Source organism: Trichechus manatus, unplaced genomic scaffold (genome assembly GCF_000243295.1).
Source record: "Trichechus manatus latirostris isolate Lorelei unplaced genomic scaffold, TriManLat1.0 scaffold00009, whole genome shotgun sequence".
Classification (NCBI taxonomy): domain Eukaryota; kingdom Metazoa; phylum Chordata; class Mammalia; order Sirenia; family Trichechidae; genus Trichechus; species Trichechus manatus.
Window position 1 is genome coordinate 15,193,311 of NW_004443945.1, and position 72,089 is coordinate 15,265,399.

At 40.4% G+C, this 72,089-nt stretch overlaps 1 protein-coding gene across 4 annotated transcripts; it reads left to right on the forward strand.

Moving 5' to 3' along the window:
* Window positions 1–10,452: 10,452 nt before the first annotated feature.
* Window positions 10,453–44,215, forward strand: AZIN1 (antizyme inhibitor 1). 4 transcript variants are annotated; one of them, NM_001291514.1, is made up of 13 exons: window positions 10,453–10,810; window positions 13,924–14,061; window positions 23,347–23,491; window positions 29,105–29,302; window positions 31,884–32,057; window positions 32,563–32,735; window positions 34,830–34,964; window positions 36,257–36,338; window positions 36,588–36,662; window positions 37,345–37,507; window positions 40,922–41,037; window positions 41,387–41,601; window positions 41,831–44,215. In NM_001291514.1, exons 4-13 carry the CDS (start codon window positions 29,201–29,203, stop codon window positions 41,940–41,942), a joined length of 1,347 nt encoding a protein of 448 aa, NP_001278443.1. In that variant the 5' UTR covers window positions 10,453–10,810; window positions 13,924–14,061; window positions 23,347–23,491; window positions 29,105–29,200; the 3' UTR covers window positions 41,943–44,215. The 4 variants fall into 4 exon arrangements, with proteins under 4 accessions (NP_001278443.1, NP_001288670.1, XP_023581451.1 ...); NM_001301741.1 differs by lacking the exon at window positions 23,347–23,491; XM_023725683.1 differs by having other exon boundaries at window positions 10,458–10,810; window positions 13,924–23,491; window positions 40,925–41,037; window positions 41,831–43,104.
* The last annotated feature ends 27,874 nt before the right edge of the window (window positions 44,216–72,089 follow it).

Here is a 72,089-nt window from a genome sequence, read left to right on the forward strand (position 1 = left end):
ATCATTATCATAACATTAGAGATTAAAAGTGCCATATAAAAAGGCACAAATCAAACCTCCCTCAGAAGCTCAGAGGGAGGGTGAGGCAGCACACCTGGCCTAGGGAACCACTGGTTCTGTTGTCTGGGCTAACATTGTGGTTTCTCTTATCTACCTGATAGAGATTTACATGTCCCAAGAGGCAATATTGCTGAGTGGCTAGAGGCTTGACCTTTGGCATTAAACACTTTGTATTTGAATCTGGACTCTCTTTTTCAGCTGGATGACCTAGAGCAAGTTACTGAATCTGTACTTCTGTTTTCTCATTTATAGAATGGGCATGGTAAGTTTATAAAATGGGCATGGTAAGACCTACCCGACAAGCTTATTGGAGGACTAAATAATAATGCAAAGTGCTTTCGCATAGTGCCTGGCTAAACATGGTGTTTAAAAATTGGTAGTTCTTGTTTTTATTTTTGTTCATTTTCCTTCCCTTAGTCTTTTCCTCCAACCTAATATCTCTAGCATTTTTAAAAATCATTTCTAATATACATTGTTTTCTAGACGTCTTCACCTTTATGGTTATTTTCCCAGAAACTGTCCAGTTTTCATTCTCCTTTACAATGTGCTATCTAGACCTGTAAAACAACAAAATTTTCCTAAATCTAAAAAAGCTACAGTTGGGGTCTGATCAAACCAAAAGTAAACCAAATTACTACCTCTCTTCTGGTTCATAGTTTTATCAATGCAGTCCAAAATGGATTTTAAAAATTGCTTTTATTTTTTTATTTTTTTTTTAGCTATTCCATGCCTTTGTTAGTTCATGATAAGCTTGTGGTCAACTAACACTCTAGGCTCTATTTAGAGAGACAGTGACCACCATTCCCCCGTCCCCACCTTCTGCAATGAGTTTTTTGAACCTAGATGAAGTCCTTTTCATTTCTCTCTCTTGTGTAGCCCTGAACACTTGGTTGCAAGTGACAGAATACTAGCCGGAACTACTTTAGACAGATAAGAAATTCTTTGGTTGGTCTAACTGAAGACCAGTAAAAACTGGACAACTGCAATGCTGCCCTACCCCTCATCAGGAAGAGCATTGGCTTCATTTTCTAACATGGGCTTCTTGGAGCTACAACAGAAATGACTCCCTGATCTCTTTGAGCCTTCCCTCCCTCAACCATTTATTAACAGAAAAATCTCAGGGAAGGAATGGAGTGAATCAAACATGTGCCAGTCATTATGGAGCTGCTCCGGTCCCCAAGACAGGGTACAAAGCTGTCAGCCCTTAGACCAATTACTGTGGCTGGGGAGGCAGAAGGTAAGAAGATAGCGGCTCCCCAACAGACCTTACGGTTTGGCGGGGAGAAGTTCCCCAAAGGAATGGGGAACACATTTCCTGAAATAAATGGGAGTGGTGGCTCAGAGTTAAGTGAATTAACCAAGCAGAGCCAGGACTGGAATGAAGGTCTTTTAACTGTTGTTATAGATAAGAAGCCCTGGTGGTGCAATGGTTAAGCATTCGGCTGCTAACCAAAAGGTTGGCAGTTGGAACCCACCAGCTGCTCCAAGGGAGAAAGGACCTGGTGATCTGCTCTTGTAAAGATTACTGCCTAGAAAACTCCATGGGACTGTTCTATTCTGTCATATAGTGTCTCTAAGTGTCAGAATCGACTTGACGGCACACAACAACATTATAGATGGTTGAATGTGCTTTTTGAATTAGATACAAAAAGATTATTTTTGTCAAAGCAGGTAATTTATGTCTTCTTCCTATTTTGATAAGAAAGAACTAATATTTTATTGTCTTTCTTTCATGGACTTTTCTCCTTAAAAACAAAACTAGATAAAAGCAAATTTAGATTGACACATAAGTATTTACAAGAGACCTTGCAATACTTCAGATTAAATGACAAAGTAATTTAAAAGTTCTCAATAAATAAAATGTAGCCTCCAGTCACTGTTATTAACAATCTATTAGGAGGCAGTTACTGTTCATACCAATCATTTAGGAAGAAGAATTAGCTCATGAGATAGCACCTAAGCTAGATTATTAATTAAAGAACAAGAGCAAATCATACTTCAAACTAGGGAAGATTAGATTTCAGAGCTACCATTTTCTAAGCCCTCAACCAAAAATTTTGCTTTACCTGACAGGCAGCTGTTTTGAGATCTAGAGAAAGATACAAACTTATCTTGTTATGTATTACCCAAGGCACAATATACTTATCAGTTTATGCCTAGCAGCAGAACAAAAATGAAACTAATTTCCCAACGACTATATGAAGATGCAAGGCAGCAAATTGATGCGGAGAATGTTATTCTAGTCATGTAAATTACATTAATTTGTAAAACTGGATCATTGCTTTGGCCTCTTACCTAGGTTTCTAATGTAGTTCCCTTAACAGTGAGTAATTTGTTGTTTCCTGAAGTAATAAAAAATGTCGGTGTATTGCTTATGATGTTTGCAGCTGTTTCTTCTCATTTTGAGTTGTGCCACAACAGCAAATGAAGCTTTACTCCATGTACGTCACTAAGACTGACTCTACTTTGAGAAGGCAGCTCTTCCTCACTCGTATTTTGAGTGCCTTCCAACCGAGCGGCTCATCTTCTGGCATTGTATCAGACAATGTTCTGCTGCTATTCATAAGGTTTTCACTGGCCAGTTTTTTAGAAGTAGATTGCCAAATCCTTCTTCCCAGTCTGTCTTAGTCTGGAAGCTCCGCTGAAACCTGTCTACCATGGGTGACCCTGCTGGCATTTGAAATACCAGTGGCATAGCTTCCAGCATCACAGCAACACGCAAGCCACCACAGTACAACAAACAGACAAGTGGTGGTAGCATTTGACTGTGTGGATCATAACAAATTATGGATAGCATTGCAAAGAATGGGAGTTCCAGAACACTTAATTGTGCTTATGCGGAATCTGTACATAGACCAAGAGGCAGTCATTTGAACAGAACAAGGGGATACTGTGTGGTTTAAAGTCAGGAAAGGTGTGTGTCAGGGTTGTATCCTTTCACCGTACTTATTCAGTCTCTATGCTGAGCAAATAATCTGAGAAGGTGGACTATATGAAGAAGAACGTGGCGTTAGGACTGGAGGAAGACTCATTAACAACCTGAGATATGCAGATAACACAACCTGGCTTGCTGAAAGTGAAGAGGACTTGAAGCACTTACTGATGAAGATCAAAGACTACAGCCTTCAGTATGGATTGCACCTCAACATAAAGAAAACAAAAATCCTCACAACTGGATCAATAAGCAATATCATGATAAATGGAAAAAATATTGAAGTTGCCTAGGATTTCATTTTATGTGGATCCACAATGAACATCCATAGAAGCAGCAGTCATCAAATCAAGCAACGTATTATTGCATTGGAAAAATTTGCTGCAAAAGGCCTCTTTAAAGTGTTAAATAGCAAAAATATCACCTTGAGAACTAAGGTGCGCCTCACCCAAATCACAGTATTTTCAATCGCCTCATACGCGTATGAAAGCTGGACAATGAATAAGGAAGACCAAAGAAGAATTGATGCCTTTGAATTACAGTGTTGGCGAAGAATACTGAACATACCATGGACTGCCAGAAGAACTAACAAATATGTTTTGGAAGAAGTACAGCCAGAATACTCCTTAGAAGGCAGATGGTGAGACTTTATCTCACGTACTTTGGATATGTTATCAGGAGGGTCCAGTCCCTGGGGAAGGACATCATGCTTGGTAAAGTAGAGAGTCAGTGAAAAAGAGGAAGACCCTCAAGGAGATGGACTGACACGGTGGCTGCAACAATGGGCTCAAACACAGCAATGACTGTGAGGATGACACAGGACCAGGCAGTGTTTCATTCTGTTGTACATAGACAGGACCGCCATGAGTCAGGACCAACTGGACAGCACCTAAAAGCAACATTACTTATGACTTGTTTGTTGAAGAAACCATCCATCCAAGTCATTCAAGAGAGGTAAAATGCTCATCCATATCTAATGACATACACAGTCACTGAAATAAAAATAGAAAAAAAATTTTTCTTTTCTCTTACTCCTACCTTGGAATCCAGGCTCATCCATCCTTTGCTTGCCAGGCATATTATTCTACAGGTTAAATTATCCTGTGGGGAATAGACAGAAGTGACTTGCATCAAGCCAGTGTTGGGATGCAAGGCCTCTAGGGCACCTCTAGTCTGGGATGCCATACAGCCCTACTGACCAGGTCCCTACATTTTGTGAGAAAAAAAAATTAAAACATGACAATACAAAGTCTCTTTCTAAATTAAATGATTTCATGCCTGAGGTGAAAACAAAGCCAGGTAAAAGACTTACAGCTCTAAAGGATTTTCACAACAGACGCTTAAAAAACAAAGGAGGACAGCATCTGTATTCAACTTGATTTAGAAAATAATATTGGAATCACTTATTCCCTCTTCTTGAGCATAGAGAATGCAACCCAGCTGGAGCTGGGCTCACAAGGACACATCAACTGGCCCTGAGATAAAGACAATAGATGGGACATTCTTGGAAATTAACTTTTAGGGAAGAAAAATATCTTTTAGGGAATATTCCACATAAAGCCAATCAAACAGAACACAAAAGACTTTCTACTCTTATCTTTTTCTATTAGCATTTAGTGAATAGAAATTTGTTGGACCAATGAAGACCCTCCTGACTATCATTACTGAAACCTGTACCAAGGATTGTTAAGAAACATGTAGGATCACAGTTTCTAGCAATCTGTGAAAAGGTGAAGCTTTCAATGGTTTTGTCCAATTGTAATGTTTATACTGATGATGGTCTCTGGACTCAGGGAGACATGGCAGTGGCAGCATGCTTGTCCGTTTTCCCACTCTTGCCTATTCTGTAATATTCTCTGGACTTGGACAGACATGTCTCTAGCAGCATGCTTGTCCATTTTCCTGCTTTCGTCTGTTCTATGATATTTCCTTGGACTTGGGCAGATATGGCTCTGGCAGCATGGTTGTCTGGTTCCCACTTTTGCCTTTTTGAATATATGCCGAATAAAACTTTCTTTTTGCTTTATTAAACTTTGCGATGTTTTCCCCCTACAACAAGCTGAAAGAGAGAATGGTATAAAATCTCAAGTTTGGACTCTGCAAAGTAATTTGGAAACATTCTTACCCACTTTTATTAGTCCATAAAAATCATAGCAGCAGATTCTTGATAAGCAAGTCAGCTTTTAAGAAAGGTTACCAGTGCACCAAAAAAAAAAGAATGTTGGTAGACAACTGAAGTATTATTAAAGATTTAAAATGTGAACGTTTTAACTATTCCAAACCTATGTATTTTGTGTTTCTGCATAAGTACTCTAGGAACTTTACTTAACAATAAAATTTCTGATTAAGGTCTCTTTAGTTAAACATTCCCATTACACTGGGATTTTTACTTTTAATTACCATTTAGGCTCTTCACATTTCTCACACTTAACATATGTGACTGCGTGATGTTTCTATTATAAACCAAAAAAAAAAAATGTTGCCATGGAGTCAATTCCGACTCATAGCGACCCTATAGGACAGAGTAGAACTGCCTCAATGTGTTTCCAAGGAGAGGCCGGTGGATTTCTACTGCCGACCTCTTGGTTAGCAGCCTAGCTCTTAACCACTGCGCCATTATAGGATGGTGAATTTAGGTCTCCCGATTGTTTTTGAGTGATTTGCCTTTATTAACAATCTAATTCGTTCACTCTTTTGTATCTATTGGCACAAAAGAAAATGGATTTGACTTAACTGACCAGGATGATCTAAGTGTGAACGGTATTATGTCATTTTATCTCAGGGCTATTTAATGATAATACTTTCTCTGGCACTACCTGTGTATTTGTGTATGAGTAACCCGACTTGGCAAAAAAAACAAAAAACAAAAAAAAAAAACCCACACCCAATTAAATATGCAGTTCTCATTAGTTAGCTATCATTCTGTTAAAGTTACACACTATATTGTATGGAGCCCTGGTGGTATAGTGGTTAAGAGCTTGGCTGATAACCAAAAAGGTCAGCAGTTCACATTCCACCAGCCACTCCTTGGAAACCCTATGGGGGCAGTTCTACTGTGTCCTATAGTGTTACTACGAGTAGAAATTGACTTGATGCCACCTAACAACAAACAACGTTGTCTATTCCAATGCAGTTGTTTTCAAGTTTCTGTTGTATTCATTAAAAGCTACCACTGTTCTTGAAATTCAAATAGACAAATATTAATCACATGGGCCAACAATTTTAATAGGAAAAGTTGCTGAACTGTTTCATGATATAAATAATGTTGAATTAGGCACTAGTCCAGCATCACCCTCTTCAAAAAGTGGTCAACACCTACTGCAGCTGCTCCTCACTCACACCTCAGCAATCTGTCTGTTCCTTCCACCCTCCTGAAACTGTCCACTTATAGGTCAGGGATAACTTCTTTTCAGGTCCTTGTCATTCTCTGTGGATCACTGTTCTCCCTGCCACACACATATTAGTCCTTTCTCCCCTTTTCTAAAATGCAAATCACACCACAATGAAAACCTTTTAATGACTTTGCCAATGCTTTTGGGATAAAAATCCAAAACTCTTAACATGAGATTGGAGTTTGCCAATGATTTGCCATTTGTGAAAACTGAAACCCCTTTTCAGCCTGTTTGAGGGATATGACAAAATGACCACTTAGTCCATCTTGGAACACATTCTTCCTTCAACTGCTTGACACTACCCTATTATGATTCTCCTTCTACTTCTCTGACTGGTCGTCTGTCTTCTCTGCTGGCATCTCTAGGTCTGCTCTCTGGCTCATTTCTCCTTGGAAATATTATGAGGCAGTTCTACTCTGTCCTCTAGGGTCACTTTGAGTTGGAATCGACTCAGTGGCAATGGGTTTTTGGGGTTTTTTTTTGTGTTCATATCCCTTTTCCTGCAGACCTCAACAGTTCCTATATATAGGAAAATCTCCCAAATTGACACCCAAAAATGTCTTCAGACCTCCAGACACACATTTCCAGGAGCCTTTGGACCATCTTTAGGAGCGCTGGTGGTGCAGTGGTTAAAGCATTCAGCTGCTATCTGAAAGGTTGGTGGTTCGAACCCATAAGCCACCCTGCAGTAGAAAGATGTGGCAGTCTGCTTCTGTAAAGATTACAGCCTTGGAAACCCTATGGGGCAGTCCTACTCTGTCCTGTAGGATCACTGTGAGTCGGAATCGACTCGATGGCAGTGGGTTTGGTTTTGGTTTTGGACCATCTTTACTTGGATTATTTCACAAATAGCACAAACTCTATGTTCAAAGCTGACTCATCTTTTTCCTTCCAAACTGGGTCTTTTAGCCTCCAGAACTGTGAGAAAACAGCTTTCGGTTCTTTAAAGCAATCCACTGGTACTTTTTGTTACAGAAGCACTAGGTAACTAAGACACTCCCTCTCTCTTCCAAACTTTCTGTTGTTGTTGTTGTTAGATGCCACTGAGTCAATTTCAACTCATAGTGACTCCCTGTGACATAAGTAGAACTGCCCCATAGGGTTTTCTTGGCCTTAATCTTTACAAAGGCAGATTACAAGGTCTTTCTTCCACGGAGCCACTGGATGGGTTCAAACCACCGACCTTTTGGTTAGTAGCTGAGCACTTAACTGTTGCACCACCAAACTTTGTACCTCTTTTCAATCTCATCTATTGATGCCAGAGTAATCTCTTAAAAATATATCTTTGGTTATATCATGTCCTTGCTTAAATAGCTCCAGAATAAAGTCCAAGTTCAAATCCCTTTTTGATCTCACTTTAACCAGGCTTTTCAATCTTATTTGCAACCATGCCTCCTATGTTGGAGCCAGAAAGCACACTAAGTTCTCTGAACAGGCCCATTTCCTTCTGTTTCTGTGCCTTCTCTCACCTGTTTCTCTTGCCTGCAATATCTTCTCTTAAAATTACTCTCTACCTTTTCCCCATGGGTAGTGTGGTTCAGTAGTAGAATTCTCCACGTGGAAGACCAATGCACCTTATGCATAGCCACCACTCGTCTGTCAGTGGAGTTTTGCTGTGTGTTGCTATGATGCTGAAAAGGTTTTAGCAGAGCTTCCAGACTAAGATAGACTAGGAAGAAAGGCCTGGCAATCTACTGCCAAAAATCAGCCAATGAAAACCCTATGGTTCACAACGGTCAGATCCCCAATTGATCAGACCTCCCTAACCAATCATACCAGGTGTTTCCTTCTATTGTGCTCAGGTCCCCATGAGTTGGCCAACTCTAACAACCCTTTCCCAGCAGCTTTTCTCTTAGCTGCAATCATTTCCTCCTTCCAGCAGTTTCCTGCAGCATTTTATCTGCTTATCTGTCAACAACTTAGCTATTTTGTGTAGTTGTCTTATTTCTCCTGCTAGATTGTAAGATTTCAAGTGTATTCATCTTTAGCCTCTGTCATGGATTGAACTGTGTCCCCCAAAAATATGTGTCAACTTGGTTAGGCCATGATTCCCAGTATTGTGTAGTTGTGCTCCATTTTGTGATGGTAATTTTACGTTAAAGAGGATTAGAGTGGAATTGTAACACCCTTACTAAGGTCACATCCATTGTAAAGGGAGCTTCCCTGGGGTGTGGCCTGCACCACCTTTTATTTTACAAGAGATGAAAGGGAATTGGGGGGAGGGGGGAACCTCATACCACCAAGAAAGCAGTGCCAGGAGCAGAGTGCATCCTTTGGACCTGGTGTTCCTGTGCAGAAGCTCCTAGTCCAGCAGAAGATTGATGACAAGGACCTTTCTCCAGAGCCAACTGGACTTCTACCCTACTAGACTGTGAGGAAATAAACTTCTCTGTGTTAAAGCTATCCACTTGTGGTATTTCTGTTACAGCAGCACTAGATGAGTACGACAGCCTCCCTCCCTCCATCAGAGGTCTAGTAAAATGCGGTGGTTATAAATGTTCTGAATGGAACAGAATTTTTAAGGAATTAAAGAGAAAACCAAGATGTAGCTGAGCAAAATATGGAAAAAGCAAAATCAGGAATAGAGTCCACAGCTCCTGATTTCTAACTAATACTCTCTCATCCAAGAGAATACTCTCAATCCAAGCCTACATTGCAGCATGGAGAAATATCATGCCTTTCTACTCTGGTGAGGCTCTCCTGCTTCTTTTCCCTTTGATGATTTATTAATCAACCACAGTGCTGCTCACGAAGTAAAAGGTGGAGAAGAATCAAAGAAAAAAGTCAGGGTCTTACTCTCAAAAAATGTTAACATGTAGAGGCAGTCACTGCATATTCCATTTGTGCTGTTTAGTGAGGCTGAGTTGCATGGCGTTAGCACAGGAGGACTCAGGGTCTCTGGTCACTAGTAACAACCAAACCCACTGCCCTCAAGTGTATTCCAACTCATAGCCACCCTACAGGACGGAGTAGAACTGCCCCATAGGGTTCCCAAGGCTGTAAATCTTTACGGAAGCCCACTTTCTCCCTCAGAGCCGGCTGGTGGGTTCCAACCCTGACTTTTTGGTTAGTACCTTAGCGCTTAACCACTGCATCACCAGGGATCCTTCACTGGTGACATCTGTAAAAAATAATAAATTAAAAGCTATGCAGGTTATCTTAGACTAGTTAGTAAAAAAGTCTGTAATGGAGTAGCAAAATTAAAATGACCGTGAATTCCAGATGTGGGGGAGGGAGGGGATGACAAGCAATGTGCGCTTGTAACATCAATAATCTCCCAACATTGATCCTCCATTAATAATAACTTACTGGGTCTGACTGTATCAACCATCTTCAAATAAAGACATAAAAGCCACACTTTTCAAAACATTCCTTCTGCACCATATTGCAACGTACGGGCACTGGGGGCATGTTCACGCGGTCACGAGGTTCAGTAACCACTCGAACACCGGCCGATCCCTTCTTGGCCATTACAAACTCCACTTCTGCAACGGATTAACTGCACCCTGCGGGGGCAGGAGCCTCACCCTCCCAGGGCAGTCCCCAACCTTCGCCGAAAGCCCGGACAAAGTGGAATGCTCTCGAGGGGGAAATCTCTGGCGATGGCACCCACAGACCTCCCCTACATCCACTCCAGGCAGCCCGGAAGCCCCGCTGCCCCGGGCCGGGCAAAGCAGGGTGGTTCCCCGGCGCCGCGGCCGGCTGGAGACGGTCCCGGCTCACAATGCGCCAGGACCGCCGCGCGCTGAGCGCAGGCGCCCGAGGGATAGGAGCGCTGTACCGACGCGGAGCCCCCGCCCGCCCACGTCCGCGCGGCGGGCCCTCCGCCTGCCCGGGAGCTGCTGGGGGTGGGAGGGAGGGCAGTGGCTAGACGGTCCACACCAGCATGACCAGGTCACGCCGCCACTTCTCTTCTCGCTCTCTCCGCGCCGTCCCTCTTCCTCTTCCGCCCCCTCCCTTCTCCGTGAGCCTCAGCCCGACTCCTCCCCGCTCGCGCGGCTGTACGGCCGGCTGTGACGTCACATTGCCCCGCCCCTTGCTATAAATACTGGCGTCTCCAGCGCAGCTTTCCCACACTCGCTGGCTCTTCGCTCTTCTGCGGTCTTGTTTTTTCTCTCCGTGTGGTTGCCTTCTGTTTCTTCTCATCTTTTCTCGCTGCGCTGCTCTGCGGTGTGACGAGGCCGAAACCTCTCCCCACCCAGTCCTCGCTTTCCTTTTACCCGCGCTGTTCTATTTCTCTCCTTCGGCCGCCGCCGCCACTGTTGCACAGCTGGTGTCGGTGCCGCGCTTTTCCCCCCACGTCGTTCCCGCAGCCTATGGCCCAGGCCGCCTTGGGTATTTCTGCTCAAGGTAACCACATCCCTCTTTAAAAATTCCGCCGAAAAAGAGAAGACGCTTTACCCGACTCTTTGGGCCGTTATCTCACGTGAGTACCGACTCGAGGGGCGCGGGGTCGGAGTGCAAGGGCGGCCGGGTCCTTCCCAGCTGGGCCCCGCTGCCCGACGGGCGTCCCCCCGCAGCGCCCCGCGGCCGACCGCCTCTAACATGGCGGACGGCGGTGTGTGTGGCGGGTGTCTGCCTCTGGCGGTGGCGGTGGCGGTGGCGGCGACACAGCAGAGCTGGGGCGGCGGGCCTCGCCTTGGGGTCCTCAGGAGGCCCCCGGACGCTCGGTGGATCCTGAGCCGCCGCGGTTGGGGCGAGGGGGTGTGTGCGTTTGGGGGGCGCGCGCAGGGGTCTTGCAGCCGGGGGTCGCAGTCGCCTCCAGGCGGCGTACGGTCCCCACCCCTCTCCCGTGGTGCACTGCTGTTTCCGGGGAGGGGGCCTGGCCCTCAGCCCTGCGGGGCTGGGGTCCCACAGCCCTGGCCCTGAGCGGGAGCGCCGCCTTGGCCTCCCGGAGCCCAGCGGGGGGCGGCGCGATGCGCGGCAACGGCCGAGGCCTTCAGTTATGAATGGAGCGGGGCGGGCCCCGCGCCGGCGTCTGGTGACAGCTGCCGGAGGAGGTCAAATTCTTGGGGGGTGCGGGGAGTGAGGTCCCCCTCTGGTGGAGGAAAGCTGACGCCGCTCGGGGCCCGGCGGCGGGGAAGCCCTGGTGTCAGGTAGCGAGCGAGAGGCCTTTGGCCCCTTCTGGAAGGCTTGGGGCTGCTGCTCCGCCCCCTACGGCGCTCCTGATTGGGCCGAGTCGCCTTCAGTCACCCCAGCCACCTCCTGGAGCCTGAGGATTAGTCACCATGGCTTGGTTTTCCCGTCCGCGCCGCAATTCCTGGGCAAAAAAGAACGGTAGACTTGAGTGGGTTATCAAGTACTGTCTAGACTACCAACAGTTAATGGTGATGACCTATACACAGTATGTATCCTGAACGTGTATGCTGATGTACAAACTTGGGGACACTTTCAAACGGTGATGTTTCAGCAGATTTACTGAATTTTGTGGTAGCATCTTGGATCATTAAAATATTCTGTGTCCCGTAGTGTTTGTACCGTAGAGTTCCCCAACTTTTTGGTGGGAATCTGAGACCACTTAGTGTAGAGAGAATTGCGTGTGGTCAGGAAGGGTTTGATGTGGACCAGCTTGGCAGAAATATGGCTGATTGTCTGGCAAGACCGTAATAATCCTTTAGTTTCTTTTACAAATGTGAGTGCAGGTGTTGATCATAAAGACAAGCTTTGAATTTACATTTAGTAGGAAAGATAAGACTCCTGAATAAACGACCGAAAGTGATAACGATAAACGCAATAATCAAGTAGTCAGTGCCTTTTTCTCCCAACGTTCATTATACAAATCTTCCAACGTGTTCAAAAAATTGTACCCCACCTAGATTTTACATTAACATTTTGCTATATTTACTTTGTGTTCATCCTGCTATCTAGTCATCAATTCGTCTTATTTTTGATACATTTCAAAGTAAGTTGGAGGCATAAGAACCTTCAGCCCTTAAACTGCAGCATGCCCATATCTTTAGAGTTCAATACTTATTTACTATTCCTTTAAAGAAATTTTAGATAAAAATCACGTAACAGAAAAATGCAGAGAGATGAGTTTTGACAAATAAAAATAGAGCTGTAAAATCCAAATCTATCAAGATGTAGAACATTACCATCACTCCAAAAAGTTGTTTCTTGCCCCTTCAGTAAGTCGTCATCTCCCACTCCCACAAAGTCAACCGCTTTTGAAATTTTTTTTTAACTCTTAGTTTTGCCTATTCTAGAAGTTTCATAAAATCATACAGTATGCATTTGTGTAAGGCTTCTTTCACTTAACATGTTTTCTATGTTCATATTGCAGTTATTAGGTTGTTCCTTTTTATTGCTGAGTAGTATTCCATTATATTAATACTTTGATTTTTTTTAATAAACTTTTTTGGAGTAATTCTAGATTTGCAGGAAAGTTGCAAAGATAGTACAGAGTTCCTAATACCCTGCACCTAGTGTCCCCTGTTATTAACATATTATTGCAGCACATTTGTCAAAACTCAGAAACTGACTTTGGTACATTACATACTCCAGACTTACTTTGGATTTTTCACCAGGTTTTTTTGGGGGTGGTGGTGGTGGTTAATATCCTCTTTGTTCCAGGATTCAATCCATTTAATTGTCATGTCTCTGCTGTGTGACAGTTTTTTAGTCTTCCCTTGTTTATGTCCTTGACAGTCTTGAGAAGTAGTGGCCAGATGTCCTGTAGCATGTCCCCCGATTTGGGTTTGATGTTTTTCTCATGATAAGATTGGGGGTTTGGATTTTTTGGAAAGAATACTACAGATATAGCCTCATCACACCAAGTGTGCAAGTTTAAAGATGATTGGTAATGGCAGTGTGAGCTGTTCAGAGAAATACTCATAATTTTAGACATGTAATGTATTAGCTAAATCATAAAGTCTTACCCATCATCCTGGTATCGGTAGGACTTTATACTCTAAGCAAGGAACTTTTAATGAATTGGAGGGGTAAAAGGGTGTTCTGGGTTCAGACTACTAGATCATGCTAGAACATTTGCTTACCAGATTGGTGAAGATGCTTTGAAATTTTTGTATTTTAGGCCAGTTACTAATTTGGGTTTTAGGGGACCATTAAAAGCAAAAAACGGAGTTAGATGAAGACAGGAAACTCATGAGTAGGTACATAAAGCAATTTGGAAAGGTGACTATGATGTCACCTTTGTGAATTTTGTAGTAAAGCAACTTGGAAATGTTTACTATGTAGAAAGTACTTGGTACACTGGTAAACCCTTTGAAAACATTGTTTCTGTGTAATGTGTCCCTAATTAAATATTGAACTAAATATTAGAACTATTTCTATTAAAGATAAAACTTCGCCTTATTTCTACAGTTAAATTTTAAATCAGTTTAATCTGCTTGAAGCACAACTTAATGTTTTTTAGCATTGTTGTTAGATGCCCACTGAGTCGATTCTGTGACTCTGTGTACAACAGAACAAAACACTGCCCAGTCCTGAGCCATCCTCACAGTTGTTGTGCTTGAGCCCATTGTTGCAGCCACTGTCAGTCTGTCTCATTAGCATTAATTCTTTTATTTTCTTCTTTAGGGCGAACTTTCTGACCAAGTATACAACTACCCAGAGGGCCTAGGAGAAGTGCTGTATAGAGAGCAGTTCGATTTCAACGCGGAGCCACCTTGGGAACCTAGCTGATGATAGGGGGGTTCCATCTCCTAACTTGTCCATGTAAGTTTTCACATCTGTGGGGGGTCTTGTAAAATTGAAGTAAAGGAGGATGCCATGTTGCTTAGTCTTTCCCAACTTGAAATTGTATTTATTTCTTAAAGTGCCGCAGCCTTTACAGCTTTTTTTGGTCAGGTTTTAAAATCGCTGAGAGGTTTGGCAGTTAGAGGTACTGCTTCAGTTGTATGCATTGCTTACCAATGGCTAGATCACTTAAAATGTACTTTATTTTGAATATATGACAATTACATTATTTAAGTTCATGTAGCAGGATAAGTTTTAGGAAGCCTTCTTAGTCCAAGTTTTAATATAAGTTGGAGAGAGAGTTTTTCTTTGAATTTAAGATCTGGATAATAGTTTATCACATCATTCAACCATTTAAGTGGATTCAAGTGTTTGGGCTTCAGCAGAAAAAAATAAAAACATTCTTAAATAGAGTAAATTTTCTGGTTCCATTTCATTCATCAAACGTATAACTCAAAATGAGCGTGGGATGTGAGGGATGAAACTTAGTTCTTTATTTTCTAGTTACGAGCCTCTTGCCAGACTGAGTGTGATTTTTCTAGAGTTTATATTCTTTCTCATAAATTGACTTTATAATGCTCAACTGGTAGGAAAAAATGATTGTTTTTAGAAGATTTACTGAGAGATGGTATATGTATATCTCCCAGTATGCCACCTTCCTAATGGATTTTCAAGGATAGTCTTTGACTATACTTGAGTTTTTACTTGTGGGTTTGAATTTAGAATTGAACCCCTGTGCAAACTATAATTCCACAGTAAACTGTTTGAATTTGAGCTGCTAGATATGTGTGGTTTGTTTTTAAAATTGAGATACCGTTTATGAACTTCGGTGCTGATACTGAAATTTGTTTTTTGTTGTTGAGGTTTGGGTGTTTAAGTTGGCCAGAGACTTGGGAGGGAATAACATGAGAAATTTCACAAGAAAACAAAGTATTGACTTAATGTTTCTTTAGTCTGAGGGAGGAAGCAGTTTAAATACTTGGATTTCTTGAAAGTTCTGCTGATTTAAAACCTTGAACTGGAGGCTTCCTATATTGGCTTGCTTCTGTATGACTTAAACAAATTGCTTATTTTTTTTTGAATCACAGTTTCTTTTGCCCTAAACTGGTACAATGATTCTCTCTCTCTCTCTCTTTTTTTAAATGTGTTATCATGCATGTTATGTAGTGTGGTCCATGGGTCAACAGCATTATCATCACCTGGGACAGAAATACAGAATCTCAGCCCCACCTAAACCTGACTTAGGTGACTTGTGTGTGTATTAAAGAGAAGCACTATTGCCACCATGTCACTACCAAGTCAGTTATCTTAATTTTTATAGAAAGTTGATCAGTTCATCTGTTCTATCAAGTCAGCTTAGAGAGTTAAAACTTTTGGGAGTGGAGTCTAGTTGCCATTATAGTTATGAATAGATCCTAAGATGGAGATTTAAGAACATGTTTCATATTTTGAGGAGATTGTATTAAAGGATAAGCTTTCTTTTAATTCAGATGTCTTACTTTGATGGAAACTTCGTATTATATATAAGTGATATTTCTAATGGTATTTCCTCTAAGAGATTTGAGAAACTGTTATCAGTGAACTGACATACATTAATCATTCTGCCAAATCAAGGAGTAGTGAAAAATACTTCGTCATTTTAAAGTAGTATTTATTTAGAGTAATTAGTAATATTATGAACTCAGAAAGTCCATACTTTTCCCCTCTTCTTTTTGGGGAAATAGGAGTGCATAAACTATACTTAAGGATATTTATTTATTATTCTGCAGGTTGTGGCACCCAGAGTGACTGACACTTTTTATTATGCTCAGGTACAACGTATATTATGTTAAATGAAACTGGTACTTGATACTTTGCTTTAAAGCTACAGCCTTGGTGGTGCAAGAGTTAAGTGCTAGGCTGCTAACCAAAAGGGTTGGCGGTTCGAACCAACCAGATGCTCTTCAGGAGAAAAGGCCTGCAATCTCCTGTAAAGATTACAGCCTAGGAAACCCTATTGGGCAATTCTACTCTGTCCTGTAGGGTCGCTTTGAGTCGAAATCAACTCGACGGAAAACAACATTAAGCTACAGGTCCACGGTCCTTTATGCATATAATACTCAGATCAGAAGTGTTCTCAAGGAAAAAAAAATTTAATAGCTTCCGTGGTTACAGTACCTTCCATGGTTACAATATCTGATGTGACCTAAACTTGTTTGGGAAGAAAAACTTGACCTGAATCTGAGCTGATTTAAGGTTATTTATATCTTTACTTATCCCATTTAGTGTTGATATTCCTAAATTTTGCTATAGAAATACTGTGGTTACAAAGTGCTGACTCATATCCTCCTAGAGAGTGTTTATATGACAAAGTATATGTTTTATATTACCCTTCTAAAATCTGAGAACTCCTAAATTCAGAATATCTGACCCAAAAGATTTTTTGACTTGGATTAGCAAAAATGGCAAGAGAATTTCGAATTTCAGAAATGTATTGTTCTTAGATGCAATACCAGTTTGCTCTACTGGACATTCAAATAATGAAATTAATATTCTATGGAACAATACTATTTGCAAAACTATAAGTCATTAAAGGACTTACACATTGTCATTCATGGAAATTACTTGGGACATAGCTTGGCAAAGCGTGTATTATATTTTTTCGCAAATTAGCGTGCCCACGTAAATAACGTGCAGAAATTATGTAAAAAAAATGTACCGCGCATGTCTGGTGACATTTCCAGAAGTGAATTTTGGCCTCATTCAATAGTACAAAAATGTTAACTTTTGATCATATTTGTATAATGGTATAAACCGTGGTCAGGAAGTCATGGATTGAGTTTGGTAGTACCCCAGTAATTGGAAAATAAAAATAGAGGCAGTGTGTTTGTTTCTGTTAATGTATGTTGATCACTATATCCCCACCAATTTTGAGTCATCAATCAGAACCTTGAACCTACTGAAGCCTGTCCATAAATCACATGCTATCAATTAAAAGTGTAAACAAAGTGAAGCCTGTACTGGCATAAATGACATCGAGTAGCTATCAGTAGGAATCTGGCTTTTAATTAGAGGAGTAAACAAAGCAAAACTGATACACAGTTCTCTTGGCTCAACAGTTAAATGTGAAAACCTTATCAGATCATCTTAAGTGAAACCATTGCGCTGGTAGGTCTGCTTATTTCATGGTCTAATTGTGTCTTATTAGCTCCAGTATCTTTGATCAGTGATCATAAGTCATCTTAGTCATGTCTTGCAAGCATATAAAAAGGCCCTTGCTTCTTGTACACCTCACATCAGTTTATAAATCTAAATCTTAGAACCGTTTAGATCATGCCAGGAATTAAACACAAGTCCTACACCACCAATTTCAAACTGAAAGTCGTTTTGAGGGCAGGATAAACAAGCAGCAGGGCAGCAGTGAGAGAGTTTGAGATTGTAGACTTGTCTGTTCATGAATGGAGAAAGGAGAAAAAAGGAACTGGAGAAAATGAATCTGTGAAATTGCACACTCGTGGGCCCAAAGTGAATGGCCTGCGTTGGAGAACGCCTTGATAGAGTGGATTATTTCTCAAAGGGAACAAAATCAAGCTGTCTTCTACTGTCACGATTCAGATGAAAGCGAAGCTTTTAGCAAATGAAAGGAATCCCAGATTTCAAGGCACGTTTCACCTGGATTTCTAAATTCATGAAAAGGACTGACCTTTCTGAGAGAACGAGTACCACTGTAGGCCTGCAACTTCCAGATGACTGGGAGGAAAAGATGGTCAAATTTGAAGGATTCTAGGAGTTGGATGATGAAGATGGTAATGAATAAAATGGCATCATGAGCCTGTTTGGTTCACCATTGGTTGCATTTCGTTTAGGAAAATAGCTACCTTAAATGAAGTTTCTGTGAGATCAGTTTTATCTTGGTAACATTAAATCTGTTGGACAGAAAAAATATTGAAAGTGAAGTCAGCAACATGTTAAAAAAAATATTGATAGAGTGCACTTATGAAAATAAACACGCAGGAGGTTGTGTGGTTTGCAGAAAAAATAACACATGCATTATTTGCATAAAATAAAGTAACTGTATGAACTCTGAACTGTGGTGGTGCAGTGCTTAAGCTCTTGGCTACTAACCAGAAGGTTGAGGGTTCAAACCTGCCAGTGGCTGTGTAGGAGAAAAGACCCGGAAATCAGGTCCCATGAAGATTACAGCCTAGGAAACCCTATAGGGCAGTTCTTCTCTGTCATATAAGGTCAATATGAGTTGAAATTGACTTGATGCCACAGAGAAACAGTACTTCATAATTAGTTATACTTCAGTACAATTTCTGTACAAGTGGTCTGAGTTGCAGAATTTGGCTTTAGGGTTATGTTTTTGACTCAGATAACTGTTGGAACTTGAAGATAGTTAATTCTGTAAGTATCTGGAAACTTTGGAAGTTTACATAAATTTTTCTTTGAAAACTTTATAGAACGTGTATAATATAGTACATGAGCCCTGCAGAAACATCTTAACAAATATTTCAGTACCAGTAATATTTTAGATTAATGAGATAGGTCTCTAATTGTGGAAAAGTTGTTGTATGCCGTTTTTAGATCTCCTAGGGCTTTTTTGCTTGATTAAAGCTTTACCAGTGGGCTAGATTTTCAAGTTATTTTAGCAGTAGCTCCAATTATAATTAATAAATTAGCATAATGGAAAATACATAAATACTTCGATCCAGAAAAACTAAATTCTCTTCTAACCAGTTACTTCTGTTAGGGGATCTGCTGATGAAGTCAGATTGAGTTAATGTATACCTTTTAATGTTGCATTGTATGTACATATGGAAAAGGAATTTATTTAATTGATCCGTTTAAATGGATTCTTGAAGAAATTTTTTTTAAATTTTTACCTGATGTTGTCATTAGTTGACTATGCTCATGTATGTAACTTCACAAGAACAATGTTTTAAGTATTCATATTGTATCTGCTGATTGTTTGTACTTAACTCATGCTAGTCAGTAGGAGCTGCCCTACCTAAGTTAGGATTATTTTACAAGGAAAATAAAAATGTTCTTTGTGAATATGATAATGCTACTTCTTATGTTTCACTGTTAATTGTCAGTAGAAAAGATGAGTTGTTTAATCTGCTTATGGAGAAGAAGAAATTTTGTAAGTATTTTTATCCCCTTGGCATACATAAAATAGTATTTAATGGTGCCTCGCTGCTTGTGTAAAGTAGTAAAAATGATTCTGTACAAGCACAATGTGAATAAATAGCATGTTAATAGATAAAGTTAAGATTTTGGGGACGTGGCACTCTTTCTTCGGGCAAATTTGGAATTTTTTTAAGGAAGGCCGAAAAGGTTGGAAAGCAGTGTAAACCGAATGGTTCTTACATTTACTAGAGGATAGATAGTAGATAGTTGGGCTTAGAGAATTAACAGTGACTACTGATCTGTGTCCTTGTTACAGCCCCTTTTTTCCATTTTGCTTCAGTGGATTCTCCCCCACCCAAAAAGCATTTTGGGACACTCGGTATGAGGTATTGTTTATCTGTGAGAAATGATTGTAAACTATAAAACCTACACAAGTGGTAGGCTACTATTCTAGTCTGACCATTGTTCAGGTGAGCTGTTGTAAGTGAAGCTCTCACATACTGGTAAGGTCCAGTTGTGTGCCACTGAGTAGATTCCGACTCATAGCAACCATATAGGACAGAGTAGAACTGCCCCATAGTGTTCCTTAGGCTGTCATCTTTACAGGAGCAGATCACCGGGTCTTTTTTCCCAGGAGCCACTGGGTGGGTTTGAACCAATGACCTTTTGGTTATCAGCCAAGCACTTAACTATTGCGCTACCAGGGCTCTTTTAAGGTCCAGTAAACACAGATAATTTTGTCCTTCATCTTCATTCCAGAGTCTTCCATGCCAGTTTAATCAGAATCAATTTGTTACAAGCCAACTGAAGCAGATACTTAGTCATCCCTTTCGCTAATCCGGGGCCCTGGTGGTGCACTGGTTAAGAGCTCAGCTGCTAACCAAAAGATTGGCAGTTCCAATCCGCTAGCTGCTCCTTAGAAACCCTATGAGGCAGTCCTACTCTACCCTGTAGGGTTGCTATGAGTCGCAATCGACTCAACGACAACAGTTCTGGGTTTTTTTGTTTTTTTCTCATTCATTCAGTGTTTTTTACATTATAGCACAGATAGAAAATATTTGTACAGCATACTATTACAGAAGAATTAGGCTGGTCAGGTTCCGCTTGCCCAGGCACACCCAGCCACCAGGAGTCTGAGGGAATTTGCCTCTTAACTGACTTGCAGCAGAAATCAAGGCAAAAACCCTTGTGGATTGCTCTGCTCTAGTCTTTTCATCTTTTGTTCATTGGCTTATGTAAGTACACATTTCAAGTCTCTATTCAGAACTCATTTGCTGTAGTGTTTTATTACCTTTATTCTTTACTGTCCAGCTTTGTAAGCTTGTGAATTGATCTTTGTTATAAGTAGTCCTGGTGGTGCAATGGTTAAGTGCTTGGCTGCTACTTGAAAGGTTGGTGGTTCAAGTCCATTCAGTGGCTCTGTGGGAGAAAGACCTGACAATCTGCTCCCGGAAAGGTTACAGCCAAGAAAACCCTATGGGCAGTTCTACTCTGTCACATGGGGTCGATCACCATGAGTTGAAATTGTGCACCTAATAACAGGAACACCTTCAGCAGAGTCATTTGGGGGTTATGATTTTCTTCACTGTCGTGTGTACTTGATCCCTGCCATCCTCTAGAACGGCTCTGTACACTACCCAGTTGGCTATTCAAATTTAATTACAGCTGAATAAAATTTAAAAATTCCTCGGTTGCATAAACCACAGTTCAAGTCCTCACAAGCTATACAGGCTAGTGGCTATTGTGCAGATAAAGAACATTTTTGTCATTGCACTAAGTTCTATTCAGCAGCACTGCTCTAGAATAATTACTGTGAATGTGAGTAGCACTGGCCATAATTATCTTAAAACATTTATTAATAAGAACCATACAAATTAGACACTCTTTGTCCTTTTTCCTTAGATTGGTCTAATAAAAAGCTGTTATTTGCCCAGCATATTAGGATATAGCTTTTTACTATGACGTGTTCTCATGCAGACTGAAATTAATATTAGCTTTTTGAATATGTGACATTAGAAACATGGCCTCCCAGATTAACTTTGATCTATTTTCTTGCTGTGTTCTGTATTCTTTAGTGCAAGGATCTTCTGTGATGCCCAGTTTGCAAAGAGTGCTAAATAAGTATAGTACCATATTTCATCATCTAGGTTCACAATGATTGGCGTGTTTATCTGGCTATAAAGCATTACCAAAAGTAGGGTTGGCTGTCCTAGTATGTTCAACACAGGCACCATAACAAAACAAGCCCCAAATAAATAACCAATCCACAAAATGGGACGTGTGCTATCCAGATTCTGAAGAGCTCCTATAGGTCAGTAAGAAAAAGCAAGAATAATAGAAAAATGAGCAGAAGACTTGAAAACAATTTGGCATCAACAACCTAGCAGTTCCACTCCCAGATACGTGCCCTAGATTCGAGTGCCTAGAGCAGTGCTATGGAAACTGCCAGTCAGCATAATAGGGGCCAGAATGTGAAGTAGCACACTGCTTGCTTCGTTGGTGAAGTCCTGCTACTAAAAAATGATCAGCTGATCTAAGCGGTGATTCTGGCCCACAGGATGCTTAGCTTGTGGACCAGCTGGTTTGCAGACCATAGTTTGAGTAGTACTGCCCTTGGATATATAAATAATAACAAAAAAGTATGTTTTAAGTAATGAATGTCTATAAATAATAGTGCAAAAAGAAGGGGGGGGCCGAATAACCCAGAGGTCCAGGTTGGATAAATAAACGTGGTATATCAATACAGTGGCATACTACACAGCAGTGAAAATTAAGACTCCAGTTACATTTGTCTGCATGGATGGATTGCAACATTGGAGACCAGACAGTCAGCAGTTACTCAGAAGCAAGGATGAGAAGGCAGGGAGGGGAAGGGAAGCTAGATCAATGGAAAACAGAGCAGACAGAATGGAAATAATGAGAATGCTGACACATTGTAAAAATTGTAACCAATAACGCAGAACAATTTGTATAAAAATTGTTAAATGGGAACCTAATTCCCTGTATAAACTTTCACCTGAACAGTAAAAAGTTTTTTAAAAGCATTACCATTTTACATTGCTGTGAAAATCATATATATTTCTCGTTTAGTATTGTGAGACATTAAATTGGCTGCCTCACACAGGCACTTAAAACTAGCCTGTTGGGCTGGTTTCTTTTATGATCTTTTTCCCACTGAAGTCTCCTGTTTATTTTTGTTCTTATTTTCCTTTAAAAATAATTCTTCAGTCATCATCTTCAGTGTTCTTTCTCTAGAACTTTGAAATGGAGTAGTTACCTTTTTTTTCAACCTCATGACTCGAAAAATGTGTCTTAACAGGTGTTTGTTGCTATTACTGACTTTCTTCTTGCTGTCATTTGAAGTAAGCCTTGCCTTGATTAGCCTAAGGATTCAGGCTATTGCTATTATTCCTTACTTATTTTTGGTTTTGGTAGGGCAAAAGTAAGGAGCCCTAGTGGCACAGTGGTTAAAGTGCTCGCCTGCAAACCCACAGGTTAGCAGTTCGAACCCACCACCCACTCTGGGGGAGAGAGGTGTGGCAGTCTGCTTCTGTGAAGATTTACAGCCTTGGAAACCTTATGGAGCAGTTCTACTCTGTCCTATAGGGTCTCTGTGAGTTGGAATCAACTCAACAGCAGTGGGTTTAGGGCAAAAGTTTATATGATTGTATGATTACCACCCAATTTATTGGTATTTTCTATCCACCAGTTCATTATGTAGCTTCTTGGAACTACTTTTTTTTGTGTGTGATTCAAACCTGCTCCAGGCCTCACATAGTGCCAAAATAATTTTTTAGAAAGAAGCCCCTTCTAATGTGCTTCTGGCCAATTATTTCTAAAGGTTTTCTTTGTGGTAAGTAAGATTTTTCTGTTGGAAGTAGAATGTAGAGGTGACTTCAACGGCATTGAGTGTAGTTTTTAAAAAGCTGTGAGCTGAGTGCTAAGTCATCAAATGCCTGAGTAAAAAGAAAATCAGCCAAGTGATTAAGGTAGAAATGCCCTTATTAGACCATCTTTAGAGTAACTACAGTAGTTAAATTTTAAGTTCTCATTTTTAATGAAAGTGATTTAATGTATTAAGGTTGGGTTTCCTGCTTAGGTGTCTCTGAAACAGTACTCTCAACCTTTCAGCTCTCCCTGTTCTACTTCCAGGGAGGTCTTCACTTCAGAAATCCAAGACCCATATTCATCCAGCTTGGTGTCAAGTGGGCGTTGCTGCCAGAATTATCTTGTGATTATTTGAGAGATGTATCAGTTTCTTCTGAAGTACAATCAACTGTAGAAGCCTTTGTAGCAGGTGTGTAACAAGGCAAGTGCTCAGCTGCTGCAGACACTGTTCTTGGAGCTGCCCTCTCGGAATGGGAGGACTCATGAGCCTCATGGAAGGCTCCAGAGAGCAGTACTCTTTGGAGCCCTTTGTTTCTTTGGCAGTTCCTCATGAGAAATGTATTATTAAAAAAAACAAAAAACCAACAACACCAATATGAAGGTGTAGATAAGGAATGTTATATATATTTTTTTTCCTAGCTGTGAAGTCTGAGAAGAATTATAGTTACTGTAATTATAGCATCTATATTATAAAATAAGCTGAGCTTTCTTACCATTTATTGATAAAATATTTGGTGTGAAAATAGCATAAAGGTTCTTGTGAGTAGATAACACTTCCTAGTGTCTGTTGATGATAAACATCAGAACTTTTATTAAAAATAAATTTGACCTTAAGTTCCAAAGCATCTTGAGGAAAAGAATCTAAGATTTACATAGGGGAACACAAATGGTTAAGTGCTGGATTATTAACCAGAAAGTTGTTGGGTCAAACCTACCCAGAAGCACCTTGCAAGTAATGCCTGGCGATCTGCTTCTGAAAGGTTGCAGCCTTGAAAATCCTATGGAGTGCAGTTCTCTGCATACGTGGGGTCGGAATGACTTAACAGCAACCAACAACAGATTTTCTAAAGCTTACTATAAATAATTCAGTGTCCAGCAGCACGAGACTATAGCGTATAGTGGCCCATAATGTGTTGGAGCCAGTAAATCAGTCCCATTTCTGATTTATAAGGCATAAAAATGTTGCCTGTTTGGGATTGGAGCACTGGGGCGGTTTAGTATCTCCTGGATTTGAGTCTGCATTCTTGGTGGAGAGAGGTTCCTGGAAAGACTCCCCACGATGTTTACAATTAAGCTGGATTAACTTGGTGGATGTGCTCTGTGCTTGTGTGGTATACAGTATAAACATAAATTCTGCTCACTCCATGCCCAACACACCCACACTTCATGCTGGCTTCCTAGGAACATGCTGTGTGTCATAGATTCTTGGCTCAACATTAACATATCACTGTGTAACTTTAATGCCTTTTAACATATTAGTGAAATATTAACTATGTAATTAAGGTTTAAGTAAGGCAAAATTTCAGAACATAAACCTTTTTGTGACAGTGGAGCTGTAAAGTATCTTTGCTAATAACATGTTAAGAAAATTGTAATGAAAACCTCTTTGAGGTATGATTTTGAACTGCTTTTTAGGACTCCCTCAGTGAGATTGGGGTACAATATTGGAGGTAGGAAGGACTCAACATCAGCTCACCTTCACTCACCAAATTACTGTCCCTTTTCAATTGTTGGAAATATTGGATTGCCTAGTGACATTTTATTCCAGGAGTTTCTTGGCTAAAAATACGTTAGAAAATCTGTCTCCTAAAGATACTTGTGTTTTGCAGATTCTTTTGATGATTGGTGTTTCTTGGCATGGTTTTTAGCTTTTAACAGTAACTGATAGTTGAGCTTTGCATTTACACAGGGTCGCTTGTATACCGAGGTTATGAGCTCCTTTTAAGGATGTGAAAGTTGGGTGTTCATTTTCAAAACATTTCCAAGGAGTTCTTACCTCTCACTACCTTTGTCCATGTGTTCCTGAGCACTATGGGCTAGGAATTAATGGCAATCTCAGAGCCTTTAGTGAGCATCTAAAAATATAAACAGATCAAAGCTCACTTTCCAAGAGTATATTTAGAATTTTTTGAAGGCTTAGTAAAGTTGGTGGTAAGATAACTTTTATGTTGTTGTTAGGTGCCGTCGAGTCGGTTCTGACTCAGCGACCCTGTGTACAACAGAACAAAACACTGCTCAGTCCTGTGCCATCCTCAAAATCGTTGTTATGTTTGAGCCCATTGTTGTAGCCATTGTGTCAATTCATCTTGTCAAGGGTCTTCCCTTTTTCACTGACCCTCTGTACACAGGCTTTATTAGTATTGGTTTTGATAAACTATTGTAGTGCTCAATGTAATTAAATATTACTTGTACTACACGTGTTTTAATGGTTTCAGATGTGTTAGATCCTTTTTGTCAGTCAGTGATTGCTTAACAACGCTGAAGTTACTTGTCAAGTCAGAGTTCCATTTCAAAGATAAATAGCCTCTTCACAAGCATTGTATCATCCCTTTAGTGCAGAGCATGCTTTCCCGTGTTTTAATTCATATTGGTAGTACTGTTATTCATTAGCTGTTTTAGTTTGGTCTGCATTTGATGTTTAGACTTTTAATCTATAGTGATGGAAAGTGAGTCACTGGTTTCCTGGAGTGGGGTGGGATTTACTGCAAAAGAGGGACATGAAGAACTGGGGAGATTGAAAAGTTTTATGTCAATATCTTTATGGCAGTGGTGGAGTCAGTCCCTGGGTGGTGCAAATGGTTAATATGCCCTGCTGCAAACAGAAAGATTGGCGGTTTGAGTCCACCCAGAGGGGCCTTGGAAGAAAGGCCTGGCTGATCAAATTCAGAAAAGTCAACCATTGAAAACCCTATGGAGCACAGTTCTACTCTGACACACATGAGGTCTCCATGAGTCAGAACTGACTGGACAGCAACTGGTTTTTTTTTATATTACTGGAATTGTAGTCGAAGATACACAAGTGTATACATTTGTCTAAATGGGTGCATGTTATTGCATGTAAACTTTCAATAAGGTTGATGAAAAAAATTTCAAATTTGGGGTCTACATAAAGCTCTTAAAGAGAAATTTGGAGACCTGTGTTAGATTTCTGAAAAAGGAACCCTGTGTTTTTTAGGGATAGGGTGCTGGGGAGGGAGGGAGGTTTTCATTTTGCTTTAATTAAGCATTTGATCAGCATCTCTAGAGCTAGACTGCTTAGGTTCAGATCATTTACTTGCTGTGTGACCAAGTTATTTAATTATCCTGTGCCCTCTGTCTTCATCTGCCAAATGAGGATTGAGGTTTTAATGGTTAAGAGAATTAATATTGTATAGATAAAGTACTTAGAGCAGTGTCTGTCACACACTGTTAGAAAAATGTTTGCTATTAGATTGGAGCTAGTTTCGCAAGCAACGAAAATTAAACCTACTAGATAATATTGTTTGAAAATAGTTGGAAAATATCTTTATCCCTATGACCACAGTACTCTAGAAAAAGCTCTGAAGAATGTGAGCATTCAGCAGGTAAGATTGTGGATCAAATGGACCTGATGTTTTTGTAAGTACTGAAGATCCTGAATGGTTGAGGAAAGTTACCTTTTCTTTATAAAGTGATAGGAAATTGAGGTTTATCTTGTCCTGACTTTTTAAAGGTAGACATTGTGGCAGCAGTTGCCTGGGGTGTTCCATATTAGATAACTCAGGGCTCCCAAGTAAACACTGCATATGTAATAGAGTATACCTAGGAGACTCCTGAACTGAAATGCTAGGTTAAAGATCTTGATTAAATTTTTTTTCATCTTGTTAATAGAATAAATGAAAGCTGTTTTGGGATATCCGACTTAACAGGAAGTTCTTACCTTATTTACCTTTGCATTTGTTTTTGAATGAGTCTCATTTGCTTTTTTCTACTGCTCTTAGTGCCCAGTTGAATATCGCCTAAAATTGATGTTCTAGCTGAAGTTACATTGTTTAAAAGAAACATGTATCCTCAAGCCATATTATGTCAGTTCAGGTATAACAACATGTAGAAAATGTTCAAGGTGTGATTTGACTTTACTGCATAAGCATTAGGTCTTGTGTAGGTACCCCTAAATCACCTCCTCTTCAGTTTCCACCATAACATGAAAGAGTTTTGATAAGCTGAGTTGAATGTAGTTGGCTTCTTGGGGAAGCGTTTTAGAAGTTAAGTATTGTTTGTGTTTCATGAAGTCTGACTAATGCTACAGCTTATTGACAAGTTAGTTTTGGCGCAACCAAAAAGTTGACACTTTGAGGACCACTGATAGTTTACTTTTAGGGTGAGGGTCATCATCCAAGGTGAACCCAACATGGAACATTCAGGGAGAAAGGAGGTGCCAGGGACACAGAAAAGGCTGTGCGAGTTTTAAAATAGCTTGTCAAGACAGCTGTTTGTGCCCGTTATTAATGTGGCAGCCAGAGCTTTTGTTCTTAAAATTGGTACCAGATAGTAAGTATACTTGGGAAGATGAGTAAGACATTAGATGAAGAAATGCCATAATTTCTTCATTTTAGCAGTATAGGACACCTTCCTGACAGTGTTAGTATAAGAAAAGGATATTCTAATAATTCATTTTGTGATGTTTTATGCATGAATTATCTGTTAATACTACTAATGGCTGAACGTTGGTTTCGTAGTAGCCTGTTTAAAAAAATCATTCCCTAAAGTAACCAATGGACCCGTGAAATTAAGCAAAGAAGATAAATCTCTATGTTCATGTGATCTGGAGAGGAGAATGGGTGGTTTGAGGGAGGGGGGATTTATTATATTAATAGATTAATTGATGGATTGGATCTTGTTACTTAGCCTGATGCCCTTTTTAAAAATCAGAATTCTTAGTAACTGCTTCAGGATATACAGGTACCTAACTTATACCTGGAGCCTTGGTGGCATAGTGGTTAAAGCACTCAGCTGTGTGGCTCCACAGGAGAAAGATGGGGTAGTTTGCTTCTGTAAAGATTACAGCCTTGGAAACCCTATGGGGCAGTTCTACTCTGTCCTGCAGGGTTGCTATGAGTTGGAATCGACTTGACGGCAGTGGGTTTGGTTTTTTTTCCCTAATTATAATGGCATTTTTGTGTGTCTGGCAATTGGAAGCTGAATCTTAACTGTTCTGATGACATTATGTGGCTGTTTATGTGAACATATGTTTTCACTTAGGTGATACATAATTTTTTTTTTACAACAGTCTTCTGAGGAAGTAGTTCAGTGAGGTTTAGAGAAATTGACTTCTAGGATTGCACAGGTATACTATATGACATACCCAGGACCAGGTCTTCTGATTGACCAAATCAAGCCATCTCATAAAAGGACCTACACTGCTAACTTAATGTAGCTAGCACTGCTTTCTCTTGATGTGAGACCTAGGCAGTCTTTATCAAAGCTGTAGATTGTCCAGTAAAGCAGCCTCTCCCACCCTCTCCCACATCTATTACTTGGTGAGCTGTCACCTACTCTGTGTTGGAGACAAAACAAAAGAGTTGTATTTAAAAGACATTTTTCTGCATTTACCTTCCAATGCTAGTGATAGGACTGGCAATGTATTGAAGTTCAGACTAGTATTTTTGTTGCTTGTCTGCGGATAATGATTTCACTAGCTTTCTCTACTTAAAATAAATAAAAGTGTATGTGTTATGAAAAAAGCATAAAACAAAATATGAATAATACAGACTGGATTTGCAACTCTGTATAAATAAGGTGACCATACAGGGTATGAAGTACACATGTGGTTATCTTTTAAAAAAAATACATTATATTGACTTGCTTTTTAAATGTATAAAATACATATTTAATCATTTTTTAAAATGAGCTTTAAAGGATATTAACTTAGTGTTTCTGAAAGTGTGATTACACTGATCCCTCAGTAAATTTAGGCACCTAGCATACTTTTTCATGGACAACTCATACATTAAGTTTAGCTAGTGAAATAATATGGACTTTGATAAAACTTCTATTTTGACAGTTTGTTGCATATTCTAAGGACCCAGACATAAGGCTTGGTGGCCCGTCTCTTGTTTTTCTTGGTTTATGACTTTCGGCTTTGTGGGATACGGCTGAGATGAAAGGATTTATCGACGATGCAAACTACTCCGTTGGCCTGTTGGATGAAGGAACAAACCTTGGAAATGTTATTGATAACTATGTTAATGAACATACCCTGGTAAGTGTGCTATCCCACATTTCTCAAATAGTGTTGGTTGATCATCTTGCCAATTCTCAGACATTAATGCTGTGTTAATTTCCAAGATGTTAATCTGATACAGGTAGTTGGTTAAGATGTTAACTTCTCCAGGTTTTCTTCTCTGACTTTCCCCTCCCTCTAGTCCCCTCAGTGATGGTGAGCTTTTCTTTCTAGTCCACGTTTAAAAAAAAAAAAAAAAAAAAAGCTTCCTTACAGCTTCTTTTCTACCATTATCTGTTAGCACCTAGCTCTTTTATATTCTATTTGTTTTCTTGATCTTTGTCAGCTACCCTCCTAATCGGTATATGACTTCTTACTCATTTTCCTCAACTGTATTCTTCAATGGATTTTAACTTTCAAAAAATCTTCCTTTTGTATGTTAACTTACAATTATATACAGAATTGTATATTAAAACTGCCCCGGGAATCAATTTCTATAGGATCATTTTCATTTTAAGCTTGCTTATTGGCTTGCTAATGGAATCTATTTCTTTATTGGAACTAATTTCTCATATTCCCCAAATTTGTTGAATAATTATTTTCAGGTTACTCATGTTCAGTAATGGGATACAAAAAAAACTCTTGCAGCACAACTGGAAAAACATAACCGATGTCACTGAATGGTTCATGTAGAAATTTTTGAAATGGTTTATCTTTGGCTATGTATAGTTTCATCAAAAAAAAAAAAAAAAGGTCGAGAAGGGAGAGTGTTGACATGTCATGGGGTTGTTAACCAGTGTCATAAAACAATATGTGTACTGTTAAATGAGAAACTATTTGTTCTGTAAACTTTAACCTAAAGTATAATAAAAAAGAAAATTAAAAAAAAAACTCTTAACCTTCAGGTTGCAAATGTAATCGTCTTTCTTACCCCAGCAAAATCCCTCTCCCTCTGCCATCAAACTTCTAGAAAAAATAGTGACATTCTCTTGTCACATTGTTAAACCTACTCCTGCCAAGCGACTCTACAGTTAATTTCTGTCGTGTCACTGGAAACCTCCTGGTCAAAGTATGGTGACCTTTCTCTTAGTCACTTAAAAATTCTGATTCTCCTCCGGTCAGATAGAATCTTTGAAATACACCCTTTCATCCTCTTTCTTGTCCCACATCCTAAATATCTCAACACTTAGTAACATTTAGTGAGGGTGAATCCTCAACTCTGTTCTCTTTCCTGGTGGCAGTCTCATCTGACTGTATGGCTCAAGGATGATTCCTTCTGGGGTTTTTTTGTTTGCCTTTTGCTTGTCCACCCTTAGCCTGGAAGAGTCTCCATCTTTGCTGCATAACATCATTGTATCCATCCCTTCATCAGTTTCCATCACCATTATCCCAGTCTACTTGAACACATACCATCATAGTAACCTCATAACTTATCTCCTTTCTCCTTTTTCCGTTGTTTTTTCTAAGCCTACTTCATCTTCTTGAATATTCATTAAATACAAAACTTCCCAAATTTATTGATTTTCCATTGCCTGTTGAGAATTTTCCAGACTTATACTTGCCTAAGATAAGAAACACTACCTTTTTTATCCCTTTTCTTTTGCTCTGGTACCTGTAATTTCCTTAATTTTTTTCCCCATTAAAGTAAAAAAAAATTTTTGTCTCCAGAACACTAGAGATGGTATATTTCATAAACATGGATAATTCCTGAATCTGCCACACATGACCCATAATTTCTAATTATATCTCTCCTATGCTTATGTTCCAATAATGTATCATTTTCAAATAACCTTCATTGCTTTTCAGACAATATTTTGAGTATTAATACTTGCTAAATAAGATTACTCTGTCTGCCATATAACATTGAGTAATTTATGCTCTGACTGGCACAGTCATTTCTCTGGTCCTAGAATAGCCACAACTTTAAAATTATTACCCACCTCTCCCCAAACCCTTACTTAGAGTCAAGTTCTTTTCTTTTGAGGGAAGACTGTTCTTATTCAGATGTGTCTGATATTTGGTATACTCTGTATTTTATTATTCTAATTTTGCCATCTCTGCACACAGATTACCAACTTTGTTTCCTTAAAAATGGATTCCTAGTGAAGTTATTTTCTTGTTTTACCATCTTGTCTTTAGGTGCAATGTGTAATAGAGCTATATAGCTTGTTTTGTTTAGCATTCCTAATTCTACTCGCTGCATTAGAAAGTTATATCCTATATAACTGCCAGAATACGTATAGATTTTAAACAGCGGCAGGGAGGATGGAAGGAAATAGAAGTTCTCCTTCCCTCTATTACCAAAAGTTAAAATTGAGGTAATTGATTCCGAAATTAAAAGTCTTAGTAATTGATTTTTTTTTTAAATTAAAGGAGAAAATACTTTGAGAATATATAGAGCACAGGAAAAAGTCAAGTTTAAAAAGAACAAACATGTTTAAATTCTTGTTGGTGTTTAGTAGATCTAGCTTAATTACTCCAGCAAACTTTAGTCATGTATCTAACTGTACATCCAGGCTCATTTATAGAGGAAAAGGGGGTTCTTTCTTCAGTTATGGGATACTCTTATTTTCAGTGATTCTTTGATCATGTTTCTCTTTTTTTTTCGTGACCATAACAGACAGGAAAAAATGCATTTTTTGTGGGAGATCTTGGAAAGATTGTGAAGAAGCACAGTCAGTGGCAGAATGTAGTGGCTCCGATAAAGCCATTCTACACGGTAAAGTGCAACTCCACTCCAGCTGTACTTGAGATTTTGGCAGCGCTTGGAACTGGGTTTGCTTGTTCCAGTAAAGTAAGTATTTTTCATTACTTATTTTGCCACTAAACTGCAACATTTTAACTTAACTTTATCAGTTACCCACAATAGTAGGAATATAATTATAAAAAAGTTTGACTTCTGGGTGGGGTTTTTAAAAACTATTTTTTAAATTTGCTGTCTCATACTGGAAATTTATTAACTTTTCAAGTGTACTAATGAAAGAGAAGTTCTAGTGAGATGAAACTTTGAAAATCTTTAATGAGCAGCTTTAGTTGTTGCTCATTCTTACATTAGCGCTGACTAGACCAGGTTACTTCTATCACTGTAATTAATATTCTAAACAATGAAATTTCTCTGTTGGTAATTCTGTCTTTTTAAAGGTCTGATGAGGTTCTTACTACAGAGTAGTAAGCATTATAAGAATATGAATTGTGACATTAAGTAATCATAATTGAACCAAAAATTATATACTACATTTGATGAAAAATAGTGAAAATTTTCCCTTATAGATGATACCTTTAAAAATCTATTTTCACAGAATGAAATAGTTTTAGTGCAAGAATTGGGCGTATCTCCAGAAAACATTATTTATATAAGTCCATGCAAACAAGTGTCTCAGATAAAGTATGCAGCAAAAGTTGGCGTGAATATCATGACATGTGACAATGATGTTGAATTGAAGAAAATTGCACGTAATCATCCAAATGCCAAGTAAGTGTAAAAACAAGCACGTAAGAATGTTCTCTTACTACTTAGAGGTTGGGATTATCTTCAGCCTGGGAGGAAGGGGCACTTATGGTAGGGCAGTGGCGTGTATTATAATTATTATAGCTATCTTATTTAAATAAGCACCTATATGGAAAATGGTATGAGTCAGAGTCAACTCGACGGCAGCAGGTTTGGTGTTTTGGTTTTTATAGTCTCTTATTGGTCTTCTGCTTTGGGATGAGATAAGGATAGTTTCAGATACAATCTTGTAATCTTCAGTTGAAGAAAATTTGGTCGGTGTGATACCAAATTAGGGCCACAGCTATATTTTCATAATTACATTAACCCTCTTAGTTACTTGGCATATTAGGAACAGGTCAGCTTTGCTTATTTATTTGGCTAGCTGAGGGCTTAATACATCTTTGGCTATAGTTCTTAAATGGTCCTCAGTGACAGTATCTTAGGAGCCTAGCGTATAAGATTGGAGGGGTTTCTTTATTTAAGGTCCGCATATTTTTCTTAGGGAAAATGAGTGAAACTTTTTTTTTTCACACATACGAAAATGAAGAAATTTTTCCTTGCACCAACCTGCATCCCAAGATACTTTTGGTGCGCGTGTGTGGTGGTGTTGATTTTTAAGGTTTTGTTTTTATAAGCAAAAAAAATTTAAGGTAAAATCAGTGATGTCATGAACCAATACCTCAAGAGGACTTTGAATGTACTAAAATTGTTTCATTACTTCTGATGAGTTATTGTGTGTTATATGTTCCTGAAAATGTGTATCATCCGTATTTTTCTAGTATTGCTATAATTTTATTATTGACTTTGCTAGTGTTCATAGAAAAGTATCCCGACAGGTTTGATTACCTGGAAAACATCTGTTGGAATAAAGGCCTTTGTTGGAAAAATTGTAGGGAGCGAAAAGTCTTCCTGTTTTATGCTCTATTGAAGACAAGATCTGAGTTTTTGGGCAATGATTAAGTACTCTCAGCTGCTTACTGGAAGGTTGGTGGTTCAAACCCACCCAGTGGCTCCATGGGAGAAAGGCTTGGTAATCTGCTCCCGTAAAGATTAAAACCAAAAAAAAAAACCAAACCCATTGCTGTCGGGTCGATTCCAACTCATAGCAACCCTATAGAACAGAGTAGAACCGCCCCATAGGGTTTCCAAGGAGCAGCTGGTAGATTCGAACTGCCAACCTTTTGCTTAGCAGCTAATGCTTAACCACTGCCCCACCGGGGCTTACAGCCTAGAAAATCCTATGGGGCGGTTCTACTCTGTCACATGGGGTTGCTATGTGTCAAAAACTGACTCAGTGAATGGCGCCTAATGACAGCAACTGTGTGCTGGCCTGTAAACTGAATGGTATGTTCTTTATCCAGCCGGTTCTACTTTTAGGTAGAAAAATTTGGGGAAACAGATCTTTTAAATTTTCATTTAAGAAAGTCAGCATTTGTGTATTTGCAGTTTTTAGTGGTTTGTAATTATTTAAAGGACTCCTCCATTTAGTCTTAGTTGTCATGTTTTGGAAGGAGGTACCAAATGGATTTGAATCTGTAGTCTAGAAGGCTGCTGTTTAGGCCCTTATAATAACTCAAAGCTTCCTAGCTTTGTTTTGTTTCCAGTTAGAAACCTGCTAGATATAAGAGATTAATAGGAATGTTCAGAATAAGTGGCAGAGAGATAGCTAGCTAGAACAATTTGGAAAATTTGAAGATACTTAAAGCCCTGATGTTTTTATTGAGAGACAATGGTGGCATTGCTATTCAATTTAGTCTTTCTAGGTGGATTTACTGACTGATGGACTTCATTTGAAAGTAATGTCATCTTTCATTACAGAGCCCAACCGACTCTTGCTGCTACAACAGAGTCTTAACTTGCTGCATTTTCCAAATTCCCATCCTTGTAAGCTTCATGTTTTAGGCCCTAATTGCTAGTTTTTTCTCTATACAGGATTGTTTTTCGTTAGGTTCACTTGATTCGCCCGTCGCTGGATTGGGAGCAACGTAATCAACACACTTCTACAATCTTCAGGCTTCACATGTGCTGATGATGATGTAAACCAACTCTGCCCCAATCATCTTCCCCTTCTCTTAGGGTCTTACTACATATTGCAACAGAAGATAATATTGGAGGTGAAGAGGGTAACATGAAGTTTGGCACTACACTGAAGAACTGTAGGCATCTCTTGGAATGTGCTAAGGAACTTGATGTCCAAATAATTGGGGTTAAGTGAGTATTCATTTTAAACTTGATTTTATAGAGAGAATTTTCAGGTTATTGATTTAAGACTTCATTTGTATGTAATCTGGAGCCCTGGTGGTGCAGTGATTGAGAGCTTGACTGCTAAGCAAAAGACAGGCAGTTCGAATCTACCAGCCACTCCTTGTAAACCCTATGGGGCAGTTCTGCTCTGTCCAGTAGGGTCGCTATGAGGAGCAGTGGACTGGACGGCTATGGGTTGTTCTTCATACTGTTTTGCACCTGTATGTCCTTCCCCAAACAGACAAAACAGTAAATATTATTTCATCTCGGTTAGTGCAGAGTAATTTAAGTCATCTCCTTATAATTGGCAGAGTTGCTAGAATTTTGATGAATACTAAAATGACATTCAGCTTGTCGTTTGTAGGTGTCATTTCCTTTTTTTTCCTTTTCTTGTTGGAGGAATTTTTTCTCTTCCCCTTATTAATCCCGCAGAGGTGCTTCAGTAAATCAGTAGACTTTGTATTACCCTCTCAGTTTTATATGTTAGGAAACTGGGCCTAGAGAGGTTTAATGATTTTGATCATCACCAGAACTAATTAATAAGCACAGAGTAGGACGAAACCTCAAATTTTGTGAGTTGTCAGTCCATTGCTAGTCTTGCAACTGAGGTAAAATTTTTATTTTTACCCCAAAGATAAAATTTTTATTTCTACCTTAGGTGACAGTATTAGCATATATGAGAGTTTTGTTCTTATTTCATCACATTTCGTTACAATGATGACTTTTCGGGTGTACAGTTCTATGAATTTTAACACATGTAAAGATTTGTATAACCACTGCTGCAATCAGGATACAGAACTATATTTCAGATAACCTATAAGTATTCTGTTTTGAATATTCGATAAGTAAATGTGTTTTGAGTAAGAATATCACTTACTAGACTGAATTAATGTTCATTTGTATTCAGTTCACAATAGACATATTTTTGTATTTTGTCAGATAAAGTTGAATGTTCAAATTAAAAGATTTTGTGGCCCAATTTTACTAAGGTTGCTTGTTACTTTACTATAAATAAATGAAAGCATGCCCCTATCTTATAGCCATGAAACATGGCTAATGACTCCATTTTATCTAAACATTGGCTTTTCTAAAAAGCTGGTATTGTAATGTGGATAACTAGAGGCCAGTGCTCCTAATACTTGGGTAAAGTTAATGTGAATACTTAGGGTGTCAAGAAGGTGAACAATAATTAACAAGAATTATAAGAAGGGCCTCTAAAGCTTACTGCTGCTTTAAATTTATTGCCCTGTTCCTTTCAGATTTCATGTTTCGAGTGCTTGCAAAGAATCTCAAGTATACGTACATGCTCTATCTGATGCCCGATGTGTGTTTGACATGGCTGTAAGTTCTTTTCTTAAATTATTTTGTTATGTTAAGCCAGGGTATTATGTTTAAAATCGATTATAACTCGATTCAGAAACAACCACAGAAAATAAATAACATTGTATTGTAAAAACCGAAGACTTTATTCTAAAGGACAAGAACAAATTAAGATATTATTTACACCCTGGTGGGTAGAAAGGTATTTCAAAAGGTCCCTATATCCATTACAATTTGGCAACGCATTTAAAGTATTTTTTTCATCTCTAGGGAGAATTTGGCTTCAAGATGAACATGTTAGACATTGGTGGAGGCTTCACAGGAACTGAATTCCAATTGGAAGAGGTAAACTTTGTTTGATGGGTGGACATAACAGAATAATCTACCTCTGCTGCTTAACTGATAGATGTGAAGACTAGGGTTTTCACAATGAGAATAGACATGTCATGCAGGAGCCAAAACTTGTAATAATCTGTTTAAAATGCCATTCTAAAAAAGTAACAGGCAATGAAAAGACCTAACTTTGAAAAGTTTAATAAAATTGTTTGAGTTCTGTAACATAAGGTTATCACAAGATTTTCTGTTTCTGTTCTCTTACTGATGGTACAAATGAATTCATAACTAGGATAATTTATGCTCTTTAATCTAGATGGATCTCACTCCTCGCCTTCCTGCTCCTCTACCCTGTTTCCCTTGTTCTGTAATATCTAGAAACTACTATTTTCTTGAAAATTGTCTCCTAGGTTGCTAACAATCAAGTATAGAAAAACTAATCACCAATAGTTACCTGCCGTTGAAGTTATATATATTTTTTAAAAAATTAATGCTATTCTGATAGTTACAAAATAAGCTTTGACTTGAAAGCCTGTTTAATTGCTTGAAGATGACTTCTGAATAGCTAAACTTTGTGGTCTGCAATTGTAACTACTGAATTCTAGAGAACTTATTTAATAGCTGTCAAGTCTCTTAATATTGAAAATTATCTAATCCGATATTGAAACCATAATCTGGGATTTAAAATCCGTAGGTTAATCATGTTATCAGCCCTTTGTTGGATGTCTACTTCCCTGAAGGATCTGGCATTAAGATAATCTCAGAACCTGGAAGCTACTACGTGTCTTCTGCATTTACACTTGCTGTTAACATCATTGCAAAGAAAGTTGTTGAAAACGATAAATTTTCCTCTGGAGGTAAGTTACAAAGTTTTATCTTTGTTTCTGTTAGTAGCTAATTCCAGTTATTCTGGAGATGAATTTATCAGAAACTAAGATGTAAAATATACTGTAGGACATTTCATGGGTCATAATGTTGTGGGTATTTGTCAGCCAGCTGTGGGCATCTAGAGAGCTTTTCAAAATGTCCTGACCATGGTTCTACTCCATAAAATTTCCCAAATCCATCTCTCTTGGAACTGTTGTGTAAATATGCATATTTTACATAAACTTCCCAAGGTGATTTCTCCACTCTTGTTAAGAACCACTGCTCTACTGTGCTTTCTCTGTTAGGTTCCTTTTGTGCAGACGGGTCACAGAATTTACCTCATACTTTCTTATGTAACAAGGGCCCACGAAGAAGGCCGCCCAACTCTGGTCACCCTTTTAATCCATCTCTGGTCAAACTAACAAAAAGCACTTGACAGTGTATCTTGTGGACCAGTTTCTCTTTAAGAAATATGTAGGAAGTACAGTCAGCCCTCCGTATCTGCTGGTTCCACATCCGTGGATTCAGCCAGCCATGGATTGAAAATACTCAAGAAAAATAAACCAGACTTTTTTTCTTGTCATTATTCCCTGAACAATACAGTATAACAACTATTTATATAGCATTTACTTTGTATTAGGTATTATAAGTAATTTAGAGATGATTTAAAGTACACAGGAGGATGTGTATTTATGCGAATACTATGCCCTTTTATGTAAGGGACTTGAGCATCTGTGGATTTTGGTATGGGAGGAGGGTGGTCCTGGAACCAGTCCCCTGTGGATATTGAGGGACAGCTACACTGTCCTTCACTAAGTAGATAAGTAGACTGTTTTTTTCCTGTAGTTTTTCAAATCTTTATATGAGCAAAGATAAGAGAGTTTTTTTTTTCTTTTGAGTTTTGTACTTTCTTAAACTTGAAGAATTTTCAGTGATATAGGGAACTTCCATATACCTTTTGCCCTATTTGCTTTGTCAGTCTTTATATATACACATGCACATAATTTTTTCTGAATCATTTTAGGGCAGGTTGGAGACACTGTACCTCTTTAGTTATATTTTCCTAGAACAAGAATATAATTATTATAGTTACAAAAGATAATTTAATATCGATACAGTACTGTTATCTAATCCACAGTCCATTGGAAAATTGTCCATTTTTCCAATGTTGTCTTCTGTAGCTTTTCATTTTTTGTTATTTATGGTCCAGTCCAGGTCTGTACGTTGTATTTAAATGTCATGTCTTCTTTAATCTGGAAAAAATTTCTTAACTTCGCTTTGTATTTTTTTTATTTGACATTTTTGAAAAATAGAAGTTTTATAAAATTTCTCTTTGTGTTTGTCTAATGGTTCGTTATGATTAGATTCGGGTTCTGCTTTTTTGGCAGGAAGTCCACTGGGGTGACATTCTCTCTCAGTGCATTGTATTAGGAGGCACATGATAGCAGCCTGTTCCCATATTGGTGATGCTAGTTTTAAGTTTTGATCACTTGATTGAGGTAGTGTCAGCCAGATTTCTCCGTGATGAAGTGAGGAGATACTTGAAGACTTTGTAAACAGTTTCTCATCAGAAACATTCGTTTTAATGCCTATCAATGAATTTCTAACTCCATTATTCAGTCATATATTGGTTGGCCTTTTCCTGTAAATAGCTTTCCCTTCCCCCTATGTATTTGTTTGTATTAGACTCATAGATACTTATTCAGTAGAGCATAATCTATTACTTTCATATTTATTTTAATGCTCATACTGTCATTTGGCCAGTGGGAGGCCCTTTAGCTGGGTCCTTTTGACACGCACTACCTACTGGTACATCAAAGTGTTCCATGCTCATCTTACACTTTTCTTGCCTCATTTCTGGAATCAACTGTTTCTGCAAGGAGCCCTGGTTCATTTTAGTGGAGAGTGGTATTTTAAAGTCCAAGAAATGAGTATTGGACGTGCTCACTGCTACTGGAGAGTCATTGCTTCTAGGCTTTCTCACTGAAGAGATCTAGGAAATACGTGTATGTATATATACATGCATACATACATACATACAAACAAAAAGGACACCCTGGGTGGTGCAAATTGTTAACACACTTGGCTGCTAATGGAAAGGTTGGAGGTTCATGTTCACTCAGAGGCGCCTCAAAAGAAAGGCCTGGTGATCTGCTTTCCAGTAATCAGCCACTGAAAGCCTTCACAGTTCTACTCTGACTCACATAAGGTCACCGTAAGTCAGAATTGACTCAGTCACAACTGTTTTGGTTTATATATTAAAAACCATGAATTTATACTGATATTTCTGTTTTTTCCTTTTACATATTTGTAACTTCCCCAAGAATGAGAAAACTGGTTTCCATTATCTTCACTATATTTATACAGTTGCTTACGTCCAAAATACACAGAAAGTATTTTCAGAATTCGTAACCCATACCGCTGTAAAAAGCAAACCATTTAACTGTGATTCAGTATCTGTTTAATTTAGTATTTTTTGTTTTGCTTTGTTTTTAGGGTAAAACCTACATACAGTGAAATGTATGTAGTGTGTCTCTTGAGTATATAATTTAATGAGTTGATGAAGGCATGCACCCACATTCTGAATATCAAGATATATAGATCATAATCTTAGGAATTTCTTTCTCAGTCAGTTTGCCCCTTTCCCCCCACCCCTGACAGCCACTATTCTGATTTTTTCCCACTATAGATTATTTAGGCTGTTCATGAACTTAATAAAAATGGAATTATATAGTGTATACTCTTGTGTAAGGTGCCTCAGCATGTCTGAAATTGAGCCATGTTTCATGTTTATTGCTAAGTAGTATTCCGTTGTGTGAATTTATCCATTCTCTTTTGTTGATGGACATCTGGGTTGTTTCCAGGTTTTGACTATTATGAGTAAAGCTGTTACGAACATTCTTGTACAAGTGTTTTGATTTCTCTTAGGTAAATAATGAAAAGAATTGCTGGGTCATAGAGTAGCTATTTCTCTAATGTTATAGCAAATTTCCAAACCTTTTTTAAAGTAGTGGTTATCATTTTACCATCCTGCTGACTATATATGAAAGTTCTACTTTCTCCATACCTTCATTGATTTTGTTCTGTTTGCCTTTTAATATTATCCATTCTAAGTGTGTGGTGGGCGCTCATTATGATTTTAATTTGCATTTACCTGCTGAGTGTTTTCATGGTGCTCATTGGTCATTATCTTCCTTTGTTGAAATGTGTGTTCAATTCTTTAAGAGTTTTGTTTTGAGGTATATCAGTCCGTATCTGTTGTTAGTCAGTTTAAATATGTTGAGAAATGTGAGAACTACATTAAGCAGTTCTATAAAAACAATCTATTTGTTATGCCTTATATTGTTTTCTAACTATATATTAGACGTTTTACTATAAATTCGTCTTTTCCCTTTTTATTTTAGTAGAAAAAACCGGAAGTGATGAACCAGCCTTTATGTATTATATGAATGATGGTGTTTATGGTTCTTTTGCATGTAAACTGTCTGAGGACTTAAATACCATTCCAGAGGTTCACAAGGCAAGTTTTATGATAAATAATATAAAAATCTATTTGACAGTTTATAAACAGAGCTGTTTAAGATGTTATCTCAATTTTTTTGCGTAAATATTTTAGCATGTGGAAAAATACCACCTTTCTTTGAGGTTTTGTGTTCATCTAAGCTCCTTTAGTCTGATTCTTGAGATGGAGTTAATGGTACCACTGAGGCTAAGAAGGAGGCCCAGGACAGGAGCAGCACTGCCCTTTCTTCAACCCGTAATATGAGTACATTGGATCTGAAATAGTGCAAGTTCTTATCTGCCTGCAAATTCTTGTATATGCACGAGTAAAAAAATTAGTTTTGTAAAAACCTTTTCTTTTCCTACAGAAATACAAGGAAGATGAGCCTCTGTTTACAAGCAGCCTTTGGGGTCCATCCTGTGATGAGCTTGACCAGATTGTGGAAAGCTGTCTTCTTCCTGAGCTGAATGTGGGAGATTGGCTTATCTTTGATAACATGGGAGCAGATTCTTTCCATGAGCCATCTGCTTTTAATGATTTTCAGAGGCCAGCTATTTATTACATGATGTCATTTAGTGATTGGTAAGGTGGTAATTTTGTCTTAAAGCAGATGGGATATTTGAGGTGTCATTTTAGATTTTCTAATAGGTTTAATTCTGTGGTGAATGTGTACCTTATGAGTAAGGTATACTGTTTTAGGGTTTTTGGGAGACTTGTTATTAGTTTCATTTCACTGTCCATTTGTTATGTGGTTTGTGTGGTAGTATTTATGCTAAATCACGGGATTTTGCTTATTTTTTCTTTTGTGTAGGTATGAGATGCAAGATGCTGGAATTACTTCAGACACAATGATGAAGAACTTCTTCTTTGTGCCTTCTTGCATTCAGTTGAACCAAGAAGACAGTTTTTCCACTGAAGCTTAAGCAGGCATTAACACTTCTTTAGATCTAAAGTTGCAGGTTAAGCTTGTCTGGTCAACATTCCAGTGTGGGGGGAAAAAAAAATTTGAACAAACTTATTCTGTTAATTCTCTTGAAAACAAAAATTATTAGTAATAGTTATTGGGGACCAGACAAAATCTGCTTTCAACTATAATTCACTGGGGCTAATGGGAGATTTAGATAATGTATCCAGATTTAAACTTAACAGTTTGCCCTACCCCTAAGTATTTAAAATAAAATATGCAACAAAATGGATGACTTAGTGGAGATGGAAGCCCATTAATTGGGTTCCCCATTAAACCGTTTACATACAAGTACACAGTTTTTATACTAAGGATTCGCGTTAAAAAGTCTTGTAAAGTTAATGTCTTTCACCCAGATACGCCAGATGTCAGTGGAAGACTGATGTGACTTCATTAGATACGTTTAGTGTATTTAGAATGTGTAAATTTGTGCTTTGAACTGTAGTTTAATAAATGTAAAATTGCATCATAGTGTTTGTTGTATTTGACCTAATGTAACCCTTGTATGATTGCAATAAAATTTTTGTGTAGATTTTACTGTTTTTTCAGGCTAAAACTTTGGGGAACGGGGCTAGCTTAGCAAAGGTAGTTTTGAAATAGATGTGTATATGGACTGTTTTGAAGGTTATTTTTCTTTATAGCCCATTTAAGTTTAGTTTGGCTCAGTATGTTTTTCGATTATTTAATTAGTAATTTAAGTAAAATGTTTGGTAAATCATTGTGAAGTTCAGATTCGTTATGGAGAGTTGATGTGCAGTAAGCATGATGTTTAACAATATTAACACCAGAAATGTTACTCCTGCATAAACCAATTGTAATAATTAATAGGTGTTTCTGTATAGATAGAATGCATAGATTATTACCTTAGTGAATCTTTGATTTCCAAATCTTTCGTCTGAAATGGAAGATTCTATTAAATACTTTCAGTAAACTCTGGGGAGAGGGAAATAAAACTGCAGAGCGCTAAAATTTAAAAGAAGGGCTACACCCATATCCAGAAACCTACTGTTCTTTTTGCATGGAATATTATTTAATTTCAGAGTTGAGGAGGTGTGGGTAAAGCACACTAGTTTCTTCAATTTCTTGATTGCAATGCTTTTTTTTTTTTTTTTAAATCTATGCTGTTAGTTCCTTATTTTCCATCCATGCAGCTTACTGATGACTTTAATTCTTTTCATACTAAAGTTTTGCGGTGATTGGGGCAGGGAGTAGCATCACTAACCTGACAGTTGTTGCCAGGAATTTGCATTGTTCACTGCTAGTTTATTAGTAATCTTAGATCTCAGAATCACAACAGTAATAAAATAAACAAGGGGTCATTTCTTCCTAACTTACTCTATGTTCAGATGTGGAATTTCTGTCTTCCAAGAGGAAATGTGACTTCACTTTGGTGCCAATGGACAGAAGATTCTACCTGTGCTACATAGGAGAAGTTTGGAATGCACTTAATAGCTGGTTTTTACACCTTGATTTCAAGGTGCAAAGAAATTGATCATGAATTACTAATTTCAATCTTTTAAACCAGTAGGTGCTTAATATTTCTAATTTGATGAATGCCCATTTGAATTTCATGGGTTCTATTAATAAAATAAAATTTAGGACCCCAATCCATTGTCATCTGATTGCCCTTGGACTCTTCGAAGGTATAATGTGGAGTTTTATGCAAAATTCCAAACTACCATGCAACTTTTTTCTTTTTTTTTAACCATACGGAGGGGGAGGAATTGTTGCCTGCCTTCTTTACATGTTGTGCTTTGTTGTGGTCCATAAATGCCAGACCTTTTTAAAAGATGATGCAACTTTGAGTTCTTGGCTTGACTGTACAACCTTGAGCTATGTGACATGTCAATTTTGCCATGTCCACAGAGAGCTGTTCTGTGTGAAACAGCTCAGAGTTGCAAATACCACTAGTGAATGATATGGTAACTTTCGGAAATGTCTGTATTGTATTTGAAGACTGTTTGCCATAAATCTGAAGTTTGAACCTATGTATTTCAATTTGGTATGCTAAAAAGGTACTGAATTAATGTAACAATTTTTTTCTCACAATATTGTAATCTCAGTTCAGAATTTATCTGAAAATATAAAACCCAAATGATTTCTGTATAGTAAATTGAACTGTAAAGGTAACTTGTGTGTGATTCTGAATACACAGATAAAATGTTTTTATTCCTCATCACATTTTACTCTGGTGGCTTGTATTGTAAAATAGAACTGAAATTTTACGTGTCAGCTTTGTGTATGTTCACCCATCTGCAAGCGTTCTTTGAGAATCTCATTTTGTTCATTACAAAATAACAACTTGAATCTGGTAAAGTGATGCTGGGAATCACATATGGAACAATGGAAGTTTTGATAAGGTGCAGCCAAGATGTTTCTAGGGCGACTTTTCCTAGACACAGTAATTTACGAGTCTTCTGAAAATTTTAAACATAGAGTAAATGAAATGGATCAGAATAAACAAGCTAGATATTCCAAGTGAAATTGGGCGCTGATGCCATTCAAGACACATGAGTTAAGAAAGCCAAATACTGTTCAATCCCTTCTTTCTCTCTTATGGAGGAATTACTGTCTGCAGCTTCTATCAGTAAGTGAATTTCTGTGCTGTAAAGCCTGTGACATGGCACCATCTAAGTAGGTTTTTTGACAATATATTTGAGGGCTACTCAGTTGGCTTTGGAATTTCCTGGTTTTTTTGTAGGAATTGTAGATGGCTACTAATTGGAAAAGGGGCTAGCCAGCAAAGGTAGCTACTTGTTCCAAGTGGGTTTTTAGTAGTACATTTAGTTGCTAGTCTTGGTTTTATGAAATCTGAACTCTGCTGAGATGAAAATCGACATTTTTTTCTTTGAACATTTTTAACTATGGGTAATGTGCTGTAGAATTCCTTGTCTTGTTATTTTCCTAGAAGAAAAATTAAAAACTTGATTCTTAGGCAAGGCAGTAGTATAGGGTGGTAGTTACAGGTGTAGACTTTGACTCGTTTGCTTGGATACAAATCCTAACTCTGCACTTAGTACTTGTGTGAGTATATGCTAGTCATCTAATCTTCCTGTGCTTCAGTTTCCCCAGGTATAAAATGGAGGTAATAAAAGTACCAGCTTCATAAGGTTATGAGGATAACAGTTGGTAAGGTGCTGAGAACAGTACCCGGCACACAATAAGAAAACCAAACCCGTTGCTGTTGAGTTGATTCCGGCTCATAGCGACCCTACAGTACAGAGTAGATCTGTCCACGTAGGGTTGCCAAGCAGCGGCTGGTGGATTTGAACTGTTGACCTTTTGGTAGAAACTGAGCTCTTAACCACTGAGCCACCATGGCCCCAGGCACACAGTAGGGTTCAATAAATATCAAATGTGTTTATCACTTAGGCTGTTCCTTTAGGTAAGTTGCTCTGGGCCATGATTTTTTTACCTGTCAGATGGGGATAATAGAACCTAATCTTGCCCAGCTGTTGTGGTGATTCAAGGAGGTAATACTGAAAGTGCCTAGCCACAGTGCCTGGCATGTAGATGGACACTAAGCAAATAACAGCTGTGGCTGATGCTTGGTCTTTCTTAAGGTGACTTTTGCATATACTTGACCTCACCCATTCTATTTTGGTGTTAAGTTGGACTTGTAAATTGGTGTGTGTTGGTGCGTTGATCCCTGTTATTTAAATTAGTTGATTTTAATATAACCTGGCAGTATTGTCTAAAAGCACAATCAACACAGTTAAATTGGCTAGCAGGAAACAATGTAAGTATGAAACGAGAATAGATAATTAGTAGTCTTTCACATTCAGGTTGTGAATAGATAGTCTACAACTACTTTTCATTCTCTCTTACCCTGGAGGCAAAATAGAAGCATGGCACAAAGTGCTTACAGATACAGATGAAGGCTTTCATAATGGTGATAAACCTGTCCTACCTATAAAAAACAAACCAACTGCTGTTCAGTCAATTCCGACTCATAGTGACCCTATAGGATGGTAGAGCTGCCCCATAGGGTTTCCAAGGATCAGCTGGTGGATTTGAGCTGCTGACCTTTTGGTTAGCAGCCTGACCTCTTAACCACTGTGCCACCAGGGCTCTAGGTCTTGACCAGAACTTACTGGAGGCTGATCTGTTTACCTTCTTAAGGGTGGCTGTATTTTAGGAGCAAAAGTAAATTATATCTGTGATTAAAGAAAAAATTGTAACCGTGATTTTTGGAGCTTTTTCTCCCTCTGGGAGTAGAATCAAATTTGAGTCAAGAATTGTTGGACGTGGGATTATTCCTAGCATTTGTGTTGCTAATGTGGAACATGGGGGAAGTATAGAAATGATAGGAAAGTCTTCTATGTTTTGATGAGTTTGAAGAAATTCAGGTAATGTACAATCATCCATTTGAGTAAATTAGCTTTAACCTGGCAGGTTTTATCACTGAAAAGTTGCAGCTCCTACTCTTAAACATACTGAAGAATTGTTTTTCCTTTGCTTAATACAGATGATGGGTGCTACCTGTATTTTTCAAATCATAGTGAGTATCTTCACCCAAAAAGGAATGTAGATAGATAAATGCTAAAATCACCCCGGCTCAAAATACTTTCTGACTTAAATGTTGTGTAGTTGAAGGATTTGTGTTTTGTCTATGGGAAACTGGGACTGTCCAAGTTTAAGGGCATTGAGTAGAAGGCTTAATCTACCCAACATGCTCACTTGGATTGTCTGCCCATACTAAAAGCAAGTAAGCAAAGCACCATCTTTCTTACTCCTGAATTCCTTGACCTGTGTTGACCTGAGCTTAAAAAGAAACTCCATTGTTAAATAACCTTTCAAACCCCGATTCTACCATATTACTGCTTATGCCTTTCAAAACCCTCTATAGTTGATTTTATTTGTTGAAGCGGTTGAGAAGATTAGCACTGGGTAAGTTATAGAAAATTGAAAAGAACCTGCGATTGGCTAAAAGATGTAGTGATTTTTGCATCCTTGATAAAGAAGGGTTGTATAAGAATACAAAAGAAGATCTTGCAGTAAACTGGAAGGGGCTTAATCTGATTAAATTTAGCCCCAGATTCAAGTTAAGCATTTTATGAACAGTGGCAGGGCCTGGCTTTATCTGGTGTGTGTGCCTGTGGCAATCAGTTTTTAACAATATGCAAAAGGGGATAGTTAGCAAAAGCGTAAGAATTTTAATTTTCTGGATTTCATTTCTTGACATCCATTTTTTATTTTCTTAAATTTACATATTTTTAAATTGTGATAACTGGTCTACTTCCTGGAGGGCTTTCTTAGCTTAATATACCAAGCCTATTTATCATTTCTGTAATTTTCAAATTTCTAATAGCTGATTTTTTATAATTTATTTTTGTTAATAATACATACAGAACATACACCAATTCAGCAATTTCTACATGTAAAATCAGTGACATTGATTACATTCTTCGAGTTATGCAGTCATGCTCACCCTCCTTTTCTGAGCTTTTCTTCCCCCATTAACATAAACTCACTGCCCCATAAGTTTCTTGTCTAGACTTTTGAGTTGCTATGGTCAATTTAATGTCATATAGATAGGTCTTAAAAGAGCACAGTGCTGGAGGCAGACATTCTTTACTAGTTAAGCTAAACTATTCGGTTTTAAGACGACTTCAGGAGGTATTTTTGGTTTAAGGTTTAAAGATCATCTCAGGGCAATAGTTGCAGGGGTTCATCCAGCTTCCATGGCCCCAGAAACACTAGTCTATGAGAATCTGAAATTCTGCGTTTTCCCGCTTTTGATCAGAATTGTGTAGAATCTGATCGAAATGTTCAGTAGTGGTAGCCAGGTACCATCTAGTTCTCTGGTGGTGTGGCAAAGGGGGCAGTTGTTCATGGATGGAGGCAATTAGCCACACATTTCTAATCTCAGCTGTGTTGCAGGCAAATAGAGACCAATTATTGTATGTTTGATGGCCATTTGCAAGCTTTTAAAACAGCAGGCACTACACAACGAACTAGGAGGTAGAACGGAAGCACTAAACATGGTATTAAGTCAATTAACTGGGATGTCCCGTGACCCTAAGCCTCCAAACCAAGGAACGCAACCGCCGAAGGTGTTTGGTTGTACACAGCAACCTCAACAACTACTTTTTCTTTTGGTCATTGTAAATATATAGTCTCGTAACTTCCACCAATTCGACTTTTTACAGGTATACAACTTACTGACAGCAGTTACATTAATAGGTTGCACAACCCTACCCTTAATGTGATTTATCCATCACTATAAACTGAAAGTCAGTACTCCATAAGCAGTTAACACCCCCCTTTTCCCCCTCCCTCCTGCCCCTGGTAGAGTAGAGGGTCAGCGAAAAAGTGGAAGGCCCCTAAGGAGATGGATTGACACAGTGGCTGCAACAATGGGCTCAAACAGCAATAGTGAGAATGGCTCAGGACTGGGCAGTGTTTTCTTTTTTCTGTTGTACGTAGGGTTGTTGTGAATGACTCAGAACCGATTCAACTGCACCTAGCAACAACAACCCACCCCCTGGTGCAATGAACATTGGTGTAGAAGTATCTGAGTCGCTGCTTTCAAGTCTTTTAGGTATATACCTAGGAGTGGAACTGCTAGGTCATATGGTTCTACTTTTAGTTTTTGAGGAACCACCACACTGTTTTCCGCAATGGCTCACTAGCAATGGATAAGGATTCCCATTTCCTCACATCCTCGCCAACATTTGTCATTTTCTAATTTTTTTTTTTTTTTAATCTTAGCCATCCTTTTGTGTGCCATAGTCAATTCTGACTCAAAGTGACGCTATAGGACACAGTAGAACTGCCCCATAGGTTTTCCAAGGCTGTAATCTTTACGGAAGCAGACTGCCACATCTTTCTCCTGTGGAGCAGCTGGTGGGTTTGAACCTCCGACCTCTCAGTAGCCAAGCGCTTAACCGCTACACCACCAGGGCTCCTTGAGCTATCCTAGTCAAAGTGAAATGGTATCTCATTGTGACTTTGATTTGCGTCTCTCTGATGGCTAATGATGCTGAGCATCTTTTCATGTGTTCGGTGGCCATTTGATTACCGTCTGGTAAAATGTCTATTCAAGTACTTTGCCCATTTTATGATTGGGTTATTTGTCTTTTTGTTGTTAAGTTGTTGATATTTTATATATATTTTTGATTATTAGCTTCTTATCGGATGTATGGTTTCCGAAGATATTCTGCCTGCCCATAGCTTGTCTTTTCACTCTTTTGGTAAAGTCTTTTGATGAAGAAAAGTTTTTAATTTTTATAAGGTCTGATTTATTTTGTCTTTTGCTGTTTGTGCTTTTGTTATATTAGACAATCCATTGTTAAAAGCTAGGTCTGACAGCATTGCCTCTGCATTTTCTTCTAAGAATGTTATGGTTTTAGTTTTCACATCTAGGTCTTTAATCCATTTTGAATTTGTTTTTGTGAATGGTGTAAGGCATGGATCCTGTTTCATTTTTCTGCATATGGAAGTCCAATTTTCCCAACACCATTTATTGAAGAGACTCTTTTTCCCCCATCAAATGGGCTCAGCACCCTGGTCAAAAATCAGTTGACCATGGATGTATGGGTTTATTTCTGGATTCTCAATTCTATTCCATTTGTGTATGTGTCTATTGTTATACCAGTACCAGGCTGTCTTGATTACTGTAGCTATATAATATGTTTTAAAATCAGGAAATGTGAGTCTTCCTACTTTGTTCTCTTTCAACATTGCTTTAGCAATTTGGGGCCTCTTTCCATTCCATATAAAGTTGAGGATTGGTTTTTCCATTTCTGTATAGAAGGCTGTTAGAATTTTGATCAGGATTGCATTGAATCTATAGATCCCTTTGGGCAGTATTGAAATCTTAACAATATTAAATCTTCCACTCCTAGGTATTTTATTCTCTTAGATGCTGTTGTAAATAGAAATCATTTTCCCAATTTCCTTTTCATATTCTCATTGGTGGTGTATAGAAACTTAACTGACTTTTGTTTGTTGACCTTATACCCTACAACTTTGCTAAATTCCTCTATTAGCTCTAGAAGTTTTCTTGTCCCCTTTTTCTGTTTTTGAATTTGGTTTATATCTTTCATGATTAGAGGCATTCCTCAGAAATCTGGTAGCCCTTGTATCAATGGGGGAATAAAAAGCTAATTGGAAGCTCTGAGTGTATGAGTGCAGGTTGTCAACTGAATGGGATCTCTCCTGGTGGATTAGTTGAGGAACCTCTTCTGCCATTATTCTGAGGTCTTTCCTCTTGAGCCTGTTAGATTCCCAGTGAATGCTGTTGTGTGGTGGACCAGCTGCCAGTGTTCTAGAAGTCAAGTGGGGTGAGAGGATTGAGGTTTTGCACTCACTATGCAGTAGAGTGTCTTGGCTATGCCTAGCCTCTGCCCTTCCAGAGACCTGTTTATTCCTAGAGAATAAACCTCCAGTCTACCAACATGAGAGAGCATTTGCCCAGCTATGGAGTGTAGGAAAAAAGATCTGGAATTTGAGTGCTTAAACAGACTTTCAGCCAATCCTTATTTTGCCCCCACCTCCAGAGGTCATAGATCACAAGCACTGCCAACTACTGAACCTTTTAGAATTTTAATTTTGGAAGTATTCCCCCCCTAGCCCCCACTACTTGCTTGGGATTCAATTTTCTGAACCTGATAAATTATTTACCAACCTGTCCAGTTTCCAGCTTCCATTTTTGTCTTTTTTCCTTATCTCACCATACTTGTGTTTTTGCCCATAAAAAATTCCCTTTTAGTGGACTTTCAGGAAGAAACAAGAAAAGATATATATATCCAATCTGCCATTGGTAATGTGTCCCTCCGTATATTTTGTTGTTGTTGTTGTTAGGTGCCGTCAAGTCGCTTTCAACTCATACCAACACTATGTACAACAGAACAAAAACACTGCCTGGTCCTGTGTCATCCTCAAATCGTTGCTATGTTTGAGTTCATTGTTGGAGCCACTGTATCAGTCCATCTTGTTGAGGGTCTTCCTCTTTTTTTGCTGACCCTCTACTTTAACAAGCATGATGTCTTTCTCCAGGGACTGATAACTCCTGATAACATGTCCAAGGTATGTGAGACAGTGTTGCCATCCTTGCTTCTAAGGAGCATTCCGGCTGTACTTCATCCAAGACAGATTTGTTCGTTCTTCTGGCAGTCCATGGTATAATCAGTATTCTTCGCCAACACCATAATTCAAAGGCATTAATTCTTCAGTCTTCCTAATTCATTGTCCAGCTTTCACATGCATATGAGGTGATTGAAAATATCATATATACCACATGTAAATTATTAAATAAGGGGCCTTTTAGGTTTTGGGAAACTTTTCAAACTGCTTCTGTCTCATGGAACTGTATTTGGAAGGAATTTTAAAGATACTCTGGTATCCAAACTACAAAAAGGTAAATTGACTTTATTCCTTAAAGTTTTATACTTTTTGTGGGTTGTTGGTACACCTATACCAACAACTCTTTAGCCGTAGTGATATACAGAAGTCTACCTTTAATTTCTATACTTATCTAAAATGTTTCTAAACTCTGAAAAATGAGTGGTATGCTTTTAAGTTGTACTTTATGTATCTTCAGTCTTTGAAACACACACACACTCTTAGTGCACTTCAGGCATTTTCTCTGTGTTTCCTTTCAATAATGCCCCTCAGCTTCAATTACTTACTGTTTATTAAACTCTTGTATTCTCCCTTACTGTTAATTTCTCAACAGAAATAAAGGAAATACGAGCATTTTCAAAGCTTGGTTTCCTCCTGTTTTAATTCTACAATTCTGTTGGAGGAAAGAATGTAAACAACACACTTAAAGAGCTTGCTTGGAGAGGGAGGAAAATTATAGTGGTCCCCAAAGACATCATTTTAAAATTGCTTTTTAAGAATCGGTTTAGCTAATGTTACCTTCATATTGCCCCAAATAAAGAACTAGATGTATAGTCTTTTGTACTAATGAAAATGAAGTCAGGGAAGGGCATAGGAGCTCAGAGCTGAACCTAGAGGAAAAAGTTTTCACAGAGTTGGAAAATACTATTCCTTAGCTTTCCCAAGTGGGATTGGTTTTTATGTAGTCCGTTTTGATGTAACTCAACATATGGCTTCCGAAAAATCATTGTGCTATGCAAAATCACGCTCTGTACTGATGGCGAGGATGGGGCTTAGGACCCAGCACTCTAACTTTGTCAGTAACACAATACCAAAATGATAGGATCTAATAAAACCAGCAGTACACTTTAACGCATGTTAAGAAATACACAAATACTGCAATCGATATAGTACTTTACCTTGAAAAAGACCAAGTTTATGGAAGTGGAAGGATTGCAGCTTGTGAGCTATTGTGAAGTGGTAGCAAAAGGGTTATCTGAGATCAGGTGGAAAGTCGTACCACCAGTCGTGGATGGGTGTGGCTCAGAACACATGCACTGAGGTAGTTGGTAGAGGTTTGCGATGCAAGCATTTTGTGTGTTTCTAAGAGGCTTGATTTAATCAAGTGCAGTTTTCTGCTTTCACTGGTTTTCTCAAAGACAAAAATCATACTTCGGGAAGTGCAAAATTCATGTTATGTTCAAATTAATCCCTAATATACCAATCATACTGGAACAAATTTGCAGTTTCAAAGTGTTATAGAACTGACTGTATTTTATCCTATTGGGAGTAGGTTTGAGGAGTGTACCAATAATCCTCCACTACTCACAACCCTATTTCCCTGAAGAAATTTACAACTTAAGACTTATACTAAGGACTGTAACAAGTTTGTCAGTAGTATGACCCACGGTTACTCTGGGATGCATTTTATCTAAAGGTGACGACTCTAGATCCTTATTCTTCCAAGAAAGAAACTAATTGGTGGCCATTCATGCATATAACCTCAAGCTAGGATATGGCAGAGCCATGTGAAAAAATTCTCTCTGGATATCTTTTAAGTCTAGGGTGCTTGATGAGATTCTTTATGAAAAGCTGTTCAAGAGCTCCTTCAAGGTAAGAGTGAAAAAGTAGGTGTGGCAAGGTTACCAATGTCAAACCTTCCCAGGGGACCAGATAATAAGCATCTCTTGACAGTCCTTATCTATAAGACCCAGATGCTTAGTTAGTTATTTCTACTTTCAATCTTAATCTTCCTTTATGTTTTCTGACACTTATGGCCATAGACCCATGATGGAAAACACAGGATGACATCCTTAAAAGGTTAAGAGTCCTCTCGAACTATTATGAAAGCCTTGTGCTATACTGTGGCACCAGTTGTAACACCAACCATTACTGTAATTGGAACAGCAGCAAGGAGGCTCAGTTGTACCTCTAGGGGGGCTGCAGGTATTAGCTGAATCATGCAGCCATAGCAACACTTGTTCCCAACAATGTTCTAAGGGTTTTGTTTCTTGACACTTTCAGTCCCCTAGATAAACTCTCTCAATTTGCAGAGCAACCCTGTAAGATGGATTCTCAGATGGGGATACCAAAGCACAGAGGACCAAGTAACTTGAGACTGTCACACAGCTAGTAAGTGACAGAGCTGGGGCTGGAACCTGGGCGGTCGGCTCTTGGTTTAATCTCTTCCCCATGACCCTAGATCACTCCACTCAGGTCTCAGAATGAGAGACTAAATTTAGAATTTTCTATAGGAAGTTCTATTTAGATGTAGAAAATCCAGACACAGAAGATCTATGTCTTTAATTTCAGTTTTTATTTACTTATTTTCAAATTTAAAAACCCCAGAAGCCCAAAAAGAGTGCTAAACCCTACATGAGTCATCAGTCAGTCCTATAATATGATAGGAGCCCTGGTGGTGGAGTGGTTAAGAGCTTGGCTGCTAACAAAAATGTCAGCAGTTCTATCAACCAGCTGCTCCTTGGAAACTCAAGGGGCCATTCTACTCTGTCCAACAGAGTCACTATGAGTTGGATTTGACGCCAACAGGTTTGGTTTTTTTTTTTTTTTTTTGTATAATAATATTGTGTAAAGTTAGGTCATTTTCACCAGGTCTACAACTACTATTGGTACCAATTAAAGTTTATATTTACTGTCAGTCAATAATTTAAATGATCTTTATGTACTCTCACAAATATCAAGATTAGAGCTAACACATTGAAGAAGACAATTACCATCTGATGCTTCACATCAGCCAAAATTGTACCCCCTGATTGGTTTTTCCCTTTTCCTTTCCCCCTAAAGGCATCTGTTTTTCAGTAACCAGCTGCAGACTTGATATTATAGAAGACCTCTAGGGATTGAAGTGGTAGTTAAAAACAGGTCTTGGATGAATCCAAAACATGTATAGGAACACTACTTATCCAACAATGTCACTGATCAGCAACACAACAGAAGATTATGAAGACATCTGATCTACCCAAACACATGCCATGAGGTGTCTGCATAAAACTCATCCATTTTGATCTGGGAAAAAAGAGTCACCAAGGCCTTCATTGAAATTAAAGACAATTCTAACTAGTTGGGTTTCCTGGACACAGACTCTGAGTCAGAGTTACATGCAGAAAGTGTACTGGACGTGCTCGCGGGAGATAGAAGGCAAGAGGGGGGAGAGGGAGATGCTATCTACAATGCAGTTCCAACAGAGGCCTTACTAATCCTCTGGAGAGTTCTGGAGCTGGGATGGCACTTTAGAGTTGAACCAAATTGAGAGGAGGGGGCTGGAACTTTGTATCCCAGTATCACCAGTCACCAGCCATAGGCCACCCTTTGGAAGGAGTCATAACCTTGGAGCAAGCAGTTCCTTGTGGCAGAGGGCAACTCTCAATGAGGAACAAAGTTGTGAGCCAATTCCTAGCGAAGAATGTAGCTACGAACTGCAGGTGTGAGCCTTTGGCAGTTGATATTCCGAGCAGCTGGGGAGTGGATGTGTCAGCCTCGGAGATGGATCTTGGTAGAGCACCACAGTATCCACTACAGTCATTAAAAAGACTATATCATGTTTAATGTCTAAGAAAGTCAGAATCATAGTTTATGCTGAGACATATATTTGTGGCCATTTGGAGCAAGGGCAGTATCTTGACCCTTGACCCCTGACCTATCTGCCTGCCCACTCCCTTCCCCTTTCTGTGACTGCTCCTTTCTTCTTCCCCCTCCCTTTCTTTCCTTATCACGTTTTCAAGCTCCCCATGCCTTCTCCCTTTTATCTTCTTTTCCTACAAAGTTTAGAGATTTTTCCCTATTATAAAATTATTTGAAATTATTATAAGAATTCAAAAATACAGAAAAGTATAAAGAAGACAATTTTTTAAAAAATCATCCAATGGTTGTTGAACAACATGATAAACACATTTAATGTCACTGAGCTGTATGTCTGGAGATTGTTGAAATGGCAAATGTTTTATTACCTATATATTTACCACAATTTTAAAAAAAGGAAAAAAAATCACCTGAAAGCCCTTTGACAGAGACAACTACCTTTACTGTTCTGGGGCACTGCCTTTTATACACGTCTCTGTTTTCATTCTAGCATTCCAGCCCTCTTCCTCCTCTCTTCCAAAACAGGAAAAGTCTGACTTCATTACTTAACGCTGACTGTCCAGCATTTTACTTCCGTCGTTTCCAATCATTTTAGACCTCTTATTTCTAATAGAAGGAGCCCTGGTGGCACAGTGGTTAAGGGCTCGTCTGCTAACTGGAAGGTCAGAGGTTTGAACCCATGAGCTGCTCTGTGCGAGAAAGATGTGACAGTCTGTTTCGGTAAAGATTACAGCCTTGGAAACCCTATGGAGCAGTTCGACTCTGTCCTATAGGGTCGCTATGAGTTTGAATTGACGATAGCAATGGGTTTTGTTTTGTTTTGAGTATTTCTAACAGTACAGAGAATGGCCTTCAGGTAATACAGGTGTACTGTGACTGGAGGAGAAAATATTGGGAGACAAGGTGTCCTTCTGTCTCTGAAGTTGGTCCACCCTCAGGCTAGCCCTCAGGTAGACCTGCCACAGTGATTTGGGAGCCTGAAAATGGTAGATTCCAATTGTCCCTTTCAAACTGAAGGTGGCTGCTTTCCGACCCTCCAGATGCCTCTTCTCCAGGGCAAGGTGAGCCCCAGGCCTTTGTGGCCCAGTTCAGAGGGCAACAAAGAGTATGGGAGCATGTCCAAGAATAGTTCTTCAACCTGAGTGGCCCCTTCTCATTCTCAATATTTTAGTCTCTCTCTTCCTGTAACTCAGGCTCCAGACTCAGATACCAGTGCCTCAAAAGCCCACCATTCATTTCCTTGTACTGCACTCACTTCCCCACTTCAGCCTGCTGACCTCTCTCCTTGCATGACCACAGCACAGTTCCAACAGATGCCCAGGACAGGGGTGACAGCAGGGGCAGAGACCAGGCTTGACTCCAGAGCTCTGCCAACTCAAGGCCTGCCCATCTCTTGCCTGGACTATTTCAATGATTTCTAACTGTTCTCTCTGCTGGGATCTCCCCTGGTGCCATTATCATTATGACTGCAGAATGAGTTTTCTGAAACTGGTCTGGTTAAGTCACTATTCTGCTTTAAAATCTCCCTTCACGGTCCTGCTTATCAGGCCCCAGCTGGCCTTCAAACCAAAGGCGCTATCTTGCTACTCATCTATGAGATCTCTCAGTACCTCTCAGGTACCTTGACTAATTCACAGCAAAGCCTGAGGGAAATTTGAATTTTACCCTTTATACATTCATTCGATTTTTTATTCATTAATTTATCCAATACATATTTTTTGAGTACCTGCAATGTTCCAGGCACTACTCTAGTCCTGGGACAATAGCAGTGAACAAAATAGCCCCAAATCCCTGCCTGAATTCCAGTGGACTTCATAGAGCCTTCAACTGAATTCTAGGGTCCGTCTGAGAGACAGGCCTGCCCTCACTTGATCGCTAAGCCTGGCACAGAAAGTAGTCTGACCCTTTAGGTGAGATTCTGACCACTCATTCAGGAAGGCTGCACCAGGCAGGAATCACAAGTGTGATATTTAATTAACCCAATCTCACACCAAGCAACCACAGGTTGTTCTGCGTTACCCCCACCCCATCCCTAGCTCTCTCTGCCTGCGACCCAGAACCAAGGACCAGCCCTCTGTCCCTACCTCTAAACTTGCTGGTGTCTGACTTGGTGCTCATGAGGCAGCAATAGAGCCTGGGGCATCTTGATCCTATTTCTACCACTTACTAGCTGTGGGACCTTAAATGAGTTATTTAACCTCTCTGAGCCTCAGCTATCTCTTCTGTAAAAGGTAGGTATTGTCTATTGCTGTGTAACAAATTACCCCAAAACTTAGAGGCTTAAGACAACAATAAACATTTATTATCTCACAGTTTCTGTGAGTCAGGAATTCAGGAGCAGCTTAGCTGGGTGGTTCTGGCTCAGGGTCTCTCACGAAGTTGTAGTCAGACTGTCAGCTGGAGTTGCCGTCACCTGAAGGCTTGACTGGGACTGGAGGATCAACTGCCAAGATGGCTCATTCACAGTCCTGGCCAAGTATTGCTGGCTGTTGGTAGGAGGCTTCCATGGACATCTCCATCGGGCTGTTTAAGGAGCCTCCCAACATGGCAGCTGGCTTCCCCAGTGAGTGATCCAAGAAAGCGCAAAGAGGAGCTACAAGGTCTGTTATGACCTATTCTTGGGAGCCACACTCTGTCACTTCTGCATATCTATTGGTTATACAGTTCAGCCCTATGAATACCAGAAGGTGAGAATCATTGAAAGACCCCTGGTGGCACAGTGGTAACCAAAAGGTCAGTGGTTCAAACCCACCAGCCACTTCATGGAAGAAAGATGTGGCAGTCTGCTTCTGTAAAGATTAAAAAACCAAAAACCTAACCCATTGCCATCGAGTTAAATCCAACTCGGAGCGACCCTATAGGACATAATAGAACTGCCTGCTAGGGTTTCCAAGGAGCGGCTTGGTGGATTCGAACTGCTTATCTTTTGGTTAGCAGCTGAGTTCTTATCCACTGTGCCACCAGGGCTCCTCTGTAAAGATTACAGCCTTGGAAATCCTATGGGGCAGTTCTACTCTGTCGTTTAGCATCACTGTGAGTCAGAATTGACTTGATGGCAATAGGTTTGGCTTTTTTGAGAATCAGTGGGGGTTGTTATGGATTGAATTGTGTCCCCTGAAAGTGTTATCAACTTGGCTAGGCCATGATTCCCAGTATCATGTGGTTGTCCTCCATTTTGTGATCTGATGTAATTTTTCTATGTGTTGTAAATCCTAACCTCTGTGATGTTAATGAAGCAGGATTAGAGGCAGTTATGTTAATGAGGCAGGACTCAATCTATAGGATTAGGTTGTATCTCGAGTCAATCTTTTTTGAGATAGAGAGAGAAGCAAGCAGAGAGACAGGGGGACCTCATGCCACCGAGAATAAAGAACCAGGAGTGGAGCGCATCCTTTGGAGCTTGGGTCCCTGCACTGAGAAGCTCCCAGACCTGGGGAAGATTGATGACAAGGACCTTCCCCGTGGCCAACAGATACGGAAAGCCTTCCCCCAGAGCTAGCACCCTGAATTCAGACTTCTAGCCTCCTATACTATGAGAGAATAAATTTCTGTTTGTTAAAGCCATCCGCTTGTGCTATCTCTGTTATAGCAGCAAAAGATAACTAAGACAGGGGCCTTCTTAGGGGCTGGTTGCCACAGTGAAGGAAGCACACTTACTCACAGGACTGTGAAGATTAGATGAGATGATGCGTTAATGCTTTGAGCAAATAGTTACCATTTAATAAAAGTTAGCTTTTACTATATAGTGGTATAATACAGGGTGAAGTATATAGCATGCACGGACTGAAGAGGCAGACATCCTGGGTCCAAATCCTGGCACTACTACTGATCAGTTCTGTGACCTTGAGCTAGTGACTCAATCTCTCTGAATCTCATTTCCTCGCCTATAAAAATAGTGTTGAAAGAATTAAATGAGTTTGTATATTTAAAATGCTTAGAAAAGTTCCCAGCATGTCGTAAAGTTTCAATACGTGTTAGCCATTATACTTACTCTTAGATTCCTGCTCACTGGATCTAGTTGGGACTCTGAACCATCTTGCTCCTAATAATACCCAGTAAGACGTCTTGGAAGGTAACAGAGACTCTGGTGGGATTACTGATGACTCCACCTTCTTCCAAAGTTTATTTGAAATGTATTTCATATAAACTTAAAAACTAGGTAAGGAAAATGACAGTAAAGTGGGAAAAAAGCTTTTAAAACATTAGATAAAACAGAGGTGAGGTAAGGTTAGCATACCAAGTAATCATCCTAAGGTCCTGCTAAAGATAGGTCATAGTTTTGGCCCTGAGTTTCCTAGCAGCCAAGGGGAAACACATTTAATTACAAAATTCAAAGCGTCTGTAAAGTACCTAGTGAGGTTTTCTTTTTACTGTGCAGAGCACAATGCCAGGAGCAATTAAGTTCAAAATACGTTCTCTGACAAGGATCCCAGATGAGAGATGATAAGTCTTTTCACCTGGCATCTGTTTTGGGGTGCAGACATCTCACACTGCAGGCTACAAGAGCTCAGGGTTGGGTGGAAAAGATGCAAAGGTGGGCCCCTTTCTGAGGAGTTTCACAGTAAAACCACCTGAGTCTGACCTGGCAGTGACAAATCTCTCCACTAGATGATGCTCGTGCATTACCTTTGCTTATAGTGTTTCAAATTGCTGCAACAGAATTGTGTGTTTCCCTTGTATGTAGCTAATTTTACATTGTATTAAATTTTTTATGTTCTATCATGTTTCAGCTCGGCATTTCTTAAGCTGAAAGAACTGAAGAAAAAATTCAAGCCTTGAGTTGCAAAACTGAACGATTCTTTGGGCAAAAAATTTAACAATGCAGGAAGCATCAAAAGAAGATGGAAGGAAACAGGACCCATACCTCACACCACACACAAAAACTAATTTAAAATGTATCAAAGACCTAAATAGAAAACCAAAAATATAAAGATCACGGAAGAAAAAATAGGATCAACATTAGGGGTCCTAATATATGGCATAAACAGGATACAAACCATAATTAACAATATGTAAACACGAGAAGATAAGCTAGATAAATGGGATCTTCTAAAATTAAACACTTATGCTCATCAAAATACAAATGTCAATTCTTCCCAAAGCGATCTGCAGATACAATGCAATCCCGATCCAAATTCCAACAGCAGTTTTTAAGGAGACGGAGAAACAAATCACCAACTTCATATGGAAAGGGGACAGGCCCCGAATAAGTAAAGCATTACTCAAGAAGAAGAACAAAGTGGGAGGCCTCACACTACCTGATTTTAGAACCTATTATACCACCACGGTAGTCAAAACAGCTTGGTACTGGTACAACAACAGATACACAGACCAATGGAAGAGAATTAAGAATCCAGACATAAATTCATTCACTTATGAGCAGCTGATATTTGACAAAGGCCTAAAGTCTGTTAAATGGGGGAAAGACCCTCTTTAACAAACGGTGCTGGCATAACTGGCTACCTATCTGCAAAAAATTGAAACAAAATCCATACCTCACACCATGCACAAAAACTAACTCAAAATGTATCAAAGACCTAAATATAAAATTTAAAATGATAAAGCTCATGGAAGAGAAAATAGGGACAACGCTAGAAGCCCTAATACATGGCATAAACAGAACACAAACCATGAGTAACAATGCATGAACACTAGAAGAGAAACTAGATAACTGGGAGCTCCTGAAAATCAAACACTTATGCTCATCAAAAGACTTCACCAAAAGAGTAAAAAGACAACCTTCAGACTGGGAAAAAAATTCTGGCTATGACAAATCCAATCAGGGTCTAACCTCTAAAATCTACAAGATACTGCAAAACCTCAACAACAAAAAGACATAACCCATATTAAAAAATGGGCAAAGGATATGAACAGGTACTTCACCAAAGACGACATTCAGGCAGCTACCAGATACATGAGGAAATGCTCACGATCATCAGCCATCACAGAAATGCAAATCAAAACTACAAGGAGATACCAGCTAGCATTAATCCAAAAAACAGAAAATAATAAATATTAGAGACGTTGTGGAGAGACTGGAACACTTATACGCCATTGGTGGGAATGTAAAATGGTACAACCACTTTGGAAATAAGAGCCATCACACGAATAAATATATGCACATCCATGTTCATTGCAGCACTGTTCACAATAGCAAAAAGATGGAAAAAACCTAGGTGCCCATCAACGGATGAATGGATAAAAAAATTATGGTATATTCACACAATGGAATACTACGCAACGAATAATGATGAATCCGTGAAACATCTCCTAACATGGATGAATCTGGAAGGCATTATGCTGAGTGAAATCAGTCAGTTGCAAAAGGACAAATATTGTATAAGACCACTATTATAAGAACTCAAGAAAAGGTTTAAATACAGAAGGAAACATTCTTTGATGGTTACGAGGGCGGGAGGGAGGGAGAGGGGTATTTACTAACTAGATAGTAGGCAAGAATTATCTTAGGTGAAGGGAAAGACAACACACAATACAGGGGAAGTCAGCACAACTGGACTAAACCAAAAGCTAAGAAGTTTCCTGAATACAATCAAGCGCTTTGAGGGACAGAGTAGCAGGGGCGGGGATGTGGAGACCATGGTTTCAGGGGACATCTAGGTCAATTGGCTTAACAAAGTTTATTAAGAAAATGTTCTGCATCCCACTCTAGTGAGTGGCATATGGGGTCTTAAAAGCTAGCAAGCTGTCATCTAAGATGAATCAATTGGTCCCAACCCACCTGCAGCAAAGGCGAATGAAGAGCACCTAAGACACAAGGAAAATATGAACCCAAGAGACAAAAGGTCCACATAAACCAGAGACTCTATCAGCCTGAAACCAGAAGAACTAGTTGGTGCCAGACTACCACCAATGACCTCCCTGACAGGGAACACAACAGAGAGTCCCTGACGGAGCAGGAGAAAAGTGGGGGGCAGAACTCAAACTCTAGTAAAAAGACCAGACTTAATGGTCTGACTGAGATTGGAGGGACCCCAGAGACATGGCCTCTGGACTCTCTGTTAGCCCAAAACTAAAACCATTCCTGAAGCTGACTTCTCAGACAAAGATTAGACTGGACTATAAAACATAAAATGATACTCGTGAAGAGTGTGCTTCTTAGTGCAAGTAGATACATGAGTCTAAATGGGCAGCTCCTGTCCGGAGGTGAGGTGAGAAGGTGAGAAGGCAGAAAGGGACAGGAGCTGGTTGAATGGACACGGGAAATTCTGGGTGGAAAGGAGGAGTGTGCTGTCACAGCATGGGGAGAGCAACATAGCAGTGTTTGTATAAGTTTTTGTATGAGAAACTAACTTGAACTGTAAACTTTCATTTAAAGCACAATAAAAAAAAGACTTCATCAAAAGAGCAAAAAGAGAACCTACAGACTGGGAAAAAAATTTTGGTATAACATACCCGATAAAGGTCTAATCTCTAAAATCTATAGGAAAATCCAACATCTCTACAATACAAAGACGAATAATCCAATTAAAAAATGGACAAAGAATATGAACAGACACTTCACCAAAAAAGACATTCAGGCAGCTAACAGACATATGAAGAAATGCTCGCAATCACTAGTCATTAGAGAAAGGCAAATCAAAACTACAATGAGATACCATCTCACTCCAACATTACTGGCATGAATCAAAAAATAACAGAAAATAGCAAACGTCGGAGAGGTTGTGAGAAAACTGGAATTCTTATGCACTGCTGGTGGAAATGCAAAATAGTACAACCATTTTGGAAAATGATATGGTGCTTCCTTAGAAACCTAGAAATAGAATACCATACAATCCAGCAATCCCACTCCTAGGAATATATCCTAGAGAAAAAAGAGCCATCACACGAATAGACATATGCACACCCATGTTCATTTCAGCATTATTCACGATAGTAGAAAGATGGAAACAACCTAAGTGCCCATCAACAGATGAATGGATAAGCAAACTATGGTAAACACACACAACGGAACACTACGCAAAGATAAAGAACAACGATGAATCTGGGAAACATCTCACATGGATGAATCTGGAGGGCATTATGCTGACTGAAATAAGTCAATCACAAAAGGACAAGTACTGTATGAGACCACTATTATAAAAATACATGAAAATGTTTCCACACAGAAAGAAACAATCTTTGATAGTTATGAGGGAGGAGGGGGTGGGGAGAGAAAAACACTGTTATGGATTGAAATTGTGTCCCCCCAAAATACGCATCAACTTGGCTAGGCTATGATTCCCAGTATTGTGTGATTGTCCACCATTTTGTTATCTGATGTGATTTTCCTATGTGTTGTATATCCTACCTCTATGATGTTAATGAGGCAGGATTAGAGGCAGTTATGTTAATGAGGCAAGACTCAATCTACAAGATTAGGTTGTGTTTTAAGTCAATCTCTTTTGAGATATAAAAGCGAGAAGCAAGCAGAGAGACAAGGGGATCTCATGCCACCAAGAATGAAGAACCAGGAGGGGAGCATGTCTTTGGACCTGGGGTTCCTGTGCTGAGAAGCTCCTAGACCAGGGGAAGATTGATGACAAGGACCTTCCCCCAGAGCCAGTAGAGAGAGAAAGCCTTCCCCTGGAGCTGGCACCCTGAATTCAGACTTCTAGCTTCCTGGACTGTGAGAGAATAAATTTCTCTTTGTTAAAGCCATCCACTTGTGGTACTTCTGTTATAGCAGCACTAGATAACTAAGACAAACACTAACTAGAGTAGATAAATGGTAATTTAGGTGAAGGGTAAGACAGTACACAATACTGGGGAAGTCAGCACAACTTGACCAGGGCGAAGTCATAGAAGCTTCACAAACACATCCAAAAGCCCCGAGGCACCAAGCTACTGGATTGAGGACTGGGCACCACAGTCTAGGGGGACATCTAGCTCAATTGGCACAACATAGTCTAGAAAGAAAATGTTCTACATCCAACTGTGGTGAGTAGCATCTGAGGTCTTAAAAGCCTGCGAGCAGCCATCTAAGATACATCTACTGGTCCCAACCTGGCTGGAGCAAAAGAGAATGAAGAAAACTAAAGACACAAGGGAATGGTGGATTCAAAGTGCCAGCCTTTTAGTTAGCAGCCATAGCTCTTAACCACTATGCAACCAGGGCTCCAGGCATACAGGTCTATAGGGTCGACAATAACACAGGTGAGGAACGTGCTTATAATAATGTATATGAGACTAATGGGCACACCAGCCCAAAAGCAAACACTAGAAGACAGGAAGAGACAGGGAAACTGGACGAATGGAAACAGGAAACCTGAGGTGGAGGAGCGAAGAGTGTTGACACATTGCAGGGTTGGCAACCAATGTCACAAAACAATTTGTGTATTAACTGTTTGATGAGAAATTAATTTCCTCTATAAGCTTTCACCTGAAGCACAATTTAAAACAAACAAAAGAAGAAAAGAAGATGGAAGGAATACACAGAGTCATTCTACCAAAAAGAATTGGTCGACATTCAACCATTTTAGGAGGTAGCATATGATCAAGAACTGATGGTATACAAGGAAGAAGTCCAAGGTGCAGTGAAGGCATTGATGAAAAACAAGGCTCCAGGAATTGATGGACTACCAACTGAGATGTTTCAACAAATGGATGCAGCACTGGAGGTGCTCACTCGTCTATGCCAAGAAATTTGGAAGACAGCTACCTGGCAAGCTGACTGGAAGAGATCCATATTTATGCCTATTCCAAAGAAAGGTGATCCAACAGAATGTGGAAGGTATCGAACAATATCATATGCAAGTAAAATTATCCTGAAGACAATTAAAAAATGGTTGCAGCAGTACATCGACAGAGAACTGTCGGAAATTCAAGCTGGATTCAGAAGAGGACGTGGAACAAGGGATATCGTTAATCATGTCAGATAGATCTTGGCTGAAAGTAAGGAATACCAGAAAGATGTTTACCTGTGTTTTATTGACTATGCAAAGGCATTCGACTGTGTAGGTCATAACAAATAATGAATAACCTTGCAAAGAATGGGAATTCCAGAACATTTAATTGTGCTCGTGCAGAACCAGAGCTTCTAATCGGTCCTAAATGGTTCAGTCATGGCCCACGGAAACAAGGCAGGGCTTCAAACTGGTTCAAAGTTCAGTCATGGCTGACAAAAACAAAATCAGCGTAAACGTTTCATAGCAACCAAGTATCTTGCCAGTTGGCTTTTGACCTGAGTAGGAAACAGACAGCATGCACTGCTCAAAGATGGTGGCCAACCTTGCTGCTTTGAATGTGTATCGCTCTCCATAGTCCTGCCAATAATGCAATCATCCACATCAGGCTTCTGAAAGTTTTGTGATGGGGGAGATTGGATTATTGGCTCCTTAAAATTTCCTGATGAGGGGTTTGCAAACCAAGGGATAGTGGGGATTGGTTGGTTGGGAGAAGAGGGGCTTTACTGATTGGTTCAGGCTCAAGGTAGGGTGGCCGGGGTAGGGGCAAGGGGGCCTTTTTTATCTTTGGGGAAAGTTCTCTATGTAGCTGTAGAAAACATTTCTTTGTGGCTTTGCTAGGTCCCTGGGTCCTTATTGTGGTTTAGAAGTTAGGGTCGTGAAGCGGCCAGTTAGCTGGTTTCTCGAGACCAAGTCTTTAATGCATTTGTATCCTGCCACGTTTTGCAAGCAGGTTTGGGGTGTTTGTTCTTCAAGTAGCTTTCTGACTTACACCTCAGGTATCATTTGCAGAAATGAGAGACTGCCTCTTTGACCTCCACCTCTCCAGTATGTCTTGCTCGTTTTTGGTGATCCTGAGTGGGTGAGCACATTTGCCCCCTACATTTCCGGGAGAATTTTCTCATTGGGTGTCACACCTTAGTGGGTTCTTCCATTTTGAGAGGCTGGGTGAGACAGCATTTCCTTTTCTTTGTCCTAAATTTACATGACCTGAACTTTGACATTAGAATATTTTGGCATCACCTTTACTTAATCTAATATGTGGCCACCACCCCCCACCCCCACCATTACTACCACCAGTGTGCTTCTGGATCCTCTCTGCTAGCCCAAGCCCTGTCCAGACCAAGTCTGTGGTCATAGTATTTATAGTTGTGAATGCTGTTGTTGTTGGGTGCCTTCAGGTTGATTTCAACTCATAGTGACCCCATGTGACAGTAGAACTGCCCACATAGGGTTTCCTAGGCTGTAATTTTTACAGAACCAGATCTCCAGGTCTTTCCCCTGCAGAGTTGCTGGGTTGGTTCGAACAGCCAACCTTTTGGTTAGCAGCCAAGTGCTTAACCGTTGTGCCAACAGGGCTCCTATAATTGTGAATATGCCCCTTCATATTCTTCCAGGCTAATGTGCCCTCATTCTTTGTGCTGGATAGCTTCTGGTTGCCCCTCCCATTCACCCTCTACCCTTCTCCACCCTTCTCTGTGCTTAAGAGGTGACCCTTGTTGACTCCTTCAATGGGTGGTCCTGCCTTCTGGCTTCACATTCAAGCAAAGGGAAGTAGGAGAGCCTGGGGAAAGAGAGTGAGGTTGGGTAGTCATTCCTGGGCTCATTTCCTGCCAAGTTGTCCCTGGCTGCTGAATCTCTCCAGTGAGGGCCAGGGATCCTGAGGGGACCCCTTGCAGAGCAATGATCTCTCATATATGGCCTTTCTGGCCTTGGGTTTATAATTCTGCCAAAAATAATTGGTTGGGCCATAACCTGCCTTGTGATTGGTCTATTTTACACACCTTGCAGGGATTGGTTAGTTTACTATGCAAATAGGGTGACTAAAACCACCCTATAAGGATCAAGTGACTTTGCAGGGATTGGCCGATTTGTGACCCAGCTGGGAGGGCCAGGCCTTGAAATTGACAAGGAGCTTGCTTATATAAGCAGCCAACACAAGAGAGATTTTCAGAGACAGGCAATGGAGGAGAGAGAGAACCTCCTAAAAGAGCTGTAATATGGATCAAGATCTGTAATAGTGAAGACAGTGTAAGATGGCACAAGATGGCAGCAGGAGTATGAGCAGCGGGAACCACGGGACTAGCAGATGGCTGCAGTGGTGCTTGCCGGCCAATGGAGACAGCTGAGTGCCTTCAGGCAGGAGGAAAAAGACTTGTAACACTTGTCCAAGTAGGGCAGAGGCCTGGGAAGGCCCAGCAGCAGAGACGAGGCCCAGCAAGGCCCAGTGGCTGAGAAAAGGGCCCCCGTCTGGCATGGCCGAGAGAAGGGTCTGCCTTCGGGCATGGCTGAGAAGAACCTGAGAGTTGCCGTGGTTGGAAGCTTTCCTGACTGACAAACTATATCCTGTCTCCTGAGTTGTAACCTGTTAACTTCCAAGTTGATCCTGATCCTGAGTTGTAGCTTGTTACTTCCCTAATAAACCATGTAACTGTGAGTATGGACTGTGAGCTCTGTGTGGCCATTGCAACAAGTTTGAACCCAGCAGAGAAGCAGAGAGTACTGGGGGGTGCGGGTGAGGGTGGGGGTGAGGGTGGGGGGGGGGGGAATGGCTGGTGTCAGAAATGGTGAAAAAGTTGGAGAGTGGAGGTATGCTGCCTTCCATCTCATAGGAACCAGCATTGTGCTGATCCTGATTCTCATCCCTCCTCCTGAATGTAGACAAGCTCTGATGCTAGATTATACCCCTCCACACAGCCTTCTCTCTTCCTGGGTTTGGTTAACCACTCCTTCCTCTTGCCCACCCCTACTGCCCCAGGAAACTGGACCAAACTTTTCAGTTGCCTGAACTCTGACCACAACTTTGTAAATAGTCCCTTTATGAAAATCTGAAATTACCCAGTCTGAGTGTGCCACCTGTTTCCTGCCCAGACTAATAGAGCCTTCTAGGTTGGCAGTGTTTTATATGCCTGGAGCCTAGGACCGAGCCTGCCATGTAACAGGCACTCTCTTTGTTGGACAGACGAATAAACTCATAAGCACCTTCTCCTCTCAATGACTCTGGTTCTTCTGGGCTTGTCCCAAAATGTGGTGACCAGACTTCACACCTGGGGCAAGAAGATGGCATTCATCATTCACTCACTCATTCACTCAACACATATATATGGAGCACCTACTCCATGCCAGGTGCTGGGCCAGCTGCTGGGAACACCATGGTGAGCAAGCCAGACATGGTCCCTGCCCTTAGGAGCCAGCAGTCTCCTGAGGGAGACAGGCATGGATCGAATCAACAAATATGCATAAGATTACGAAAGATTCACAGCTTTGAGGGACAGTATGTGATGCTAAGGGAGTCCTAGGCACTCCCTTAAAAACAGTTAACGTGCTTGGCTGCTAACCAAGGTTGGAGGTTTGAGTCAACCCAGAGGTGACTCGTAAGAAAAGCCTGGCAATCTCCTTCTGAAAAGTCAGCCATTTAAAAACTCTATGGAGCACAGTTCTACGCTGACCCACGGGGAGTGCTATGAGTCAGAATCGACTCTACAGCAACTGGTTTGGTTTTTATAAATTATGTGCCAAACAGTGTTCTAGGTGCTGAGGACAGAGCAGTGGACAAAGTAAGGCCTTCTTCTCACAGAGCTACAATAATGTATTTTTGCTCTATAAAGACTGCATCACACAGAGACGCACCGATACAGTACAGGAAGGGCTGACACCAAAACTATAAGAGTGGTTCTTTCTAGGTAAAGATACTAATTTTTTTTTTTGCTTCACACTTCCAAAATTTCCTGCAATGCGCATGACTCAACTTCTGAATTAAGTTGTGTGTGTTTAAGAGAATGATGATCCTTAATTAAGCAATAATTTCTACTAACCAGCCCCGAATCCCACTCGTTCTCCCTCAGTCGGGTGTTGCAGGTTCCAGCGAGGTCCCGATGCAGTTCCGAGGCCGCACCGGCAGACGGCGCTGCGCCCACGGAACTCCGGCGACGCGCGGCGGCGCTTTTCTCCCCAGCAACACCCGCCTGCGCGGCGCTCGCGAGGCCCGGCCTCGTAGCTTCCCCGGCTGGGCCTCTCCCCGCCCCCGCCCGCCCCTGGCTGCAGAGGAACGCTTTGGCCTCGGCCTCGCCTCACCCCGCGGGGCAGGGCGGACGAGGGCGCGGCGGGCGGGGCCGGGCCCCTCGCAGGCTCACCCGCGCCGCGCGGAGTGGAAAGCCGGTCGAGCGTGCGGCCCAGCCCGCCAGGGACCGCCCTCTTGCCCCCGCCCTTCCGCGGGGTGGGCCGGCCGCGGCTGACTCGTACTTTGGAGCCGGATGGGGAGACGTGACCGCCGAGACGCGGGCCGCGCCGGGGACAGGCGCGGGGGTGGAAGGGGGAGGCCTGGCTTCGGGGCACCTGGCGGTGCAGACGGATGCGGGCGGGGGCAGCAGCGGGCCCCTTCTTGGCCCCGGGTTCCCAGGCAGGAGCAAAAGTGGAGCGGAGAAACAAACTTCTCCGTGGCTCTCGAGGTCCTCGCCCTTGGCCTCGGTGTGCACGCAGAGACCTTTCGGGGACCCTTCATCCTGCTCCCCTGCCCCGCCGCGCCCGGGGAGAACCTAGCTAGGCAGGGCGGCGCCGTTACAGTCTTGGCGGCCGTAGGTTGTCATGGCCTCCTTCGGAGTTGGAGGAAAGAACTAGAGTTTGGAGTCAGATCACCTAGAATTGAATTTGGCAGGATCTCTGCCCACTCTCTTTTCTAATCTGTAAAATGGGAAAACGGATACCCACCTCCCAGTAGGCCCTCGGGTTCTCTAGGAACCTTGTGACAGAGGTACCAGGGAGAGTTCCACAGGCGTAATTACCCGGATTTGTCTTTCCGTCGCCAGTACCCGAGGGAGAGTGGAATTGTCCATGTCGAAACCCAAGAATGTCGTGAGGCCTTCTCTACATTTCCCTAAGGCTCTTGACAATCTCTTCCTTGCCCTTATTTTTGCCAGGAAAGACCTTCCAATAAGCACTGGTTTACCTTTCATACAGTTTTCTCCTCAGTGATGCCTGGGCGTTTCAACAGCACACTTTTCCTTTAAGATCTAAACCCTAGGATCAGATGTGGCTTTTCTGTGGCTCTAGTTGCAAGGCCTGAGCTGAGAAACAAAATCCAGGGATCTGGAACCAAAAGGTAGGGTAGGGCTCATCCCGTTACTTTTAACTCCTGGTCTCTAAAATTCCAATCCCAGCACTGCCACTTGCTGGCTATGGCTGCTTCAGCAATTTATTGAACGTCTTCTCTCAGCCTCAGTTTCATCACCTGTGGAATGGGAACTACACTACTTAGTGGTGACAGGGCCTGGTGCTCCTGAAATGTCGGTTTCCCTCCCATTTCATAGGGGTTAAATTCACAGCCCATGAGTCTCCTACTTTCACAGGCTCTCACAAGTCCCTTAGGCAACACTGTCATTGCCAAGAAATTCTTTCTCTAGTCCTCCTTGATCCTCCCGAGGTTCAAGGCCATATTTCTGTTTTTCTGCTCTTGGAGAAGACGGCTAGTTGTCCACTTGGCAACCAGTTACGTCCCTTGCAACAGGGAAGCCAATGCCCAAGTTCCTTAGCCCGACCTATCTTAGGCAGGGCCTGAGACATGGCTGCAGGGTCCTCCCCAAAGTAGATTGGGGGGCAGACAAATGCTGAGAGAGCAGTGATGAGGCCAGGTGTGGAGATTTTCCTAAATTTGTGAAAAGTTACTAGCAAAACAGGAGGAAGGAAACATTGAAAACTATCCCCATGTTGAACAATGTGCTGGGTGATTTATCTCAAGACACAAGAACCTTCTGGGCAGTAATCATTACCTCCATTTTGCTGACAAAGCAGAGGACCTACTTCCCAGGTCCCTAGTCTGCCCTCAACTGGAGCCTCCTTCACCTCTGAGGATCAGTGTTGCAGGAGATGGTGCCACCGCCACCTGGGCCCCTTCCAGGTATATGGAGTCGATAGGAAATGGGTGCAGTTCTTTCTAACGCTTAGTATTCCTGCCAGTAAGGTTTGTGTGGTTATCACTAGCTTGAAAGGTCAGTTGACTCTTGAGAAACAAGCCAAGGCTTTACCTTCCCTTCCTGTTGGAAACTTTGGCCTCGGCTGCCCAGTGGATGCCTGGGAAACACATTTCAACTCCCAGCCTCAGAGAATGCAACTGCTCCTGGAGATCTGCCGAGGCTGCTCTCAGGGTTTGTTGAGTTGGCATCTGAAGGCCAGGGGGCCTGGCTTCGAGTGTGGGCCTGACCTGGACACCCTCGATGGTGACCATCTACATCAGTGGTCCTCACCCCTGGCTGTCTGTTGAAAGAATGCTGATGCCTGGGCCTCCTCCCGGCCCAATGAAATTAGAGTCTCTGACAGAGGGGCCCATGCATGGACATTTTTGTTTTTGAAAGCACCTCCAGGTAATTCCAGTGTGCTGTCAGAGTTGAGAAACACTGATCTAGATCCATACAAGTGGATAGTGATCAAAGGGCAGAATAGGAAAAGTATCTGAAATCCAAACAAAGGAGGATTTGCATTAGGCACCAACTAATCAAAGCTGTCCATGGCGGGAGCCTCTTTCAGTTGTGACTGAGCAGGGCTGTGGAATTTTTGGAAGGAATCCATCTGTCTGGGAACTGGCGGGACTTGGTGCCCCCGGGGCAGAGGGTGGGACCCTGTGGCTCCAAGTCTCTCTGTGCCAGGGTGCCTCCTTCTAAGATCCACATCTGTGCTGCTGGGCCAGTCTGCTTATGCTCTTCTGAGCCTAGATTCTTTCACGCAAATTGGGCTACATGCCATTCCCAGAACTCACCCTGCTCTTCCTGGCCTCTGGGTTTTGGTTCCAGGCATTTGTTGCTGTCTGGAATGTCCTTTCTCCATCTGTTCAAATCATTCCTCTTCAAGGTCCCTGCCCAAATGTCAGCTTCACCATGAAGCCTCCCAGTCCCATAACCAGCCTGGCTTCTGCATGCTCCTGTATTCCCATTCTAAACCAGTTGCAAGGAGTCGATTTGACTCATAATGACGCCATGTGTGTAGAGTACAACGGCACTCCAAAGCATTTTCAAGGTTGTGACATTTTGGAAGCAGGTTGCCAGGCATTTCTTCTGAGGTACTTCTGGGTGGGTTTGAACCAACTATTAATAGCCCGGTGCTGAATCATTTGTGCCACCGAGAGACTCATCCCCATTCTATCACTGCTCAATTTGTGCTCAGGGTTGGCTCCTGGATCAGACTGCTAATCCAGTGAGGTGAGGATCGGTAAGGCCACTCAGTTGGACCCTTCTCTCCCTCTCCGTCCCCCTCCCCGCACCGCCCCCCTTGTCAATGGGGGAGGGGCA

Excerpts from the sequence above, each read along its gene's own strand:
- AZIN1 (NM_001291514.1), top strand. The coding sequence starts at position 29,201 with ATGAAAGGATTTATCGACGATGCAAACTACTCCGTTGGCCTGTTGGAT. Across the intron at positions 32,736-34,829 it reads CGTAATCATCCAAATGCCAA|GGTCTTACTACATATTGCAA; the intron begins GTAAGTGTAAAA and ends CCCTTCTCTTAG. Across the intron at positions 36,663-37,344 it reads CTGAATTCCAATTGGAAGAG|GTTAATCATGTTATCAGCCC; the intron begins GTAAACTTTGTT and ends TAAAATCCGTAG.